Source organism: Phoca vitulina, unplaced genomic scaffold (genome assembly GCF_004348235.1).
Source record: "Phoca vitulina isolate PV1807 unplaced genomic scaffold, GSC_HSeal_1.0 scaffold3, whole genome shotgun sequence".
In the NCBI taxonomy this organism is placed as follows: Eukaryota; Metazoa; Chordata; class Mammalia; order Carnivora; family Phocidae; genus Phoca; species Phoca vitulina.
Window position 1 is genome coordinate 83,143,269 of NW_022589706.1, and position 71,767 is coordinate 83,215,035.

A 71,767-nucleotide genomic window follows, 5' to 3' on the forward strand; every position below is an offset into this window, starting at 1 on the left:
GTAGCAAAAAGTCATAATACTCTGTGCCAGGCACTGTTCTAAGCCATTGATGCAAAATAGCTCATTTAATCCTGCAGCCACCCCAAGAGAGAAGCACTGTTTTCCCCATTTTTCAGAGAGGAAACTTAGAGAGAATGACTTCCCACGGTCCCCAGTTGGTAATTGGAGGATGGGGTATTCACACTCAAGCAGGCTGACTCCAGAGGTTATGCTATTAATTTCTTGGCTCTGTTTAGAATATTTGGGAACCCAAGTTGTCTGATCTTATAAAATTGCTAAGGAACAGTCTGGGTCTATTGCTCATTATTGTTCTTTCTTTTACTTCAGAGCAATAGCAAGGCAACTTGTGATTATTTTTATGCTTTAATGAAGGCTCTGCAGTATGTAGAGAGATTTGCTTCCCATGGCATGATTTTGGCTTGAAGTTTTTAAAACTGTATTAAGTTTACATACAGCAGGGAAAGAATTATATTCTGCTTTCTCTAATTTTTGGTGAGAAATGAAATGGCAAATCTGTAATGCTTAATACAGACCCTGCTCTAGAGTCAGTTCTGTACATAAACAGAGCATTCCATGTTTGTGCTCGTTTCCTGTGCAATTAGGAAAAACCATCACCTTCTAAATGACACCACGTGTTACTGTTCTGAGGAAGCGGTGCTTCCAATGGCTTCTTTGAGCAGTTTGCTTCTAGAATTAGATGCATTTTCCTATATTTTTTGTTTTCCTGCCTTTTGATCTGTTTGCTCTCTTTCCTTGTTTGCTTGGTTGTCGTGAGTAGATTTGAATGTTGTCAAGAGAACAGATGAAAACATGGGACCAGGACCGTTTTTGTGGGCTTTCCACTACTGTGCAAATTTTATCACTGGGGCCTAGGTTCCTTATAAAATTAGCCCGAGGAGGTCAGCCTAGCTTTAGAACCAAATGTCTTGCTAGGAGAGGGGGAAATTTTTCTTTCTTTCTTTTCTTTTCTTTTCTTTCTTTTTTAACCTTGTTACCACAGAAAGTCCATTGTATGACTATTCAATGGCAACTAGGGCTAGGAGCCCACACAGACAAGTGGAGTGGATTAATATTTGTATCGTTATCTTTTAGCTCGATGTTCTCCCTGTGGTAGGACGGGAAAGCAGGAAGGGGTTACCATTTTCCCATTTCTGTTTCAAAATAATTGCTATTAAATCTTTGCTTTGGGTCAGCCACTGTGCTCAGTTAGGGTGCAGTGGTCCCAATGTGGTAGCATACCTGGGAATACATTTTTGTGGAAGAGCAGTGTTAGAATTTCCAGCCATTCCTAAAACTTCATTTTCAGTTCCACAAGTAGTAAAATGACCATTCGGCCCGCCTCTTTACTCCTTGTCTGCTTCAGCTTTGCTTCTTGTGGATAAACAAATACAAAATGGTTCTGGTTTGCCCAAACAGTTTTAACTCATCTAAGGTAATAAATACCAGGGGACCTATCAGAGGTAGCTGGGTCGGTGTGAGACTTCGGGGAAGGGTGGAGTCTGTGGTTCTGCAGAATGCATATTTAGTGAACTCTCCAGATTTCTAAATGTTGGCTCAATTTTGAGTATTCTCCGCCTAACAGAATAGTTGTGGGGCCTGGATCTGGCCACCCAACCTGTAAAGGGTAAGGCCTCTTCCAGCTTTAAAATTCTAGGAGTCCGTCACTTATCTGCTAGAACTTAGTGGCAGGGTGAGCCAGCTGAGAAGGAACAAGGAGCACATTCAAAATGGAAAAGTCAGACTTCCAAATGCAAATGCAGGCTTAGTATCTTACTGTTCCACTTGGGACCAAAAGAGCAACAGCTATTTCACCAAAAACTCTTTTTCATTTGAGTGATACCTGATTTGGTGTTTCCTCTAAACTTCTGGAAATGGATCCTTTTGCTCTTCTACCATGGTTCTGCACTTAGAAATAAATATCACTATGAAGATAAACGCAGACAAATAGGAAATAAATCGGTTTGTGAGAGTATTAACTTTGTGAGCTAATAAGTCTTTAAAATAGAAAAAAAGGAAACAGCTATTAAAGAAAAAGAAAAGAGGAAGCTGTTGGTGATGAACCAGAGGGTGCATCTGTACCTCTGTCCTCCGCACTTGGGGGGGCAAGCTGTGGGGTGCACGGTCCTGCTTCACCTGATGAGCGCTGCCGTTCTCTCTTACAGCCGATCAATAGGATGACCTTCTTAGCGGACTCACTAGGAAGGCTAAAATCCACAAGTGAATGAGCCAGAATCCTAAGCTTTATATAGGGAGCATCTGTAGTTGCCATTAGCAATAACAGTATGAAATTGCTGAGAAGCAAAATATTGCTAGCCGCAAGGCTGTTTTTCTCCCCCTGGAGAAATCAGAGTAAGTTTATGTAAGACCTGAAATGACTCTTGCTTTCTCATTTCCCCCCACATTTTCCTTGACAACTACCCTTGCTTTTGACCCCTACCGCTTTTCTTTCCGATGGGATCCCTTCTGTGAGCTAATATGAGCCAATTCCAACCAACCTAATAAACAATTCTGTTCTCTTCCTTACTGAGTGGCTTAGCAGTGGGCAAGGTCTAGGATGTCTAGAGAATGACTGTTCCCCAGGGAATGACTATTAGACCTGCTATCAGTGGTCCTCTCCCTGCTCCCTTCCTATGGAGCAAATCCTAGGCAACTGACGGTGACTCATTGGGGGTTAATCTGTTTTCTTCTTCCGGTGACTTCCTGATCTTAGATTATTCTACTTAAGGTCGTTAGTGTAGCCTGTAATCACTGAATTCATCCCTGGGAATCTTATTAACTCTATACTTTTTCTGCTGTCTAGATTCGCCTCGTCACTTCTGGTGGTATCATTTAATCTGCTGGCTGCTGAGTGCCGCCGGGATCATCTGCATTCTTGTAGCGCACGAACACTATACTGTTGATGTGATCATTGCTTATTATATTACCACACGACTGTTTTGGTGGTACCATTCAATGGCCAATGAAAAGGTGAGAACAGTGAAGCCATCCCTGGATAATTTCTTTTCTTTCAATGCAGTGGCCCTTTTTTCATACAGCGGGGTTTCAGATAGCTTTAGTGGGAATGCCCACTGTCTGCACTCACGTGTGGGGTCTGGGTCAGTTCACTGAAACATATCCCCGCGACTGCCTCTTCAACTAAATAGTGTCACAAATATAAATGACATTTAAGGATAAAAGGGCGGTGTAATCATGGAGCGTGGTGTTTTCCTAATTTGACTAATCGATACCAGAGTTGAAGAAGTATAAATGCTAACTTAAAATAAGGGAACCTTCTCTGTAGAAGCATTGTGGCGCAGCTCGGTAAGACCTGCTCCCTGCCCCCAGAGAACCTAATTTTGAGGAGAAGACGGCAATTATTGTTAAACTTCAGGCAAAATAAGTAGTCCGTGGATTCCTGGATTTGGTACATCTTTTTGTGATACTGTGCTCTCTGGCTTCCCTTCTTATACTTCCTTATTTGTTACTGCTGCCTTCTGTCCCCAGACAACCTTTTCTTTGCTTCTGCTGCTCATGTGGAAAGAGCTAACTCAAAGGCCACATCTTCTGGGAAGCCTTCCTAGCTCCTGCTATCTTCCTGTCATCCCAAGATGGGATGGTTCCTCCCCTTCTCTGTGTTTTCCTAGTCTAGGTGTGTGTGCCTGGTGTCAGAGTGAGTCCGTGTAGCAGGATTTCTCTTTGGGTGGTCCCGCCATATTGTCCGATGCATATAATTTGTGAGCAAATGTCATTCCCAAAGGGTCTAAATCCAACTCTCGTTTAGTGCTATCCACTGATAGATGCCTTTTCTACGGGTTATTTTGTGTCTGTAGCTCTCCTTCCCATTTTGTAGACTCCCATTTCCACCTGCCTTCCTTCTTACACTTCCATCTGGGTATCTCTTGACACCATCAACCCCAAACCTTCACCTCTCACCTTAAATCTGTTCCACCCTGTGAGTTCACCTTCCACTCTTCCATCTTCCTGGGCCTAGATCCATCTGCTCATGCATCCTGAGAACTGTCCCTCCTGGCCAACTCACACATCCACTCCTGAGTCTCTTACTGGGATTGCAGGCAGAAGAATTTGCATGAGATGGGAAGGGGGAAGGAGCCTGGGACCAGAAATATGTCAGGATCAGGGAAAAGACACAAAGACAATTACTGCCTGGGTGGCTCAGTCGGTTAAGCATCTGCCTTCGGCTCAGGTCATGATCCCAGGGTCCTGGGATTGAGCCCCGCATCGGGCTCCCTGCTCGGCGGGGAGTCTGCTTCCTCCTCTGCCTGCCGCTCCCCCTGCTTGTGCGCTCTCTCTCTCTCTCTGACAAATAAAATCTTTAAAAAAACAAAGACAGTTATTGCCTTGTGATCCTGATTCTGCTGCTTTCTCTGTTATGGTACAATGAATGATAATTAAGAAAAAAAATAGGATGCAAATCATGAAAAATAGGTCTCATTTTCCTTTTTATTTTTCTACTTTTTACAGAACTTGAAGGTCTCTTCACAGACGAATTTCTTGTCTCGAGCATGGTGGTTCCCCATCTTTTATTTTTTTGAGAAAAACGTACAAGGCTCAATTCCTTGCTGCTTCTCCTGGCCACTCTCCTGGCCCCCTGGCTGCTTTAAATCTTCATGCAAAAAGTATTCACGGGTTCAGAAGATCGGTGAAGATAATGAGAAATCTACCTGAGGAGTAAAACAAAGGCATCAGCTCTTATACCAAAAGAGTTAACGCTGTAACCAAAGGTATAGTTTTGGGTTTTTATTTTAGAAGAACTGACTGGTAAATGAAGAAGTGGACCAAATTTCGTGTAAATGATTAGAAAGATGAAGTATTACCCTTTGACTGTTTTTTAATTCATCCTGAGAAAGGTATATTCTCCTGCAGCTCTTCATTCATTGGTGACAAGCCCCCAAACTGGGATTTTACTAATGAGCTTGTTAAAGAGGTGCCAAAGAACATACTATTCCTTCTCCTTATTCTTTATTCACTAAAGCCCTCTACAGAATTTTTTCAGGATTTTTTTTTTTCCTCCAACGTCAGAAGAATTTGTTAATGTTTTAAATAAAATATCTGGATATATGCAGCTACTGTGTAAATAGAATAACCTAATGTTGAGAGCGGTTTTAGCATTAGGCTTATTAATGAGGGGGAGATCTATCGGTTGTGAGTAAACTTGAGGTGAACTTTGTTTCCACCTTGTCACGGGGAAGGTCAGGGTCAGGTCTGGGAATGTGCACCTGCTGCTACCACCCACTGCACTATGTATCACTTTTACTTTTTTTTTTTTTAAACCGATAATTTTCTTAAAAAAAAAAAAAAAAAAGAAAGGTGATCCAGTATGGAAGTATTTGACACATCTCACAGATTTTATGCGTGTGTAAATATTTCACTTTAAAATCTCTAGGACAGATACACAGGAAACATGGAGCTATTTCTGTTAAACAAGTGGTCCTGTGTACACATTTATCTGCTCTCTGCCTGGTAAATTTGCATCTGTGCCGCACCCCCCCCCCCCCGACCCCCTAGGGCAGGTAGCTGCTCCAGCACAGGCTGAAAACACACATGTATGTGAACGGATGCTCGTGCCACTTGGGGGACAAGCCTGCGTTTCTCTCCCGTCCTACCCTGTGTGAGACCTGTTTTAGAGCGGCTAATCGGCTAATCGGAACTCAGAAATGCAGTTGGTCATGTTTCGCTGGAAACTCTTTCTTCCTAGTTACATTGTACTTTATGGAAAAACCAAGATGGAGTCTAAAAGTGTAATGTATCCTTGCCTTTTAGCAAGAGACTCAGCTTCTTATAAATGGGTCCTAAGGACATACGCCACAACTAATTTTACTTTGATCCTGAAATTACACCACGGTGCTGCATTATCCTCTCCTGTTGGAATCAGTCTGTTGGACAGTGACAGCGACCCAGTGAAGGGGGGAGCATCGTTTCTAAAGTTCTTTGAGGTGATGCAAAAAGAAGATGGATTTTTAAAAATCAGATCAGATTAATGCTGTCAGGGTTGGTTAATTTCTTGAGCCTTCTAGTAATTCTAAAACGAGATTTATGGTTACAGAATCATCAACCCTAGGTCAGAAGACAGGCCCATGAGGTGGAAGGGGGCAGTTACATTTATATTGAAGGGGAAAAAGTTGAAAATTTCCCTGCACTTAAGAATGAAAAATACCCCTAAATTTGTCATTATAAACTAGTTTGCCTTGATTTGGTACGCAAAATTGACCTTCAGATTGCTTGAGAGAAGCACAATACAAATCTTTTCAGAAGGGTCATTATTTTTGGTGCTAAAATTCTGTGTCTGTATTCAGAATGGCTCTTTCTCTGAGTAACAGAAGAATCACTAAAGGAAAGGTAGTTGAATTCAAAGGCAGGAAAAAAGACATTCTTCATCCAGTTATTTAAAATGAGAATGGAAATCCTGAATATCCTTGGCAGACTTTGAAACGCAAGTAGTTTTCTGGTATTTGTTATTAAGTAAACCAATAAGAGATAGATCTATAGTTTACCGGATGTGCTTAAGCCAGAATTTTGTCTTTCATTTGCTAAATATTGACACTTGTGGTATTTAAGGTGTCGTGCTTGAAAACACTTGAGTTTCAATTCCTGCTGTCCGATTATGAGGAAAAGCATCTGACATGGAAGCCTGGGTTTTGTGCTCCTGACGTTGGTATATTCCTTGAGCATCTAATTCATAACCTGATAGACCTGAGAGCCTTATTCAGCAGTGTCTTGGATAACCTAATTTTCTTCAACTTAAATAAGGAAAAGTATTTAAGATTTAAAAATCATGGTGTGTTGATTGTTGGAGACCCTTGAAACAGTAAACCTTGCATTTTAGTCAAGTGATGCAGTTTTTAAAAAAATACCATCACCTTTTAAAGAACTTTAAAAACCTCTCTGACCTCACGTGTGGAGACACTATTACTGCTCACGTGTTCCTTACATGTACGTGTCACAGGTGTCTGATAGACACACAGGAAGCATGTGATTTGAAAAGGAGGGAAAACACCAAAGTTTCAAGATGGGAAAATAAAAGAAATAGAGAAACTCATTTACATTTAGCAAAGCAAACTTGAAGCTTAACCTAACATGCCCCTTTGGGATAGAAAACTTAAACAATTATGATCTTGCCTTTGAAACAGTGAATTTTGGGAGCTCCTTTTCCTTGCTAATTACAATACGAGATCTTCTCCATTATCCTTTTTTTTTTTGTAAACCAGTGCTCCCGTTTGAAGCTTTTCTTGGAATTGAGTTCTGTGCAATATCTATAACAGGATTCCCATAAATTAGGCATATTTTTTCTAAATTCTTTCAAATGGAAATGGGTTCCTCTCAGATTCTATTTTTTGAGCTCCTCCACAGCTCTGAAAATAAAGCATTGCTCCTGATTCCACCCAGAGTGATTTTAAATTTGTTATTTAATTTACTGGCATCTTGGGAAACAAGTTGTGCTGAGGAAGGAAGGCTGTTTTGAGCGAGCCCGGGCCCCGGTCTGGGGTAATGAGGACCTTGCCTAAGGTTCTTTGCTGTATAGCAGTGCCCCCTAGTGGAATTATGTTATATGACTTGGAACGCAAACTTGCCACTTTTTAAAGTATATTTTCAAGTTTTTAAAAGGCATTGGTTTGGTTGTTGTTTTTTTGTTTTGTTTTGTTTTTGCCAATAATCTGAAAGCATCATGCAAAAGGGATTATTTTAAAGGTCTTTTAAACCTTTCCCAAAGGGAAAATGTGCTTAGATCCCAGGGAGTTACAATTCTAATCCTTTGTCCATTTGATCAAAGAAAATTTGCAGACCATTTTACCTCTCATTATCACAATCATTAATGTCTCCCTTTATAACTACCTATAGTTTGTTTACTTTGAAACACCAGGTTGGCAGTCTTTCTTATTTTGTATTTGTATTTTTTTTTTTTACATGCTAAAGCTCATGCAGCTTCTTTTTTAATTAAAAGTTCACATCTTGTTTCTTCAATATTTTAAGCATTTCCTTTTTATTTGTCATTTTTGTTTTGCACTGTAAAACTTTTTAAAAATTTAAGCCGGTCTTAACATATTCACTTCTGTACTGCAAGGAAGTGTGAGAAGGAATTTCTTGATAAATGAGTTTACAAGTTTTAAATCGAGCATATTTTAAGTAATATGCCATGTGTTGAAGGCTTTTCTATTTGTATGTATAAAGGTTTCTGGTATTTTTTTTAATGTCATTGTGTTGCAATAATTTAACTCCTTTGACTTACTTGCTAAAAATATTTCTTCTATTAAGAAGTGCTCTTGACTTCAATACCTAAACACTGAAAATCATGTCAGAGGTACCCAAAGATAAGTTTTTATACAGATACACACCTTTTAAGTTCTGATTTATTACTCATTAATCTAACTATGCTGTGTTCTAAATGAATCATGAATGAGAATAGTTCTTTATTATGGAATTATTTAAAACTGTCCTTTAAAAGAAAAAAAAAAAGAAGAAACTGTAAACATAAGCTAATCTAGTTGCCAAGTTGGAATTCATTATTTAATTTACCTCCTATGCAATGATTAATGCTGCAAAATGTATGGTTATGTTACAGTATATTCATAAAAGAAATATCATTACAAGGTGTGAGAGGTAGCCTGTTGCATTCTTTCGGAAATTTACTGTACTGTTTCAATGTGTTAAGTGCCTTGTTGTAAAGTAAAATTTTAAGTCTAGAATTCATTATTTTCCTGACATATTTTTCATTATAATATATACTGTATGCTATTGTAATAGTTTTATTAAATGCTTATATTTTAATCAAACATGTAAATTTCAGAAGCTCTTTTCTCCTTCCCCTAATACCTTAGTCATTGGTCTCTCATATGGGATTTGTGTTCAGGTTTGTTGTTGTTTTTTAAAGAGGAAATTATCTTTGTTTAGAAATGTTTTCCGTGCTTGTGCTTTTGTGTTCGTAAAAACATTTCAGGAGGTATTTAGGAGTGGAACTGTAGTTTATACTTCTAAAAATGCCATTTTACATTTACATTTTAAGTGCCTAATTGTTAAAAACTAATTTATGTTTCTACTCTAAAGAGCATATGTGTGCTTGGTTTCTAATCTCCTTGGCTTTGCTTTAAAAAAAAATATAGCAAAAAAAAAAAAAAAAAAACAAAGAGCCTATACTTTGTATTTACCAATAAACCACAGTGACATCAACAGTCTTTTCAAAATTAGTAATACTGTTTCTATTTTAAAAAATGTGTTTTCTTTAAAGGTTTTAAATTTTTGTTTGGTTTTAAGTACTTCTTAAAACCACAAGAGGATTATTTTCTCCAAGCACTATTTTAAAAATAAGGTGATAACCTTCAATTGATAGAACCGTAAGTAAACTGGAATGTGTTATTTTTCCCACCCTCGGACTTAAGGTGAAAAATAATTCAGAGCAGTGTAAGGTCATTCGTGGAGAAGTAAAAAAATCAGCTACACGCTCCATAATTCTGATTTCCACTGTTTGCAAAAGGACAAAATCATTAATTCTTCAAGGCAAGCAGAGTCCTTTCTGTTCCTCAGTTCTCCCGACCCTCCTGAAAGAAATGTCCTCCTCATGCCTTCCCTAATGGGGCACTGGGGTGATGTCTTCTCCTAGACTTGTAACCATCACTGCCTCCCTAGATGGCAGCAAGTTGCTTTTGGAGCCTTGAGGGAAGATGAAGGCTGGACCCACCGAGGGCAGATTTAGTAAAAGCAGTTCAGTGGGGCAAGGGGAGTAAGATCATACGGTTCAAAGGTTAAGGTGTGGGATAGAGTTCAGGTTTTTTCTTTAGATGATCTGGCCACGATAGAGTACAGATTGGAATAGTCTTTCTGCCACCCGCACCCAAGCCTTGGATGGAAAGCTCATTTCACTGATGATCCCATTCTCCTGCGTGAAACATTGGCCTGCGGGTTCCGTTGGCCATAGGCTTGAAGACTGTCCTCATCTAGAAGGCATTACACAAGGAACTGAGGCCATGCTCTGTAAACCTTGACATCTAACATTTCCTTTTCTTCTAATAGATGAGACTACCAGAAGCAGAATAATGGATTACTCACTAATGTTAGTTAGAATAGGAATGGATTATGGAGTACTATGTGTTATACAGTTATTTTATGCTTGACATACATTCTTTAATCTTCACCAAACCCTGTGAAGTAGGTAAGGAAAGGAGCGGTGACCCCATTTTGTGAGATGAAAGAGTTCTTAAGCAAGCTGGAACTTGAGTTTTGTTGTCTCTCTTTTGTTGCTTTCCTGTCCTAATTACTATGGCCCCCATTATCATTCGTTAGAGGTGTGTGTGTGTGTGTGTGTTTTGAGGGGGAGTTTAGTCCCTTATCAGCCAGTTAGTTTATTAAGAGGGAAACTGGTCCTTGGAACAGTTTTTTTGTCAAATGCTACTACTTTATCTTATACTTGCAATTTACTGCATATCGGAGGGGAGAAAAGTCAGCACTAAATGCCTTGAATGCAAAAGAATCCCCAAGTGTTTGAGCTCACAGATTTGCTGGACAAAAGCAAACTCACTGCGAGAATCACTTACAGGATAGCACATTATCATGCGCTTTTGTCTTAAACAGGTTAACGCAGGGCGCCTGGGTGGCTCAGTTGGTTAGGTGACTGCCTTCGGCTCAGGTCATGATCCTGGAGTCCCAGGATCGAGTCCCGCATCGGGCTCCCTGCTCAGTAGGGAGTCTGCTTCTCCCTCTGACCCTCCCCCCTCTCATGCTCTCTCCCTCCATCTCATTCTCTCTCTCAAATAAATAAAAACTTAAAAAAAAAACAGGTTAACGCAGGGGACAAGGGCTTTATCTCTAACTGCGACGCTCTCGGGATTATTCCTGAAGGAAGGTCAAAAGGAAAGATGGGGTGACCCATGTTCAGAGGACAACAACAGTCTGAGGAAATGGAACGGGGGTCTTGGGAGTCATTGTAGTCCGCGTTGATTCTAGACTCACCGAGGACCAAAGTGAATCCATAGGAATTTTTGGTCCTGCCGTGAACTAGTGAGTTCTCGGTTCTAAAAATCAGCCCAAGGCACCATGTGTGCTGCTTCTGGACAGGTTTCTGGGTGCATGACTTCAGTGCTTAAATCCAACCACTTATCTTTTTCTTTCAAAGTTCCCTAAATGTTGTATTTCTTTGGGTAAAGAGAAGAGAAGCTCGTTTTGAGTTAGCCACCGTGTGTCAGGCGCCGCTCAGTTGCTTTACTGGTATTTAGCGCTCACAGCACGCCCGCCGCCCCAGGGGGGTCTGCTCACACTCCCTCTCTAACTGAGGGAACTCCGAGGTAAACGGGGGGGGGGGGGGGGGCAAGGAGCACAGCGATACCAAGCCCAGGAATGCCAAAACCCGTAATTTTCCTGTTGCTCCAAAGTAACAGTCATGCGTGAGTGAGGAATTCCGGAAAAGAAGAAAAGCCTCTTCCAGCAATCTTTTGACAACCAGGTTTTGTGTTGTTGGACCAGAGTTGAGGAGTGCTCGAGAGTGAGCCATGTAAGCATCTTTGACCCACATTTTGACCATTGATGTGGTGAATGGGGCAAAACCTTGTTGCCCCCATCCCCCTCGTTCCATCGCACACCTGCTCGATGTGCTTCACGTGACTGAGATAAAATGATCAGTTATAGCAGAGGGGCTCTGGGCCTGTAAGGAGACCCCCCCGCCCAGAGCACACCCAAGACCCCCAGGCATGCAGCTCTTTGCTGGGAGGAGACGGCACTTTTGAACGTATTTTGTATTACATCCGGTTTCCCAGCCCGTGTTTGAAGGGAATGTTTGACATTGGACACTGGGAAAAAGACATTTCCCTGGTATCTTAGTCCATTTGGGCTGCTCTAACAGAATACCATAAACCAGGTGCCTTCAACAACTGACATCTGTTTCTCACAGTTCTGGAGGTTGGGAAGCGTAAGATCAGGGTGCTGGCGTGGTCGGGTTATGGTGAGGACTTTCTTCTGGTTTCCTCACATGTTTGGGGTGGGAGGTGGGTGAGGAGAGAAAGCTTTCTGCTACCTCTTCTTTCAACAACACTAATCCCATCATGGGGCCCCTCCCCTCCTGACTTCGTCTAAACCAAATGACTTACCAGAGATCTCGCCTTCTAGTACCATCCTATTGGGGTTAGGGTTTCAACATATAGATTTTATTGTAAATATGAGGGTTCTTTAAATTGTAAGAACTTAAAAATGAAACATTTTCTTCATACAAGATACAAATCCTTGTCATGTTATGCAAGCTTTTGGGTTTCAGTTGAGAACATGCCAGTGTTTAAGCTTATTTCCAAAGGGCTCTGCCTGCCTTCCCCACATTTTGTACACTAATCAGACACATGAATTGTTTCTATCTCTCCAGAAACATCCAGAAAAAATGAGTGGTGAATTGCTAGTGTGGAATTATTTTTTATTAGAAAAAAATAATTATTTTTCTTATTTTCTAATAAAAAGAATTCATTCAGTAAAATAATCCATGGCTCACGCTGGCTCTACTGCCCCAACCATGAAATTAAGAGTGATCATTTTATCTCAGTCACGTGAAGCTACAGCTAGTTCATCACAGTGAGATCAACATTGTGCTGCCAACAAAGTTCCTAGATTCCACCAGTAACTAATCTAGTGAGCTGACTTCTACATGACCTGTGTATGTATTGGGGGGAACACCAGAATCCAGGCAATTCCCAAACAGCCTTGAGATTAAGTTATATTAAAGAGAGTTAAACTCAAAAGCAGAAAAAGTCATTAAAGGCTGTTTTGCGATCAACAACCTTCCCAGGAGATATAAGAAATCCACTGCTGGAGCTATTTAACATGACATTGCTCAAACATAAAAATGCACAACATGGAAACCAACCAAGACATTCTTAACCAATGGGTCAAAGAAGAAATCACAAGGGAAATTTGAAAATACCTTGAAACAAATGACAACGAAAACACAGCATACCAAAATTTACAGGATACAGTGAAAGTGGGAAATTTATAGCTGTAAATGCATGCATTATAAAAGAAAGATCTTAAATCAATAACCTAACTGTAGACCTTAAAGAACTAGAAGAAGAAGAGCAAACTCAACTCAAAGCTAGCAGGTGGAAGGAAATAAAGAGTGGAGCAGAGATAGGAATATAAAAACAACAGAGAACTCAATGGAACCAAAAGTGGGTTCATTGAAAAGAGCAATAGAATTGATAAACGTTTCACTGGAATGACTGAAAAAGAGTGAGAAGGCTTAAATTACTAAGAATGAAAGTGGGGACATTACTAGTGATTTTATAGAAATAAAGTTTTTAACAGTACTATGAGTAATTGCAAATTGGTAACCTATATGAAACAGATAAATTTCTAGAAACATAAAACCAACCAGTGCTGAATCATGAAGACAAAGTATCTGAATAGACCTATAACTAATAAGGAGACTGAATCAGTAATCAAAAACCTCCCAACAAAGAAAAGCCCTGGACCAGATGGCTTCCCTGGTGAATTCCGCCAGTAATTTAAAGAATTAGCACGAGGAGTGCCTGGGTGGTTCAGTCGGTTAAGCATCTGACTCTTGATTTCGGTTCAGGTCATGATCTCAGGGTTGTGAGATTGAGCCCCACATTGGGGCTGGTATTCTCTCTCTCTCTCTCTCCCTTTGCCCCTTCCCCCTTTCTCCCTGTCTTAAAAAAAAAAAAAAAATTAACACCAATCTTTCTCAAGCTCTTCCAGCAAATTGAAGAGAACACTTCCTAATTTATTCTATGAGGCCAGAATGACTGTGACACCAAATCCAGGCAAAAACACTACAGGAAAAGAAAACTTCAGACCAACATCCCTTATGAATACTGACACAAAAATCCCCAACAAAATAGTAGCAAACTGAATTTAGCAGCATATTAAAAGGATTATATACCATAACCAAGAGGGACTTAGTCCTGGAATGCAAGAGTGATTTAACATGAAAATCAACATACTACATTAACAGAAAGAAGGAGGGGGGAAAAAAATTATTTCGATTGAGGCAGAAAAAGCATTTGACAAAATTCAACACCCTTTCATAATAAAAACACTCAACAAACTAAGAATGAAAGGAAACTACCTTGACATAATGAAGTCTATATATGAAAACCCCACAGCTAACACCATATGCGGTGTTTTTCCTCTAAGATCAGAAGAAGAGATGCCCAGTCTTGCCACTTCTACTCAATAACAGTGTTGAAAATTCTAGCCAGAACAGTTAGGCAAGAAAAAGAAAAAGCATCCAAATTGGAAAGGAAGAAGTAAAATTAATTCTGTTTACAAGTAATATGGCCTTATATGTAGAAAACTAAAGATTACACACACACACAACACACACAAAGACTATTAGTTCAACAAATGGTATTGGGAAAACTGGACAGCAACATGAAAAAGAAGCTAGACCACTTTCTTATACCATACACAGAAATAAATTCAAAATGGATTAAAGACCTAAATGTGAGACCTGAAACCATAAAAATCTTAGAACACAGGCAGTAACCTTTTTGACATTGGCTGTAGCAACTTTTTTCTAGATATGTCTCCTGAGGCAAGGGGAACAAAAGCAAAAATAAACTATTGGGACTTCATCAAAATAGAAAGCTTCTGGGCGCCTGGGTGGCTCAGTCGTTAAGCGGCTGCCTTCGGCTCAGGTCATGATCCTAGAGTCCTGGGATCGAGTCCCACGTTGGGCTCCCTGCTCAGCGGGAGCTTCTCCCTCTCCCACTCCCCCTGCTTGTGTTCCTGCTCTCGCTGTCTCTGTCTCTGTCAAATAAATAAATAAAATCTTAAAAAAAAAAAGATTTAAAAAAAATAGAAAGCTTCTGCGCAGCAAAGGGAACAATCAACAAAACTAAAAGTCAACCTGCAGAATGGGAGAAGATATTTGCAAATGACATACCCTATAAAGAGTGTGTATGTGTGTGTGTGTGTGTGTGTGTAAAATACATAACTATTAAAGAATTTAATTCCATACTAAAACCCAAATAATCCAATTTAAAAAATGAGCAAAAGACATCCAGATGGCCAACAGACACATGAAAAAATGTTCATCACTTACCATCGGGGAAATGCAAATCAAAACTACAAGGAAATATCTCACACCTGTCTGAATGGCTAAAATCAACAACACAAGAAACAACAGGTGTTGGCAAGTATGTGGAGAAAAAGGAAGCCTAGTGCACTGTTGGTGGGAATGCAAACTGGTGCAGCCACTGTGGAAAACAGTATGGAGATTCCTCAAAAATTTAAAAATAGAACTACCCTATGATCCAGCAATTGCTCTACTGGATATTTACCCAGAGAATACAAGAACACTAATTCAAAAGGGATACATACACCCATATATTTATAGTAGCATTATTTACAATAGCCAAATTATGGAAGCAGCCCAAGTGTCCATGATGAATGTATTCTAAAGAAGATGTGATACACACACATGCACACACACACACACACAATGGAATAAAAAAGAATGAAATCTTGCCATTTGCAATGACATAAATGGACCTAGAGAGTATAATGCTAAGCCAAATAAGTCAGAGAAAAACAAATACCATATGATTTCACTCACGTGGAATTTAAGAAACAAAACAAGCAAACGGAAAAGAGACAAACCAAGAAAAAGACTCTTATGTATAGAAGTCAAACTCACGATTCCCAGAGGGGGTGGGGTGGGGGATGGGTTAATTAGGTGATGGGGATTAAGGAATGCACTTGTGACGAGCACTGGGTGATGTATGGAATTGTTGAATCACTATATTGCACACCTGAAACTAATATAACACTGTTAACTAACTGGAATTAAAAAATTAACAAGTCTGGGAATTTTTTAAAAATGCAATCATCAACCAAAAGAGGGATTTGTCCTTTACATATTTAATTCTGAGCTTGGACTAGGAATGATTATTTTCCTTCATCTCCGTTATCCTGGAACTGTAAGACCCATACACAGCTCCAGTGGGGAGAAAACTGGATGGAACCATTTGACTGAAAGCCCATGTCCAAGGTAAGAGGAAAAAGCCAGGACACTGCAGAAGGGTCAGGCATAAATAGAAGGTGAAGACAGAAGGACACCAGAGAGAAGGGACTCATTATAGACTTGATAGAGACTCAAGAAGGAAAATGAGTTTTGCAACAACTTCTAGGCTTCGTGCATAGACCTGTCTAAAAAGATATATAAATTATATATATTACTAGGCATTTACCTATTTAGGAGAGACCAATTCATACAAATGTCAATACTTAGAAGACATACAGGAGTGGAATAAATAGCTATTTAGGAACAAAGATTCTGGGGCACCTGTGTGGCTCAGTTGCTTAAGCATCCAATTCTTGATTTCAGCTCAGGTCATGATCTCAGGGTTATGAGACTGAGCCCCACATTGGGTTCCATGCTGGGCATGGGGCCTGCTTACAATTCTCTCTCTCCCTCTCCCTCTGCCCGTAAGCCCCCTCTCAAAAGAAAGATTCTGTTGCATTTTGTATTGTCTTACACATATTATAGAGCTTGGAGAGGAGAAAATAGCCTTCTCTTAGAAACTTTTTTTTCAGAGATGCAGGGATTGCCTAGAAATGGACCTCAGCTCCTTACTGAGCCCCCTTGTTTGAAATGCTAAACGAGTCGTTCCCATGTTACTAGAACCAGCCATCTAGTTTAGCTTATTATTGTCTCCTGTCTTGAATTGACTGATAAAATAAACATTTTTTGAAAAGACTATCAGATCTAATAAATGACTTCAAAGTTGCAGGATACAAAATAAACACAAAAATCAGTCACATTTCTGTATTTTAAAAACAATCTGAAAAGGAAATTAAAACAATTTCATTTACAGTAGCATCAAAAAGAATAAAATAGGAATAAATTTAACCAGGGGGATGAAAGACTTCTATACTAAAAGTACTGAATAAATGGGAAGACATCCCATGTTCATGGATCGGAAGACTTATTTTGTTAAGATGAGAATACTACCCAAAGCAATCTACAAATCCAATGCAATCTTTATAAAATCTCCATGGTGCTTTTTATAGAAATAGAAAAACTCATCCAAAAGTCCATATGGAATTTCAAAGGATAAGAGCAAATTTCAAGGGATAAGAGCAAAATTGCCAATGTAGCCAAATTTGCCAAAATAGCCAAAATAATCTTGAAAAAGGAAATAGTTGGAGATCTCACACTTCTTGATTTCAAAACTTACTATAAAGGTACAGTAGAAGGGCGTCTGGGTGGCTGAGTTGGTTAAGTGTCTGCCTTCAGCTCAGGTCATGATCCCAGAGTCCTGGGATTGAGTCCTGCATTGGGCTCTCTGCTCAGTGAGAAGTCTGCTTCTCCCTCTACCCCTCCCCTCTGCTCGTGATCTCTCTCTCTCTCAAATAAATAAAATCTTAAAAAAAAAAAGTTACAGTAGTCTAAATAGTATGGTACTGGGGTGCCTGGGTGGGTCAGTTGGTTAAGCATCCAACTCTTGGTTTCAGTTCAGCTCATGATCTCAGGGTCATGGGATTGAGCCTCGCATCAGGCTCTGCACTCAGCAGGGAGTCTGCTTGGGATTCTCTCCCTCTACCTCTGCCCCTCCCCCTGCTCCCTCTCTCTCTCTCTCTAAAATAAACAAATCTTTTTTATTTTATTTTATTTTATTTATTTGTTTGAGAGAGAGAGAGCATGAGCAGGGAGGAGGGGTAGAGGGAGAGGGAGATGCAGGCTCCCTGCTGAGCTGGGAGCCTGATGCAGGACTTGATCCCAGGACCCTGGGATCATGACCTGAGCCAAGGCAGCCACTTAACCAACTGAACCACCCAGGCACCCAATAAATAAATCTTTAAAAACAAAACAAAACAAAAAAACAGTATGGTACTGGCATAAGGTTGGACATATAGGCCAACTGATAGAATAGAATAAAGAACCCAGAAATAAAACCTTACATAATGGTCAACTGATTTTCAACAAAGGTGCCAATACCATTCAGTGGGGAAAGGACAGTGTTTTCAACAAATAGTGGTGGGAAAGTTGGATACTCACATGCAAAAGAATGAAGTTGATACTTTACATAAAAAAATTAATCTAAATTTAAGAGCTAAAACTAAAACACTCTCAGAGGAAAATGTGTAAATCTTCATGACCTGGATTAGGCAATTTTTTTTTTAAAGATTTTATTTATTTATTTGAGAGAGCACAAGCAGGGGGAGCAGCAGAGGGAGAGGGAGAAGCAGACTCCCCACTGAGCAGGGAGCTTGACACGGGGCTCGATACCAGGACCCTGAGATTATGACCCGAGCTGAAGGCAGACATTTAATGGACTGAGCCACCCAGGCACCTCTAGGCAATCATTTCTTAAGCATGACACCAAAAGCACAGGAAAGAAAAAAAATAGATAAACTGGACGTAATCAAATTAAAAACCTTGCACAAAGGACAATCACAAAATGGGAGAGGGGCGCCTGGGTGGCTCAGTCGGTTAAGCGTCTGCCTTCCGCTCAGGTCATGATCCTGGGGTCCTGGGATCGAGTCCCACATTGGGCTCCCTGCTGAGCAGGGAGCCTGCTTCTCCCTCTGCCTGCCACCCCTCCCCCACTTGTGTTCTCTCTCTGTCAAATAAATAAATAAAATCTTTAAAAAAAAACCCTAAAATGTGAGAAAATATTTGCAAATCATATACCTGATAAGAGATTAATATCCAGAATATATAAAGAACTACAACTCAACAATAAACAGCCTGATTCACAAGTAGGCAAAGGACTTGAATAGATATTTCTCTACAGAATATATACAAATGGCCCATAAGAACACAAAAAGAGGCTCAGCATTATCAGTCATTAGAAAAATGTAAATCAAAAGCACAAGGTACCACTTTATACACATTAGAGTGGCTACTATGGAAAAAAGATGGCTATTAAGAAAAGAAAACAACAGAAAATAACAATTATTGGTGAGGATATAGAGAAATTGGAACCCTTGTCACTGGTATCGTAGGGATGTAAAATGGTGCAGCCACTGTGAAAAACAGTTTGATGATTCCTCAAAAAGTTGAATATAAACTAGCTATATGATTCAGCAATTCCACCCCTAGATATATACCCAAAATAACTGAAAGCAGGTTCTCAACAGATATTTGTACACCCATGTTCATAGCAGCATTATTGCCAATAGTGCAAAGTGGAAACAATCCAAATGTCCATCGATGGATGAACAGATAAAGAAAATGTAGTATATACATACAATGGAATATTATTCAGCCCTAAAAAGGATTGGCATTTTGACATATAACATGGATGAACCATGAAAACATGAAAATTTATAGTGAGATAAGCCAGGCACAAAAGGACAAATATTGTATGATTCTACTTATATGAGTTACCTAGAACAGGCGATTCAGAAGGACAGAAAGTAGAGAAGTTACCAGGGGCTAGGGGAGATGAGGAGTTATTATTTAATGGTACAGGGTTTCCATTTGGAATGATGAAGTTCTGGAAATAGATAGCAGTGGTAGTTACAGAACTGTGACTGTTATTGTGAGTGTACTTACTGCCACTTAAAAATCATTAAAATGGTAAATTTTATGTAAATTTTACCACAATAAATAAAAAACTCTAATGTTTATTCCAGCACTGTTTTTAATAGAAAGATCCTGGAAATAACCTAGATGTTTATTAACAAAGGATTTGGCCAATAAAGTGTGTGACATGCCAGATTGATTTCCTAATGGTCTTGGTTTCGCCTCTGGCCCTTTACAGAGCAGCCAAAGGGACTTTATTAAAACCTAAGCCAGGCGCGTGGCTCAGTGAGTTGTGTCCAGCTCTTGATTTTGGCTTAGGTCGTGATCTCAGTGTGGTGGGATGGAGCCCCACGTCAGGCTCCGCACTCAGCACAGAGTTGCTTATCCCTCTCCTTCTCCTCCCCCCCCCACCCCACAACATGCTCTCTCTCTCTCTCAAATAAATAAGTATAATCTTAACCAAAAAAAAAAAAAAAAATATCCTAAGCCAGATGATGGTATTCCTTCTCAAAAGCACTTCACTGGTTGACCATCTTACTCAGAATAAAAGCCAAAGTCTCTACAATGCCCTACAAGTCTACCTCTTTGATGTCATCTCTTTGTACCCTCCCCCTTACCTCCTTCACTCCAGCCATATGGCCTCCTTGTTCCTGGAAACTCCCAGCATACTTTACCTTCAGGGCCTTTGCACTTGCTGCTTCCTCTGTCTGGCATGCTCTTTCCCCAAGTACCTACAAACCTTTCATCAGGTGACCAGTTGTCCATGCAAAAGAGATTTCCCTGAATCCCTCATATGAGATAACAACCCTCTCCCCATGCACACACACACACAAAGATAGCAATCCCAATGTGCTTTATCTCCTCCATGGTATTTGTCACCAATGGACACTATACATTTGTTCATCTTTCATCTGTCTTCTTCCACTAGAAAGTAAGCTCCTTGCAGGGCAAGCACTTTGTTTTGTTCACACAATATTCTCAGTGCTGAGAACAATGTATGACACTCATGAGAGAACAAATCCATTTAATAACATACCAAACAGCTGTTTAAAACGATGAGATAAATCAATACTCACTGATATGGCAAGATCCTCAAAATACACTGTCATGTGAAAAGGGCAGGTTAGTGAACCCAAAGCACAGTGTGATGACACTGATGGGGGAGGGGGAGTCTAAGCAGGTAAAAAGTCTGAAAGGATATATTTTACACTTAACAGAGGTTATCTCTGAGAGTAGAAAGGCAAGGTGTATGCGTCAGCAATTCAGTAATGTGGCAGGATACAAAATCAATGCACAGAAATCAGTTGCTTTCCTATACACTAATAATGTAACTGTAGAAAGAGAAATTAGGGAATTGAGTCCATTTACAATAGCACCAAAAACCACAAGATACCTTGGAATAAACCTAACCAAAGAGTTGAAGGATCTATACTCTAGAAATTACAGAACGCTTATGAAAGAAATTGAAGAAGACACAAAAAGATGGAAAAACTTTCCATGCTCATGGATCGGAAGAATAAACATTGTTAAAATATCTATGCTGCCCAGAGCAATCTATACTTTCAACACCATCCTGATCAAAATACCAATGCATTTTCCTTTCTTTTTTTTTTTTTTTTTTTAAAGATTTTATTTATTTGACAGAGAGACACAGCGAGAGAGGGAACACAAGCAGGGGGAGTGGGAGAGGGAGAAGCAGGCTTCCTGCTGAGCAGGGAGCCTGATGCAGGGCTCGATCCCAGGACCCTGGGATCATGACCTGAGCCGAAGGCAGACGCTTAACGACTGAGCCACCCAGGCGCCCACCAATGCATTTTTCAAAGTGCTGGAACAAACAATCCTAAAATTTGTATGGAACCAGAAAAGACCCCGAATCGCCAAGGATATGTTGAAAAAGAAAAACAAAGTTGGGGGCATCACGTTGCCTGATTTCAAGCTATATTACAAAGTTGTGATCACCAAGACAGCATGGTACTGGCACAAAAACAGACACATAGATCAATGGAAGAGAATAGAGAGGCCAGATATGGACCCTCAACTCTATGGTCAACTAATCTTCGACAAAGCAGGAAAAAATATCCAGTGGAAAAAAAGACAGTCTCTTCAATAAATGGTGCTGGGAAAATTGGACAGCTATATACAGAAGAATGAAACTCGACCAGTCTCTTACACCATACACAAAATGGATGAAAGTCCTCAATGTGAGACAGGAATCCAACAAAATCCTAGAGGAGAACATAGGCAGTAACCTCTTCGACATCGGCCGCAGCAACTTCTTTCAAGACACGTCTCCAAAGGCAAGGGAAACAAAAGTGAAAATGAACTTTTGGGACTTCATCAAGATAAAAGCTTCTGCACAGCAAAGGAAACAGTCAACAAAACAAAGAGGCATCCCACGGAATGGGAGAAGATATTTGCAAATGACACTACAGACAAAGGGCTGGTATCCAACATCTATAAAGAACTTCTCAAACTCAACACCCAAAAAAAAATAGTCAAGTCAAAAAATGGGCAGAAGACATGAACAGACACTTCTCAAATGAAGACATACAAATGGCTAACAGACACATGAAAAAATGTTCACCATCATTAGCCATCAGGGAAATTCAAATCAAAACCACATTGAGATACCACCTTATACCAGTTAGAATGGCAAAAATTGACAAGGCAAAAAACAACAAATGTTGGAGAGGTTGTGGAGAAAGGGAAACCATCTTACACTGTTGGTGGGAATGCAAGTTGGTACAGCCACTTTGGAAAACAGTGTGGAGGTTCCTCAAAAAATTAAAAATAGAGCTACCTATGACCCAGCAATTGCACTACTGGGCATTTATTCCAAAGATACATATGTAGTGAAAAGAAGGGCCATATGCACCCCAATGTTCATAGCAGCAATGTCCACAATAGCCAAACTGTGGAAAGAGCCGAGATGCCCTTCAACAGATGAATGGATAAAGAAGATGTGGTCCATATATACAATGGAATATTACTCAGCCATCAGAAAGGATGACTACCCACCATTTGCATCAACATGGATGGGACTGGAGGAGATTATGCTAAGTGAAATAAGTCAAGCAGAGAAAGTCAATTATCATATGGTTTCACTTATTTGTGGAACATAAGGAATAGTATGGAGGACATTAGGAGAAGGAAGGGAAAAATGAAGGGGGAGAATCAGTGGGGGAGACGAACCATGAGAGACTATGGACTCTGGGAAACAAACTGAGGGTTTTAGAAGGGAGGGGGGGTTGAGGGGATGGGTATTAAGGAGGGCACGTGTTGCAATGAGGACTTGGTGTTATACGTAAACAATGAATCATGGAACACTACATCAAAGATGTACTGTGTGGTGACTAACATAACATAATAAAAACAAAGTGCGTGTGTGTGTGTGTGTGTGTGTGTGTGTATTTTGTTTTCTGTAGCAATGGCCTTAGTACACAGTTCTATTTCTCGGTATTTATCCTACTGAAATAAAGATGTATATATCAGTTTTGTTCACAACGGCAAACAAAACAAAACAAAACAAACACTGACATAGCTTATGTGTTGACAACAGGGTGTTGGTCAGATAAATTTCAAGATATTCCTAAACGATGGATTTTTTTTTTAATCTAGAGATCAGCAAATAATGGCCTGCAGGTTAAGTCCAGCTGCTGTGTGTTTTTTTTAATAAGTAAAGTGTTATTGAAATATAGCCATGCCCCCCCCCCCCCCCCCCCACATATTGTCTACAGCTGCTTTCCCACTCCCAGGGCAGAGTCGTGCAGTTGTCACAGAGACCATGTGGCTTGCAAAACCCCAAATATTTACTATTTGGCCCTTTATAGGAAAATGTTGCTGACCCCCTGGACTAGAATATAGTAATTAAAAATTATTTGTGGGAAAACAACATGGAAATGTTAATGATATATATTTGTTCATATGTGTATTAAATATGTAGATACTACAAATAGAAATATTAATAAAGATTTAAAATATTGTAGCTACATGGGGGGGAGGGAAAGACTGGAAATATACACACAGAAATGTTACAAATTACCTAAGTGGAAAAAATTAAAATGTGATTATTTCCTCTTTTATGGTTTCCTGCATTTTCAAATTTTCTAAAAATACTTATGTATTACTCTTTTTAAAATCAGAATAAAAGACTGACTTTCAAATATCTGGTTTGCTGTGAGTATGTTCTTGACTAAAGGAAGGAATAGGTAACTTTTTTTTTTAAGCCTGTTTAAGTAACCTCTACACCCAATGTGGAGCTCAAACTCATGACCCCAAGATCAAGAGTTGCACGCTCTTCTGACTGAGCCAGCCAGGCACCCTGGAAGGAGTAGATAACTTTCAGTGTCCTTCCTAAAACGTGATTCTTCAAGAGCCTTAGAAATGAGGCTTCATTAACAGGAAAAGGGCCAAGCACGCCACCTACAGCAGGAAGTCATAATCCTTCGTTTTGTTAGGCAGCCAGCTTATACTTTACCGTAAATACACTTTATTTTTTCAGATTTTATTGACTTATCGTGTCATTATTAACCAGGGCCAAGTTCAAGGTTCTGACAATCTGATTGAAAGTCACATTTCAACTACTTTAAAATCATTTGTGAACTTAAGTAGGGTGTATGGGAAGATGTTAGCGGCTACTATTTTAGAGAGCAAGAGTACAAAGAGAATCAGGACATGTTGAAGATCATATCTACAAGCAAGTAGTTTAATTTTTAGTAATTCTCTAAATTCAAAAAAATCAGAAAACTAACAATGGGTAATTATAGAGCATATGAGGTGTGTTTTTTGTTGCTGTTGTTAAATTTAAAATAACTTATGAAGAGCATGACAAAAATAGTATTCGAACAGAGTGGACTTGAAATTTAGCATATTTTGCTGACATCACTTGCCTATAGAAAAATTAGAATGGATCACAGAATGAATAGAAAGGACTCACTACGCTTTGGTCACATTTTTATAAGTACAGTGTGGTGTTCAAACTTTTAGTGTGGGGGGAATAATTAAAAGGATCTGAAATTGGGAAAAGAACAGATTGTTCGTTATGATCAATTAAATTGAGTCGTAAGAAACTGACCTTTCAGTAGATAAAAAGTTATCTGATATCAACAATTCTAGTGTCAACTTAACATTAAAGAGAAATCAGAGGATTTAACTTATAGGAGAAGGAAGGGAAAGCTCCTAGGAGCCGTTATCACGGAAGATTAAAGGACTTTGTCTTAAACTCATTATACAATTCATAATATCTCCATCTCAGCATTTCGGGTTTGGTCTCATACCAATAATAATATTGTCATCTCTCTTCCCCCGATTAATTTTCTTTTTATATTATTAGCTACTTTAATCTTCCAAGTCTATTCTTTTTTATCTATTCCGGGCTTAGGCTTGCTGCTTTACCCAGGCTACATGCTGAAATAAACGCTGAGCTTTCACTCTCCGCATAAAGTTTTCCTGCCAGTGGCAGGTTCTGAGAATTTTACTCCCCCGCCTCCCCCTATCCCACCCCCACCCATCCTTCCCGCAGCCTTAAGCCTCCTGCACCTGCAAATTCTGCACTTTGCTCTCCCATCGTCCTCCTGTCTCTGAGTGGAGGAAACGGTCCCTTCTTCCTCTGAATCCCGGTTTATTTATTTATTATTATTTTTTTTAATTTTGAATCCCGGTTTAGATAAAGCAGCAACCCCGTCTTTTTGCTACCGAGGTGGGCGCGGGGACCCTTAGGTAGAGGTGCTGCTGTTGAGGCTGAGTCATGTCGGCGGCCTGTTCATCAGGCACAGTTTATACATTCAAATGACACACGGGTAACACGAGGAAATCCGACAGCCAATCGGAACGCAAGCATCTTTGTGTCAGGGGCAGTAACTGCCGTGCCCAACCCGGAGGAGAGGCGCAACAGGACTTTGGGGTCAAGCTTTCAGATCGCGCGCCCCGCCTACCAGAGGACCGCTTCTGCCCCCGGGTGAGCGCGTCCCCGTTTCTGCTCGGGCGTAGCTGATTGGAGGCGGGGGGGGGGTGGAGAGAACGCGGTGGGCGCAGCCAATCCGGGACGCCCTCCGGCGCTCTTCTGCCCGCCCTCCGCCTTGCTGCGCAGTTAGCAGGGGGCGTGCGGGGAGCCGGCCCCGCAGTCAGCTCGCTGTCTCCAAGGGTTCGCCGGAGGAAGCTGAGGCTGCGGACGCCGGCGCACAGGCCATGGCCTCCCCCGGGCTGCCAGAGCCCCCCGCCGAGGGCTCGCCCTGGCCTCTGCGCCTGCTGCACGCCCCTCCCGGGCTGCTGCGGCTGGACCCCACCGGCGGCGCGCTGTTGCTGCTCAGCCTCGCGGCGCTGCTCGCCTGGAGCTGGCGGTGGCGGCACCGGGCGCGGGGCATCCCCCCTGGGCCCACGCCCTGGCCCGTAGTGGGCAACTTCGGCTTCGGGCTGCTGCCTCGGTTCCTCCGACGGAAGAGTTGGCTGCACCGCCAGGCGAGGGCCGCAGGAATGGAGCCCTCGGCCCTGAACCCGCAGATGTTCCTGGCCGACCTGGCCCGCGTGTACGGCAACGTCTTCAGCTTCTTCGTCGGCCACTACCTGGTGGTGGTCCTCAACGACTTCCACAGCGTGCGCGAGGCGCTGGTGCAGCAGGCCGAGATCTTTAGCGACCGCCCGCGGGTGCCGCTCGTCTCCCTCGTAACCAAGGAGAAGGGTGAGCCGGAGCCTTGGGGATCGCGGGCCGCGTGAACGCGCGATGCGGCGCCTCCTGCGTCCTTTCCAGCCGGCGCACCTAGCCCACCTGCATCCCGCCCCGAAGTGGGAGGGCGGCGGCGACGCGTCCCTTTAACGGGGCCTTTAAGATCGTATCGAGCTGCTGGATGGGTGACTCGTTAATAGTCACAAGATCACAAGTAGGAAGATCACAAGTAGGGAACCCAAGATCACAAGTAGGAAACCCACAGGAAAGTTGAGGAAGGGTAATGGGGACAGGGGTGGGGGTGGGAGACAATGTGTGAAAGCCAGGCTCTACCTTTCCAGGCATATTCTGTCCTTCCCAGAACAAGGCCTCGTTCTCAAGGCTGTGTCTCCAGGGGGACACTTCGGCCGTGTTAGAAGGAGGCAGGGGTATTCTTTACACCTTCTGGGTTCTGAGTGAGAGTTTAAGAAGATATTTTCCATAAGATAAAAAAAGGTCCAGAAAACACATTAGGAGCCTATGGGCAAACCTCTTTTACGGGGTTTATAGCCTCTGATTTCTGGTTCTGGAAATCCAAGTTGGGCAGTTTTGAAGGTTGGGAAATATATTATCCACTACAATAAAAGATCACATTTACCCTTTCCCTAACTCCACCCCCCCTCCCCTTTGTTTATCAGTCTTACTCTATGTCTTACTGGCTGGTATAGATCCTAGACTTTTTTGTCTGAGTTAGATGTTAATTTAATTGCCTTTTCATCAATCAGGTGTGCTGATCAATCAGGAAGCTTTTTCTTACTTCCTCTCCAACTTAGGCTCCCTTTTGGAACCAATTTCTATGCACAATTGCTTTTCCTTTACTGCACTTAACAAAACTGGGGCTGGATAATTTTGTAACTGGATGTGGGTCTTCATCACTAGACTGACATCTAGGAGAATGTGGAATGTGGCATAAAGAGATCCAGGCTTTTTAGAATCTCATTAAGCCAGAATTTTGCATCGGGATTTTAAATGAATAGTAATGATGATCATAATGTTTTAAATGTCCCACAGAAAAACAAATGTCACCGTTCATAATTCACCATTTCCCTGCCTTCACACATCGCTGCTGCTTCTATCTAGAATTTTCTTCCCATCTCATGGCTGCCTGGAGAACTGCTGTTTGCTTTTCTTTTCTTTTCTCTCCCTTTTTTTTTTTTTTTAAGATTTTATTTATTTGACAGAGAGAGACACAGGGAGAGAACACAAGCAGGGGGAGTGGGGGAGGGAGAAGCAGGTTCCCCGCGGAGCAGGGAGCCCCATGTGGGGCTGGATCCCAGGACCCTGGGACTATGACCTGAGCCGAAGGCAGACGCCCAGTGACTGAGCCACCCAGGCGCCCCTCTTTTCTCTCCCTTTTCATTAAAAAAAAAAAAAAATTGTGGTGAGATACACATAACATAAAATTTGCCAACTTAACCATTTTTAAGTTCAGTGACATTAAGTCATTCACATTGTTGTGAAACCATTACAACCATCTGCAGAACACTTTTCATCTTGGAAAACTGAAACGTTGTACCCATTAACCAAACATTAAAAAAAACTCCCTCCTTGGGGCACATGGCTGGCTCAGTTGGTAGAGCATTCAACTCAAAATCTTGGCGTGGGGCGCCTGGGTGGCTCGGTCGTTAAGCGTCTGCCTTCGGCTCAGGTCATGATCCCAGGGTCCTGGGATCGAGCCCCGCATCGGGCTCCCTGCTCTGTGGGAAGCCTGTTTCTCCCTCTCCCACTCCCTCTGCTTGTGTTCCCTCTTTCGCTGTGTCTCTGTCAAATAAATAAATAAAATCTTTAAAAAAAAAAAAAATCTTGGCGTAATGAGTTCAGGCCCCATGTTGGGGGTAGAGATTACTTAAAATTAAACAAAAACAAACAAAATCCCCTCCTTCCTCTCTCTACCCCCTGGCAACCACTGTTCTATTTTCTGCCTCTACAAATGTGACTATTCTAGGTACTTAATATAAGTGGTATACAATATTTGTCCTTTTGTGACTGACATATTTCACTTAGCATCATGTTTTAAGGTTCTTCCATGTTATAGCTTGTGTGAGAATTGCCTTTCTTTTTAAGTCTGAATACTACTCTGTTGAATGTCTATAATACATTTTGTTTATCCTTTTGTCCCCTGATGGAACTTGGGTACTAATACCTTATAGCTATTGTGAAAAATGCTTCTAGGAACATGGCACACATCCATTCAAGTCCCTCCTTTCAGTTCTTTTGGGTAAAAACCCAGAAATGGAATTGCTTGATCAAAAGGCAATTCTCTATTTAATTTTTTGGGTAACTGCCCTACTGTTTTCCATGGTGGCTGCGCCATTTTACATTCCCTGGTGGCAGTGAACAAGGTTCCAATCTGCCCTCATCCTCACCCACACTTGTTATTTTCTGTTTTTTCATACCTGCTTGAATGTCACCTCTTTAAGAATGTATTCCCTGACCTACTTCTCTACTCCACCAAAGAGAGGTGAGCTACCCTTTCTCCATGATAGCACTGTTTCATTTTAAACTCCGTTCCACTCCCAACCCCTGCCAATCAGCACATCTCTTCACTTCCTCCTGCAGATCTGCAGTTCTGCATCCGTCTACTTTTTTCCATCTCCATTGTCAGCACCCTCAATCAGTACCATCATTTTTCATCTGATACTTGAAGCCTCTTAACTAGCCTGCTTGCTTCCACTCTAGTTTTTTATCCACACAGCAACCAGAGGGATCTCTTTTTTTTTAATTTTTTAAGATTTTATTTATTTATTTGATAGAGAGAGGGGACAAAAGCAGAGGGAGTGGGAGAGGGAGAAGCAGGCCTCCTGCTGAGCAGGGAGCCAGATGCGGGGCTCAATCCCAGGACCCTGGGATCATGACCTGAGCTGAAGGCAGACGCTTAACGACTGAGCCACGCAGGTGCCCCAGGGATCTCTTTTTAAAAACCATGAATCAAACGGTGTTGCTCCCCAGCTGAAATCAGTTTTCTCCAACTCCATCCTTGACTGACTGTGCCCTGAACGACCTGGTTCCTGCCTGCCTTTCTGACTTTAGCTCTTTTCATTCTGCCTTTACTTGTACATTTCAACCTGCTCTAGACAAATTAAGCAGATTCCTGCCAAACTTGTGACTGTTTCAGTCTGCTGGGTTTGTTGTCCTTGGACGTGGAATAACTTTTCACTTGACTGACTCCTTATCCTCTCTCAGGCCAATTGTCACCTTTGAGTCCTATTTTAGACACTGCACAATATCACAACTTATTTTATCTCATTCATATTTCACTCATTAAACACCTTGAAAATATTTAGGTTACTACCAGCCCCACCTACTAATGGAATATAAACTCTGCGAGGGCTAAGATTTGGTTCATCATGTGAACCACTGTTTCCCCACTTACTGGTACAAGTAGGTATCAAGAAATGAGTGAATATGTGCATAACAAGCATCTGTTGATGCACTTACCACATTATACTGTAAATTTTTTTGCATGTCTTTTCCTTTGGATTTTTTTTTTAAGGTATGAGTTAGATTTTCTTCTTTGAGGTCCTTCTTGGTGGGTTTGTGGTTTGCTCAAAAATCTGTAATAAATAGTTTCTAAGTATTAGTTGGGTCACAACTTATTATTAGATCCTTTATGTAGGAAAGGACTGGGAACTGGAGGTAACTTGGTGTTTCAGCATCTCAAAACATTCATTCCCCCAGAAGACAGTTAGGATTTTTTAGGTGATACTGCTCTGGTATTCTAATGGATGTGTGTTGGGTCATGTGCTATGAATTGAGAAAAATACTGTGGCTGGTGAAGGTGATTGACAAGAGGAGAAGGAAGAACCATAGGCTACAAAGGAAATGCTTGTGGGGTTAACTTAGAGTAGAGAACAGATCATCTGAATAGGAAAATGTAGATAGCTGAGGAATTTTTTTTAATGGAAACTTTTCAAGGGTGAAGAATAAAAGGGGAGAATGTGAGTTTATTTCAAGATGTCCCTCAAAGGATGAAGGACCAGACAAATTCTGAGCAGACTTTATAGATCAAGAAATGGATAGCCTGAAGTTATCAGCCTGAAGAAGAGAAGCCATGGGAGCTAAAGGCTGAGCTCAGCAAGATTTGAGGAGTGCCCCAGCTACCTTTGGCCACTGTTCCCAATGGCAGAATTGTAAAACATGAAATTGCCTAGGAAACAGATGTATAGAGTATAGGAGAAAGAGAAATGGTATTAGGAATTAGAAGTCAATAATATTATTTATTACAAGATAATTTTGGGGAACGTTGCTGCTGAAGTTGGCGAGACTAGCAGAGAAGTGAATGTTTCATAAACAGTGATGTGCACGGGCAGGCTTGAAATAGTTGACAACACATTGCCAGAAAGTTCTAGAATGTGGGAGGTTGTTTATTTTGTTTATTATATTTGAATTTTTCCCAAAATCTCATGCTTAGACAAGTTGATGTTCTTTTTAAGCCCATAAAAACTATAGTAAGCTGGATATCCCATAAAGATACTTCACATTAGCCATGGCCATCACACTCATTACTCTATCTGATTCTTTTCCTGAGCAGGAATAGAAAATAAAGTTACAAAGGCAGAGCCAAGGCTACCAAAAGAGTGCTTTACTCCAAGTGTGGTCTATTTCTTCTAAAAGGTTTGTGCACATCACATTTTTATTATAAAATATTTCAAATATGAAGTTCAGAGAGCAATATAAATTCATTTATCTACCACTCAGATTTGCTTCAGATTCATAAACAATACATAGCTTCATTTGGTATGTTTTTTAAAAACTTACATATGTTATTTATTTGTTTGTTTGCTTGAGAGAGTGCTCTCGAGATCAGGGGTGGGGGTGTGGGGGGGAGAGAGGGAAGAATCTTTTTTTTTTAAATTAATTAATTTATTCTTTTGATGTAGTGTTCCATGATTCATTGTTTGCGTATAACACCCAGTGCTCCATGCAGAACGTGCCCTCTTTAATACCCATCACCGGGCTAACCCATCCCCCCACACCCCTCCCCTCTAGAACCCTCAGTTTCTCAGAGTCTATAGTCTCTCATGGTTCGTCTCCCCCTCCGATTTCCCCCCCTTCATTTTTCCCTTCCTGCTATCGTCTTTTTTTTTTTTTTTTTTAACATATAATGCATTATTTGTTTCCGAGGTACAGGTCTGTGATTCATCAGTCTTACACAGTTCACAGCGCTCCCCATAGGAGAGGGAAGAATCTTAAGAAGGCTCCACACCTGGCATGGAGCCATGTGTGGGGCTGGATCTCACAACCCTGAGATCATGACCTGAGCTGAAATCAAGAGTCGGATACTTAATCGACTGAGCCACCTAGGTGCCTCAAATGTATCTTTCCACTTCCGGTTTTTGTTAATTGATTTATCTATTTCCTTGTTGACAGAAATTAGATCCTTTCTAATTTTAAAAGATTGCTAGAGGCTTCGAACAACAGTGAAAGCAAGCTGCAGAGCCATAAAAATGGAAAGTAAAATGGAAATTGGAAGAAGTTTAAAAGTAGGATATAGACCAGTCAGTATTACCTACTTCAAAGGGGAAAAAGATGCAAAATGAAATTAGGAAATGAAGGTAGAAAATGAAAATTCATCTGGGGAATTTAAAAATGAATGAGGAGGGGCGCCTGGGTGGCTCAGTCAGTTAAGCGGCTGCCTTCGGCTCAGATCATGATTCCAGGATCCTGGGATGGAGTCGCGCATCGAGCTCCTTGCTCAGCAGGGAGCCTGCTTCTCCCCTGCCTGCCATTCCCCCTGCTTGTGCTCGCTCTCTGTCTCTGTCTCTCGCTGTGTCAAATAAATAAATAAAATCTTTAAAAAAAATAAAATAAAAATGAATGAGGAAAGCAGGATAACCAAATTTTGTAGTAAGTGCAGTAAAATAGGTATTTGAAATAGTCATGTACTCATATCAAGAAGGCCTGAATTCCCACTAAGAGGAACACTTCTATGTCCCTGTGGAAAGAAAGGACAAATATAATCAGTAGATGGATAGCACCTTCTCTGCTTCAGGAGGAAGAAAATGTATGTGTGATAACTGTAAATCGCATCAAATTTAATGTATTTTAAGTATTTTTACTTTAGTGTATATTCATTACTGTAAAACATAAAACATGGAAAAGGAAAAAAGAATTCCTTTCCATTTTTTTCAAAAAGAATTGAAAATCATCTGTGATCACTGTTATTTTGAGATAGCCATTACTGACATTTTTATGTATTGCCTTTATCTTAGCCTATTTGAGCTGCTTTAACAGAGTACCATAGGCTGGGTGGCTTATAAACAGCAATTTATTTCTTACAGTTCTGGAGGCTGGGAAATGAAAGATCAAGGCCCCAGCAGACTCCGTGTCTTGTGGGGGCCCGCTTCCTAGTTCCCAGATGGCCATGTGTAACCTCACATGGTGAGAGGGGGGCAAGGGAGCTCTCTGGGGCCTCTTTTATAAGGGCACTGATCTCATTCATGAGGGCTCCACCTTCATGACCTAAATCACCTCCCAAAGACCTCACTTCAGATACCATCACATTGGGCATTAGGATTTAACATATGAATTTGGAGGGGACACAAGCATTCAGCCTGTGGCAACCTTCCAGTATTTTTTCTATTTGTACATGTATTTTTTTTTTCTCTTTTAAAACTGTAGATTCAATTAGCCAACATATAGTACATCATTAGTTTCAGGTGTAGTGTGCAGTAATTCATCAGTTGCGTATAACACCCAGTGCTCATCACATTGTACATGTATTTAAAAAAAAAATATTTGCTTCTTTAAAATGGAATCATATTCACACTCTTTAAAATTGTTTTTATCACTTAAATTTTCTGACTATATTTCCATATTATTCAATATTCTCCTGCAAAGCCCATAAGAGCCGTACAACATCTGTTTGTGAGAATGTATCACGGTCAATTTAGCCTATCCTGTGTTTGGTTTGAAGTGGATTTTTGTTTCAACTGTCCACCACCTGTTCCTCTGAAAAGTACTCCCCTTTGAGGAACTCCTTGTCTTCACCACCCTTTGTACCCACTAACTGGTTGGAACATGAGATGTCCTATCTTTATATGAACTCCCCTCTCTGGCCACAGTGATTGGTCAAGGGATAGACCGTGATCAGAGATGACCTGATCAGAATATCTTGCCTCTCTGTATCCGTGGCTAGTCTGTAGGCTGGGCACAGAACTCAAGAATATATTCACAGCATAGTCCGGAAACCTCAAGTGACAAAATAAACTTGAGGCGTTCCAAATTGGTATCACCATGGAATACCTGCCTGAAGCATTTGAATCCTCCTCCAGCATTTTCCGCCTTGGATCTGGCCTTTTCTCTGGGGAAAACGGGAGATTCGGAATCCCAAGATCAGGAATCCCTGATGCTTGAAAGAGCTGGTTTGCAGTAGGAAAAAATGAAGCCAGACAGAAAGTAGTGAAAAATAGGTGAGTTGTGTGGCCTTTAGTCTTCTTTGAGCTGATAACACCTAGCTCTTCCTGGGTTTGGTTCCACAGCCTAATGGGCCCTTTTGCCAAACCTACTTAAAGATATATTTTTGTCATTCCGCCCAACAAGAAGAGTCCAGATTTTTGCTTTGGAGCCATTTTTAGGTTTTAGTGTTATTAGCCTCCTTGAAATGAAGCCCTTATATATATCCGTGAATACCATTGCTTTTCAGGGCTAGGAATGGAGAGGTCAACAACTGTCAGATGAGCCTGAACCTCTTTCAGACATTCCTAAGAACCTTAAGGCATTCTGGCTCCAAAACATGAGTGTTTTGTGAAGTTTGGAACCTTGAGGCCATTAATTCTGTCCATGCCTCTCATCCTAGCATTCTCAGGCATGGTCACTTTGGTCACCTCTTTTGTCTTGCACTTCATACCTGTCAACTTGTCAGATGTCCCAATCCTCAAATATTAGCCACTTCTGAGAAGGTCCTCTCCATCTCCTTGCCTTATCTAAACCTGATTTCCCTCTAAAGATGATTTAGCCCTTCTTGAAACATCCTCTTTAACTTTGCTCAAGTTATATTTCTAAAATGTGCCTTCATACACCTTTATTTACAAATGCAGCATCCGCTCACGTGTCCTCACTTGTTTTTTTTTCTTTTTCTTTTTTTTAAAGATTTTATTTATTTATCTGACAGAGAGAGGGAGAGAGCACAAGCAGGGGGAGTGGCAGGCAGAGGGAGAAGGAGGCTTCCCTCGGAGCAGGGAGCCCAATGCGGGGCTCGATCCCAGGACCCTGAGATCATGACCTGAGCTGAATGCAGATGCTTAACCGACTGAGCCACCCAGGCGCCCCACATGTCCTCTCTTCTGAGAAGTGCTTCCTTCCCTCAGCTGACATGGTGCTCCTTCCTTTGTCTGCATTACAGCTTCAATACACCTCTGACATACAGCATTCAATCAATACATCCTAACAGTGCAACATTCAATACAGTCCAACATAAAACATTCAATACTGTACACTCCCAACTGTGCAGCCTCAGTACAGTCCAACATAAACATTCAATACAACACATCCCAACAATGCCGCATTCAATAAATATATTCCAACTCTGCAACTTCAGGACACTCTAACATACAGCATTCAAAACAGTATGTAACTTCAATACAGTCTAACATACAACAGTGTATTTGGATTGTTGGTTGATCTAGTTCTTCAAAAGACTAACATCTTAAAAAATGGGAATGTGTCTTTTTAATCTATATGTCCTTAGTAACTGGCACATAGGGGACTCTAAATAAATATTGGAAAAACTGTTAGAAAAGAGGCATTTTACTAGAGAAAATATTTCTAAAATACAAATGCATAGTTGAAAGATTGTAGATGATACAGACTGAGGACCTAATAAAAGAAAAAGTTTCTTGAGAAATAGGACAAAGCAAAGATGTCATATGTGATACCTTAAATTAGATGGCAGTTAAAAGTAGTGTCGGGGTGGGGTGGGAGGGATGGGGTGACTGGGTGATAGACATTGGAGAGGATGTGTGCTATGGTGAGCGGTGTGAATTGTGCAAGACTGTTGAATCACAGATCTGTACCTCTGAAACAAATAATGCAATATATGTTAAGGAAAAAAAAAGAAGAAGATAGCAAGAGGGGAAGAATGAAGGGGGGAAATCGGAGGGGTAGACGAACCATGAGAGACGATGGACTCTGAAAAACAAACTGAGGGTTCTAGAGGGGAGGGGGGTGGGAGGATGGGTTAGCCTGGTGATGGGTATTGAGGAGGGCACGTTCTGCATGGAGCAGTGGGTGTTATGCACAAACAATGAATCATGGAACACTACATCTAAAACTAATGATGTAATGTATGGGGATTAACATAACAATAAAAAATTTTTAAAAAAAAGTAGTGTCAGATCCTGAAGTTAGGAAAAAGAAGGCGGCCCAACAACACTTAGCGTCTGAACGCTGAACGCAGCAAGACTTGGCCATGGTTAAATGCAGGAAGAGTAACTAAGCTCTGGTTGCCTAGGAAATAGTTTATGGGGCTTTATTGAATAAAGGGAGAGTTCTAGTTTCATTTCCATTTCTTCTCTGTCTTGATAATCACACACCAAACCAGAGGGACTTTTAACAGAAGCACACACGCTGTCCATGGTGAAATGAATCTATAATCCTGTACCACAGTATTTGAAGACAAAAAGTAGACCTAGGACTGGCCAGTGACTTCATAGAGTGGAGGATGACCACTCCTAAGTGTCCACATGGGGCCGGGGTGTACGAGTGGAATGTGAGACAGTTTACCCTGTGGAACCCCAGAAAGTCTCAGGAATTGGAGGTACCAGTGATTACAGGAGTCAGGGATGAGCCACTGAGTTTGAAATGCATATAAAATATAGTTAGACCAGTTCCTTATCACCACACCCACTCCCTCAGAAAACAGAAAGTAGATGCTCTGGACACTCTTGGGTTTTAGTGACCTCTTGCACATGGATGTGGAGTGGGTGGAGTGAGGGCAGAGAGATACGAGCTTGTATCACACAAGATGAAAAGCTGCCTCTAGATAAAGAGAGGACTCTTGAAGAGCTTCACTTTGAGTGAAAGATTGAATTTGACAAGGAACACCCAACAAACCTACCAGTAACAAAAGAAAACAAGGAAATTTTTCTGTCTTGGCTTGGACCCTGGCAGAGAAAAGGTTCTCTCCTACTTCCAATCCCTGCTGCAACCATCCTGCCATTTTAGCACCAAAGCAGCCACAGACTATATGTAAATGAATTACAGTGGCTTACTAACTGGCTGTGTTCTAGTAACCTTTATTTATAAACCCTAAAATTTGAATTTCATATTTTTTGTATATCATGACATATTGTTTTGATTTTTTCCAACCATTTAAAAATACAAAAACTAATCTTTGCTGACTGACCGTATAAAAAGAGGCAGCAGGCTGGATTTGACCTGTGGACTGAAGTTTGCTGATCGTTAATCTAGACTTTAAGTAAATGTGTTAAAAATTTAGGGTGAGGATTCAGTCTGTTTCTCTAATGCAAAAAAAGGCAAGAAAGGAAAGGGAAAAAAGAATAGATACAGTAGGACAAAGTTCAAAATAATATATTGGAAATAAATTAGTAATTGTATTAAATGTAAATGGAATAAATTGGCTAAAAGATTGCTAGAATGGATTTTTTTTGTTAGAATGGATTTTTTAAAAATCCAAATGTATGTTAATTAATTAATTTTTAAAAAGGTTATTTATTTGAGAAAGAACACATACAAGCATGCATGCAGGGGGAGGAGCAGAGGGAGAGAATCCTTAAGCAGACTCCCACTGAGCATGGAGCCCGACCCTGCTGATCTCAGTGACCCATGAGATCACAACCTGAGCCAAAGCCGAGCTGAAACTGACTGAGCCATCCAGGCACCCCCAAAGGTATGTTATTTTAAAAGAGACATACCCTTCCCCAAAAAAGAGACATACCCCAAACATAAAGGTACATTAAAATTCAGAATAAAAGAAAGGAAAATGTTATATTAAGACAATACTTTAAAAAGAAAAGCTGTTGTCTTCTTTTTTAAAGATTTTATTTATTTATTTCACAGAGAGATAGTGAGAGCAGGAACACAAGCAAGGGGAGTGGGAGAGGGAGAAGCAGGCTTCCTGTGGAGCAGGGAGCCCGATGCAGGGCTGGATCCCAGGACCCTGGGATCATGACCTGAGCCGAAGGCAGACGCTTAACAACTGAGCCACCCAGGCGCCCCAAGCTGGTATCTTTTTGACAACGTATACTTTAAGTCAAACTTCATTGTTAAGAAGTAGTGAATTAAATGATGATGAAGCTTTTTATTAAACTAGGAAGATAACAATAATTTTAAACTTGTGTGTACCTAAGTATATATGTACCTAAGAGCAATGATAGATACATAGATATAAACAGCTATATAGCAAAATAATGTAGCAAAACTTGCAGAACTGCAAAGAGAAGTTGATAAATGTACCGTTGTACTAAAATATTTTAACATAAGTATTTGAATAATTGAGAGAGCAGGAAGATAAAAATTTGCTAAGGGTACAAAAGATTTGATTCCAATATTTATTGGCTTTTTCTATTGGACATATAGAGAACCCTGTATCCAACAACTGATTTAGATAAAAATTCTTCTCAATTTTATTGGAAATTTTATTAAAATTGATAACGTACTAGGCTAAAAAGTAAGCCTCATTCGTGTCAAAAATCAGTATAAGACAAATTAGGTAGCAAAAAAATCATAACAAAAAATTTTAAACAAGATTATAATGAAAATACATGCAAACAGTACTTGTGGACTGTAGCTCATGTGGTACTCAGAAGCAAATGTAGAATCTTAAGTTATTTATTAGGATAAAGGTCTGAAAACTAGTGAGTTAGATGACCAACTTTATATATCTGGAAAATAAAAAAGCATAAAAGAAAAAAAAGGAACATATCATTATAGTTTTAGACAAATTCTTCCAGAGAGAAAGAATATACCCTGGCTTATTTTAAGAGGTCAGTATATTCAGACAAGTATATTATGAGAGTGGAAATTTATTGACCATTTTCACTTATGATTATGAATTTAAAAATATATTGGGGGGGATGCCTGGGTGGCTCAGATGGCTAAGCGTCTGCCTTGGGCTCAGGTCATGATCCCAGGATCCTGGGATCAAGTCCCACATCGGGCTCCCTGCTCAGTGGAGAGCCTGCTTCTCCCTCTCCCTCTGTCATTCCCTCTGCTTGTGCTCTCTGGCTCTATCTCTCTGTCAAATAAATAAAATCTCTAAAAAAAAAAAAATATTGGGGGGGGTGCCTGGGTGGCACAGTCGGTTAAGTGTCTGACTTGGTTTCAGCTCAGGTTGTGATCTCAGGGTTGTGAGATCCAGCCCTGCGTTGGGCTCCACACTCAGCTCAGAGTCTGCTTTGGATTCTCTCTCCCTTGCCCTCTGCTCCTACCACTCTTGCTCTCTCTCTCTAAAATAAATACATAAATCTTTAAAAAATATATTAGGAAACCAAATCCAACAATTAAAACCATAAAAACACTATAACCAAAATTGGATTTATTCTTGCATTGCAAGCAGGTTCAATTATCCGAAAGAAGGTTATTTTCAAATCTATAAATTAAATGCAATTCTAGTGAAAATCCCAAAAGTTTTTTGTTGGTAGAACTTGACAAGCTGACTTGAAAGTTTTATAGAAGAGTGAGGAGCCGAGAATAATAATAATAATAATAAAATAATTTTGAAAGAGAAGAAGGAGGGGGGACTCCCTATTAGATGTTAAGACTTACTATGAAGTCTTATTTATATCTTAAAAAGCAACAGTGATCGGGCGCCTGGGTGGCTCAGTCATTATGCGTCTGCCTTCGGCTCAGGTCATGATCCCAGGGTCCTGGGATCCAGCCCCACATCAGGATCCCTGCTCGGCGGGGAGCCTGCTTCTCCCTCTAAGCCTCCTCACTGCTGTGCTCTCTCTCTCTCTCTCTCATGCTCTCTCTCACTCTCAAATAAATAAATAAAATTAAAAAAAAAAGTAACAGTGATTAAGACAATGTGCTTTAAGCACTTCATAGCGTAACTTGGCAAGTCTTCTGTACATTGAAGATGTACATTTTTATGACTCATCAATCCACTCTTAGCAATGTCCTCAAAATTCTGAGGAAGTAAAAAAGGTAGAATAAATATATTTTCTAAAAAATCTTTAGAAATTTGCCTCCCATGCATTTTTGCTTTAGCAAAATCAGGGAAGGAAACTAGAAAGAGGAAGAAGTAAAATCCAGGAAATGGGTTCAACACAGGAGAGTTTAAGAAAATTCTTAATAATGCCACACAGAAGTCACCAAACACCTGAACAGAAGATCTGGAAAGGCAGCCATTGCAGATCTGAGCAGATGTGTGGCAGAGTCCAAGGAGAAAAGCCAAGCTGATAGATTGTCTGATTCGTTTGACCACATGGATGTGTGTATTGAAGGACACTTTATGGAGGTATTAAAGATTATGAGAAGATTTAACCACAGAGAAGGGTCTGTATTTACACATCTCGGTGCCCAGCACACAGTCGGCATTCAGAAATATTTGTTAAATACGTGAAGCATGTCCTCAAAAGTAGCAGAAATGAAGTCAATTAAAAATGGGAAAGGAGGACCAGCTGGGACAATAAAGGGCACCATGGAAAATAAGAGGGTGATGGGAAATAGGTGATGGGAAACAAGGGATATTTGAAAACAATTTGATATAACATCTCAGAACAACTCTGTTGCGTTTTGGTGATGGGGGATGTATAACATAAGTGAGGATCAAATAAGGTAGAGTTGTGGAGACCTTGAGTTCAGATGTTTTTAAATTAGGGTTGTTGCTAGCAACAGACAATTTAGAGTACCTGCCAGTTATTCGGTTCCAAACTGATAGCCAGGGTTATAATCCAGTTGGGCTGTTGATTTATTCAGTTAATATTTAACAAGCTCCTCCTGCATCCCCAGAATGATGCCAGAAGCTGGGATCTTAATGGTCAGCACAATCCGATAACGTCCCTGCCCTCCTTCTATTCCGAATGCTGAGAATGTGGGGATATCCAGCCTGAAGCATTAAAAAATGCTTTAAAAAGCCTGGACTTACTCTTACGAAGCCCAAGATTTGGAAATTTACGCTGACTCTAGAAATTGAAAATCATTGCTTTTCATTTCACCAGCAGTTCCTACCTATCATAATAAGCTTTATCGGGTATGATTTTTGTTATTAGGAACTTATACTATCATGATAATACGACTTTGCTAATCATTCTTCTTGGCTGGTAATCTCTACCTGTAGCTGAATTTTGCACAAGGGATTTGACAAACACAGAACACACCTCATCGTAGGTCCTGCTCAGTAGGGTCAGGCATTGCTCTCCCTCACCTTCTTTTCTCGCGGTCCTTTTGCAGGGATTGTATTCGCACATTATGGTCCTGTCTGGAGACAACAGAGGAAGTTCTCGCATTCAACTCTTCGTCATTTTGGCTTGGGAAAGCTGAGCTTGGAGCCCAAGATTATTGAAGAGTTTAAATATGTGAAGGAGGAAATGCAGAAGCATGGAGAAGACCCCTTCAACCCTTTCCCCATTATCAACAATGCCGTCTCTAACATCATTTGCTCCCTGTGCTTTGGCCAGCGCTTTGACTACACCAATAGTGAGTTTAAGAAAATGCTCAGTCTTATGTCACGAGCCTTAGAAATCTGTCTGAACACCCAGCTCCTCCTGGTCAACATATGCCCCTGGCTTTATTATCTTCCCTTTGGACCATTTAAGGAATTCAGACAAATCGAAAAGGATATTACCACTTTCCTTAAAAAAATCATCAGAGACCATCGAGAGTCTCTGGATGTAGAGAACCCTCAGGACTTCATAGACATGTACCTTCTCCACGTGGAGGAGGAGAGAAAAAATAACAGCAATAGTAGCTTTAATGAAGATTACTTATTTTATATCATTGGTGATCTCTTCATTGCTGGAACTGATACCACAACTAACTCCTTGCTTTGGTGCCTTCTGTATGTGTCACTGAACCCCGACATACAAGGTAATTAACAGATGTTTCCTTCATTCAGGCAAAGCCAGATGATTTAAATCAGTATCAGCAACTTGGGCGATCCTGGCTCCTAGCACTAAGCAGTGTCTTCAGGCCAGAAAACAAAGTGGACACACTTGAATCCCACAGGGAGTTGGGAAGGTGTTAACAGCGAAACTCCCAAGTTTCTAGACAGTAGGACTAATGTCATACCTTCTTGCCCCTGCTTTAAATCTCTACAGGTCTGATTCTGTGTGAAATGTATGCTAGAGGAAGACTTTTTAGAAAAGAAGGACAATTTAGAGCTAACAGGAGTTACAATGATTATCTGAACCCAGTCATCTTGTTTTGAAAATGGAGAACAGAGACCTAGAGAAGTTATGTGACTTTCCCGAGATCACAGAGCTGCTTCCACCATGTCGATACCGATAGGTGGTGTCTGGCAGTTCACAGTGGAAGACGACAGAAGAGGACAGTGTATTGCTTTTCTATTGCTCCTATAACAGATCACCACAAACTTAGTGACTTAAATCAACACAAATTTGTTATCTTGAAGGTCCGTGTCTCATTGGGCTAAAATCAAAATGTTGGCAAGGTGGCATTCCTTTCTGGAGGCTCTAGAGGAGGATCCATTTCCAGCTCCCTTGGCTCCTGGCCCCTTTCTTCCATCTTTAAAGCCAGGGATATTGCAGCTCTTCTCACCATTTTCTTTGACTCAAATCTCCCTCTGACACTAAACTGGGAAAAGTTCTTCAGTTTGAAAACCCATGTAATTCATGCACACCCAGAAAATCCAGGGTCATCTCCCCATCTCACAGCCCTTAATCAAATCACACCTGCAGGGTCTTTTTTTTTTTTTTTAAGATTTTTATTTTTATTTATTTGACAGAGAGAAACACACTGAGAGAGGGAACACAAGCAGGGGGAGTGGAAGAGGGAGAAGCAGGCCTCCTGCTGAGCAGGGAGCCCGATGCGGGGCTCGATCCCAGGACCCCGGGATCATGACCTGAGCCGAAGGCAGACGCTTAATGACTGAGCCACCCAGGCGCCCCACACCTGCAGGGTCTTTTTTTGCCTCATAAAGTAGCATATTCATAGGTTCTGGTGGGTTGGGGTGTGGACATCGCTGAGGGGCCGTTTTCTGTCTGTTATAAATGAGATTATGCTTCCCGCATTAGTTAACTCTTGATGAGTACCAAATTATCCCCAAATTTCGCAGCTTAAAACAACCAGCATTTACTATCTCACAGAGTTTCTGGGGATCAGGAATCCAAGAGCAGTTTCGCCCAGTTGGTCTGGCTTAGGATTTCTCGGGAAGTTGTTGTCAAGATGTTGGCTGGAGCTTCAGCCATCTGCAGACCTGACTGGGACTGAAGGGTCCACTTCTAAGATGGCTTGTCCCCTTGGCTGTTGGCTGCAGGCCTTACCATTTGGACTTTTCCATAAGGCTGCCTGACTTGGCAGCTGCCTTCCCTCAAGATGAGTGACCCAAGAGAGAGCAAGTACCCAGACAGGAGCCAGAGTGTTTCTTATGACCCAAGCCCAGAACTGACACGGCATCACTTCTCCTTTATTCTGTTGGTCACACAGACCAACGTGGTACCTGGTGGGAGGGGACTATACAAGGATGTGAACACTGAGAGGCAGGGATCCCTGGGGGCCACGCTGGCTGCCTCACGTTGTCTGACTGAGAGAGTCAGTCTCCTGTTCCTATGAGAGAATGATCAAGAGGACTCCCTAATTCCAGAATGCTTTCTCCTTTACCCATCTATCTGTTCTGCTGGCCACTTTCCGAGTCACAAGGTGGTACCGGGTCCCTGGGACCAGCTGCCTCTACTTGGATATGTGACCAGTGCTCCACTTCTCCGAGGCTGAGTCAGGTCTGAACTGTCCGCTTAGCGGTTGTGGGTATGATGTGATGGCAAGTACGCATAGGATGGCAGTCTCAATTCTCCTGCCTTATCTTCTGGTTTACTATTTGTTATTTTTTCCTTTTTTTTTTTTTTTTTTTGTAATAGAAAAGGTTCAGGAAGAAATCGAAAGGGTCATTGGTGCTGACAGAGTCCCTTCCCTCACTGACAAGGCCCAGATGCCCTACACGGAAGCCACCATCATGGAGGTCCAGAGGCTGACGGCAGTGGTGCCGCTTGCCATTCCTCACATGACCTCGGAGAAAACAGGCAAGTCTGGGATCTCTCTCCTTTGAGTGCCCTTGAGGGAAGCCCTGCCCTTAATCCAAAGGAGTTGAAGTGACGGTGTGCTGACCATTCTGAGGGTTTAACACCATGTCGTGGATAATCAAACATCCAGGGAACATTTCGGCCCTCGGTTGTCTATTATTGATGTACTGGCATTCCCGCCTGGCTTGTTTTCTAAATAGCTCTCTGGACTTCAGAGCATGCGCACTTACACCGTCAAGCAAATTCTACCATTTAAGATGGCTATATTGGCAGGAAAAATGCCGGAATTAACAAAGGCACCTCTCTGTCTTCTTGGAAGGTCAGAAGAGCTCGTCTAAATATGAAATTAAGTATTTTAACTGGGAATTACCCTACTTCACCTTTTACAGTTCTACAACTGAAGCACAAATATGACTTGGAAGAGCCCTTCTGATTCCAAGGGCACCTGTTTCAACTTCCCACCTACACGGAGATGTGTCCATTGTGTCATGTCTTTGACACGTAAGCAGCCAGACTCTATGTAAAATCCCTCATAAGAAGGAACTTACCTCCTCTGGAGACAGCCCATGATGTAACAGGCTTAAATATAGTTATGAGACAGTTGTAGGAAGCAATAACTTATAAATGACATTGGATCACTTCATGTTTTCTTCTGTCCAAGTTAGATGCACTGTGTGTGCTGTATCTTTTGGGCACTGTTTAAAGTGCATATGAACTTGTCAGCTGCTGAGAGCCTGTTGACTTCCCTGTACAGTTGACCCTTGGACAACACAGGGGTGAACATCGTGGGTCCACTTATATGCAGATTTTTCTTAATAAAAACATTGGAAAATTTTGGGGAGATTTGTGACAATTTGAAAAAATTCACAGATGAACTGTGTAGCCTAGAAATACCGAAGAAATTAAGAAAACAGTATACCATGAATGCATAAAGTACAGATGTAGATATAATTTATTTTATCAATTACTACCATACAATACAGTTGACTCTTGAACAACATGAATTTGAACCATGTGGGTCCTCCTATGTGCAAATTTTTTACACTACAGTATTGTAAATATATTCTCTCTTAACGATTTTTTTTTAATATCACAAAATTTGTAATTCTTCGGAAAGTTTACCTGGAATGTCCTATGATTTCTGTTTCAGTGTTTTCTCTTAATTGTAATGTTTTTCTGGTTTGATTTAATTCATTAATTCAACATCTGTTAAAGCAAATCCTGTGCCTTATCTCAGGCTGGGTCCTGGGAGCACGTGGAGAGCATGCCAGTTGATAAGGTCTGGCCCCCACCCTCCAGCACCTCAATGTTTAGTCTCCACAAATTAAGTAGCTAGGTATGTAACTAGATTTCTTTTTCAGATAGTGATGTTTAGGGAAAACTATTAGTAAGAACATGTTTAATGACACTGGGTTCTTTTGTTTGTTTGTTTTAGTGCTCCAAGGATATAGTATTCCTAAAGGCACAGTGATATTACCCAACTTGTGGTCAGTACACAGAGACCCAGCCACTTGGGAGAAACCAGATGATTTCTACCCTAATCGATTTCTGGATGATCAAGGACAACTTATTAAAAAAGAAACATTTATTCCTTTTGGGATAGGTCAGTTAAACTTTTATTTTCTTAATGGCATAATTAAAGAGGTAGAGCTAAAAGAATCTTTTATTATTTCATGGTATTGTTTTAAAAATATATCTTTCTTGGGGAGCCTGGGTGGCTCAGTCAGTTAAGTATCCGACTCTTGATTTCGGCTCAGGTCATGATCTCAGGGTTGTGAGATAGAGCCCCACATGGGGCTCTGAGCTCAGTGCAGAGTCTGCTGGAGATTCTCTCTCTCCCTCTCCCCCCGGGCTCATGCTCTCTATCTCTCTAAAATAAATAAATAAATAAAATCTTTAAAAATATTTCTTTCTTAGCAAGCAAATGTAAGAGAAGAGGTAAATAATCAAGATAATACAGCCCCACTATATTCATTTCAGATTTTAAAAACAAAATGAAAGCATTGGTTTTAAATCCTTTAATATGACTAGAAATCTCCCTTTCTGAGCTGCACAAGTGATTATTTGAGTCTCAGGAAACTGTTGGCATTAAGAGCAACTTGTAATCTTTTGCTGGGCTGGTGGCTGAGAGGCTGGGTTCTCCAACTTCACCAGTCCCTCTTTTAGACACCTGGATGAGCACATGTAGGATTCTTTCTATAAAAAAGGAATGCTCCAGAGATTCTCATTTGACTCATTTTCTCTTTGATCTTCCAGGTAAGAGCAAAGGAAAGAGATAAGTAGGTATGGAGGAGACAGAGTAGCCTGGATCTGTCTCTAGTTCCAGTCTAGAATGAGGATAGGTTTTCATGAGTGGGAGTTAAAATGTGAATTTAGTACATAAAAATTCTGATCAGCATATTCTTTAGGAAGCCATGAGGTATATGTGGCCATTTTATTTTAAAATTCTCTAGAGGTGCCTAGGTGGCTCAGTCATTAAGCATCTGCCTTTGGCTCAGATCATGATCCCAGAGTCCTGGGATCGAGCGCCGCATTGGGTTCCCTGCTCAGTGGGGAGCCTGTTTCCCCCTCTGCCTTCCACTCTCCCTGCTTGTGCTCTCTCTCTAATAAATAAATAAAATCTTAAAAAAAAAAAACCCACCTCTCTGTATCTTCATTTAAAACACTTAATTGAGATATTTCATATAAAATTGCTCTGATCTCGAGATAGGAAGAGTGGTGGTATTATAATCCCAACTTTCTCTTCTGATCTCATTTTTAGGGAAGCGGGTGTGTATGGGAGAACAACTGGCCAAGATGGAATTATTTCTGATGTTTGTGAGCCTAATGCAGAGTTTCACATTTGCTTTACCCAAGAATTCTAAGAAGCCCATCCTGACTGGAAGATATGGTTTAACTCTAGCCCCACACCCATTTAATATAATCATTTCAAAGAGATAAAGAACACGTCCAAGAAGAGAATGTAAATACATTTCCTCCTCAGCAGATTCTTCCTTCTGCAGTTGACGGCAGACCCAGCAACGCAGTGGCCCCAGGTTAGGTTCAGATGAGAGGGAGACCAGAATGTGGACGGAGCTTGCATCTTGGAAGATTCCTCAGCAGGACCCTTCCGTCACTTTAGTGACGCCCGTCTGTGACTTAGGGGATGGGGACCCGAGTGCCGGCTCGGGAAGCAGGAGATCTGGATTTTATCCCCCGTGGCTTCCACCAGTGAACATTCCTCCTCATCACTCAGTGCCTCAGTCATTCCGTGTGTCAAATGAGTTTAAGAAAACGTGCCTTCTCTCCTCTCTCAGCACTAAGGAAGGTCAAATGCTGCATGTCTTTCCTGACATCACCAAAACACTGTTAAGTACTGAAGAAGCCGAAGGAGGACCCACAAGCTCAAGACCTATGACAGCACGAAAGCGGGGTTCCGACTTGAACACTTTGCCAAAGACGTGGGTTTCAGTCATGACGAGTTAGAGCTTTTCTCTGCACAGATCCTATGTTGGTCTTGGGAGGGGGGAGGCTTGTTCTGTAGCTGTTATCTTTTCGTTTGTGATGTAGTTTTTTACATTTTGTAGACACAGACTCAAGTGCCCTTGTCGGGTACGGAGAGGGGAGCCTGTTGCTTGAGTGTGTATGTCTGCCTTCTGTTCCCACCGCAGCCGCAGTGAGGCTTGGCTGAAGAAGAGGCTTCGTGGCTCCGAGTCCCTCTCTGCTGAGCTGCTTGCAGACGTACAGCTCTGCCTTTCCACTTGAGCCCTGAACTGTGCGCTTGGGAATTCTGATACTGGGATTCCTCGGGAAGGATTCAGACTATGGTTCTCTCTCTCTCGCTTGCACGGGCTCCGTATGTCTCTCGCCTTAGTACCTCTCAGAGACACAGAGGCATTCTTAATCTTGTTAAGAGACCCACATCGTTCCTTAATAAAGAGGGTCCCTTCAGAAGAGCAGTTCTCAAAAAAGACACTGACCCCTTTCAGGGGGTATTTGGAAATGTGTAAGTGCATCTTTGGTTATCACAACGATGATGGAGCTATTGGCCTTTTGCTGCGTGCGGCCAGGATGCTGTGTCTGAGCAGACCTGTACCCAGAGGAATAATCCTGCCTACCACTCTGCCAGTATTTCCCCCAATGAGGGCATGCTCCGAAGAATGACCAGCCCTCTCCTGGATTCTCCCATAGTGCTCCTGATAGAGAAGTAACCACGATAATAAGATGTGCACCCACAGTGTGGAGCCTTCCCTCCTGCGGGCACCATACTTAGTGCTTGCCTTGTATGCCTATATCATTCTTACAGAAACTCTATTAAGAAGACATTATTTGTAGCTGACAGAGCTGAGCATCAGAGAAGTGAAGGTACCCAGTTAGAAGGTCCCGTTGTTCATTTCAGACCTACCAGTCCTCGTGACTGGAGAGTCCTCTCCTTGCCACTGCCCTGTATTGCTGTCACCTGATCCCAGGGGAGTCTACTGGGCATTTTCAGTGCAGATGGATGAGGTACAGGCAGATCTCTAGGTGCCTTGAGGACTTTTGTCAACTGAAAAAAAAAAACAAAAAACCAAACCAAATAAACTAACTGCCCAGGAATTGTGAGCAAATGGAGTGGTTGTCTAGATTTGTGATGAGATGATGGTGTGTGGTTACACTGTACCTTGAGCAGGACAGTTTGTTCCTCAGCTGGAATTTTATATGTTTTTGCATTGCCCTAATAATTTGGCATTAGCAAGTTTATTACTCCTTAATTTATACATACATTTTCAACATTCCTAACCAAGCAGTTTGTAGCTTACTTGAAAAAAACAAACCTGTGAGATTCTGTTGAAATCAGATGTTCATTAAACTCTTAAATATAATGCCTCAGACTGTAGCACTTTAAAAACATCTTTATATGGTAAATCACTGAAAGGACTGTTAATGCCGTCCTTGTATATGTTGGCATTTTATGATTTTTGTACCTTATGATTTATTTGAAGTGTAAAAATAATAATACTTTGTTTTATATATCTTCCTAATGCCTAATTTTTAATCCTCATCTTTAGCATAATTTTTGGTGCTTTTATTAAACTTTCAGTTTTAACTGAAATAGTATCGTCTGGTTTTTTGTTTCTTGTTTTAACTGCTAAACAAAATTTTTTTTTAAACTACAAGCCGAGTTAGGAAATGGAGGAGGGAGCAGACCTCCAAAGAGAGAGACGGTCACAATGTAACAGAAACATGGCTTTAAACTGGAGGATAATTCTTTTAAAATATCCCCTCAGAGCACAGTTACTCTCAGGACCGTCCCAGCTCAGGTTTCTGATTTTCCACGCCCCAATCCAGCGTTATTTGAGGGAGCGTTATTTGAATCTACATGAGCCCATTTTGGCAAAGTATTGAGTACTCTCTGATGCTGCATGTCTTTCCATTTCTCAGCTCTGGGAGAGGAGTTTGTTAAATACCTCAACCTGTGGATTTTGCCTACAGATGAGCCCCCTGCCGGCTTTTTCCTTGTCCCACTCTTCCTCCTGCTTCCTCATAGCTCAGAGGTCACCTCCTATCTAAAGTGGCCTTTCTGGAGAACTCCCTGCTATGGACTAAATGTTTGTGTCCCCCCTAAATTCTCATATTCAAACCTAATCCTGATGTGATGGTGTTTGGAGTGGGACCTCGAGATGGTGACTAGGTCATGATGGTGGAGCCCTCGTGAAGGGATTAGTGTCCTTACGAAAGAGGCTCCTGAGAGCTCCCTTGCCTCTCCCCCATGTGAGGAGCAACATGAAGACAGCCAACCGAGAGCCAGGAAGTAGGCTCTCAGCAGATCCCGAATCTGCCCTGATTTTGGACTTCCAGCCTCCAGAACTGTAAGAAATACATTTCTGTTACTTATAGGACAGGCAGTCTGGTATTTCGGTTCTAGCAGCCCTCACGACGCTCCCTAATCTCATCACCCAGTTCCTCCAAGCCCTCCTCATTATTTATGGTTACTCCGTTTATTTAAACCCTCAGCTCCTACAATCTGCTCCACCTCCTGCCAGTTTAAAACACTTGATGCACAAGTTTTTAATTTTGATGAAGTCCAATGTGTCTATTTTTTCTTTTGTTGCCCGTACCTTTCGTGTCCTATCAAGAAATAGTTGTCATATCCAATGTCACAAAACTTTCCCCGTTTTCTTCTAAGAATGTTAGAGTTTCAGCTTTTTTGTTTAGGTCTTCGATCCATTTTGAGCCGATTTTCGTATGTGGTGTAAGATAAGGTCTAACTTCATTTTTTTGCATGTGGTTACGGTTTCCCCAGCACTGTTTGTTGAAGAGACTATCTTTTCCCTGTCGAATGATCTTGGTACCCTTGTCGAAATTATTTGACCACATAGATGAGCTTTTTATTTCTGGGTCAATACTATCTTTAAAATAATGAATTACTAGGGGCACCTGGGTGGCTCAGTTGGTTAAGGGTCTAACTTCGACTCAGGTCAAGATCCCAGGGTCCTGGGATTGAGTCCCGCGTCGGGTTCCCTGCTCAGCGGGGAGCCTGCTTCTCTTTCTGCCTGCTGCTCCCCCTGCTTGTGCTCACTCCCTGGCCCCTCAAATAAATTAATAAATTCTTTTTAAAAAATGAGAACAGCTCAAAGGAGGCTGATAACATAAAAATTAAAAAAAAAAAAAACACATTTTCTCTCTTTTCATATACCCAAATCTAAGAGTTAGGTCTAAAAAATAGAAATAATATTGTATGTATGTATATTCTATGTATGTAAGTATCTATCTATGAAACATTTGATATGGGAATGGGAGCTACTTTTCTAAGCATAAAAGATACATTCAATCACAAATATAAAGCAGAGTAGATTTGATGACATAAAAACAGAAAACTCCCGTGTTCTAAAATGACGGTTGGCAAATCATGAAAAATAATTATATCAGTCTTGACAAAAATTTAATATTCCTAATATAGAGAGTGCTTATAATTCAGTGAGTGGAATACCCAGTTTTAAAAATAGGGAGGGACTTCCTGGCTGGGTTGGTGGATAGAGCATGGGACTCTTGATCTCAGGGTTAGGAGTTCAAGCCCCACATTGGGCATGGAGCCTACTAAAAAAATAAATAAAAATAGGTGAAAGATACACAGAATTTTGAAAATACAAATGGCCAATACATGAAAGAATGTTTAAATTCATTGAAAATGCAACTAAAATAGTAAGATACCATTTTTTACCCATCAAATTTTAAAGATACATCTTAAAAGGAAAATACCAAATATTGATAAGAGAGAAGCATTCATATACTGCTGTTGGCAATTAGACTGAAGCTACATTTCTGGAGAAAATTTAATATGTATGAAAGTTTTTAAAGTATTTGTTCCTAAATGCAGAGTAGTATCCTACATTGGATTCTGGAATAGAATACCACATTAACGGATAAACCTGAGAATCCCAGTGAAGTCTGGAGTTTAGTTCATAGCATTGTCTTCAGTGTTAATGTCCTCATTTTTGACAAGTGTACCATGGTTATGCAAGATGTCAACACTAGGGGAAGCTGGATGAAGGGAATGCATGAACTCTCTGCACTATCTTTGCAACTCTTCTGTAAATCAAAACTCATTCCTCCCAGAAGTTTTCTTGAGTAAATGTTCATCCCATTAGGCTCAATCAGTTCTACTTCTAAGATATAACTATGGGTAATATTGAGAGATAAAAACAGTTTTGGATAAGTTATTCATTATTCATTGCAGTGATATACTTGATAGCAAAAGAGAAAAGGAAAGAAAAGACAGGCAATCCAAATGCTCAACACTATGGGCAATGTAATAGCCATACTCATTCACACATGAAATAATTATGAGACCCCTTCTAGATGTTGGGGCATAGAAGCAACCAAAACGAAGATCTCTGACATGAAAGAGCTTAATTTCCAAAAGAGGAAAATATGACAGTGAATAAGATATATAAAATGTGTAGCATATTAGTCATAAATGTTAAAGACCAAAATAAAACCAGGGAAGGGAGGCAAAAAACCAAGGGGAGGTTGCATTTTTAGGTACAGAGGACAGAGAAAGCTTCACTGGGAAGCTGATGTATTTTTTTTTTTAAAGATTTTTATTTATTTATTTATTTGAGAGAGAATGAGAAAGAGAGAGCACATGAGAGGGAGGAGGGTCAGAGGGAGAAGCAGACTCCCCGCCGAGCAGGGAGCCCGATGCGGGACTCAATCCAGGGACTCCAGGATCATGACCTGAGCCGAAGGCAGTTGCTTAACCAACTGAGCCACCCAGGCGCCCCTGGGAAGCTGATATTTGAGTTAAGACCCAGGGGAAGCAAAGAGCAAACATCTAGGCAGACATCTAGGCAGAAGGAACAGCAAGTCCACAGGCCTCATTGCAGGGATGTGTCTGAAATGTTGGAGGAACAGAACATCTGGAGCAGAGTGAACAAGAAAGAATGGTAGTAGGAGACGAAATCATAAAGTTGGAAGAGAGGACAGATGACAGAGACGATGGCTCAATCTGAGTGAGATGGAAGCCATAGAGGGTTTTGAATGGAGAAGGAACATGATGTGACTTTCAATTGAATGGATTCTCTCCAGCTACTGTGTTAAGAATAATCAGAATAGGGCAAGGGTGGAATAATGGAGTGTTATCTAACAAATATTATTCTTAATAACCTTTAACGGCATCAAAAGGGTTCACAATATTGCAATATAATTTTAAAAGGAAGATGAAAATCTAAATACACTATGATCCCTTCTTCTAGAATTATAGACTGACAGAACTTTGGATAGTAAAATTACGGTTTTGTTTTGCTCTCAACTCTTCTATGTTTCTCAACTTTTCTGTAATGCACGTCTTTTCCTTTAAAAGTGAATGAATAATACCTACCAGATTACGAATTGCTCACGTGTAATCAATTGAGTTATGATTGTGATTTCTTACAGCATTGAGCCTGTTTGGTTCAAGATATTTTAATATTCATCTGTAAAATGAAAGCTTTTGTAGCTCTGAAAGCATACTGAGCATTTTTAATTGAAACTTCTTTAGTCTAAAATGATGATAGGCTAGGGTTTTTATACGACAGAACATTAGAGCTAAAAGGAGGCTTAGAGATGATTTAATTTAGTCTCCTAATAGATGAGGAGATGGAAATATCAGTAGTGAAATGACCAGCCCAAGGACTCTTAGATCCAGAATCAGAACCCACATGTTTGGATGGCTGGTCTGATTCTACCATATGGTCAAGGAAAATTGAGAGCAAGATGCCAGATTTTAAGGGCTTACCTAAAACATCAAAGGTAGGGGTTCCTATTTCCTATAGTTTCAAGCACCTAAGTTAAATGGTATTTTTTTTTAATTTTATTTCTTTATTTGACAGAGAGAGAGCACAAGCAGGGGGAGAGGCAGAGGCAGAGGGAGAAGCAGACTCCCCGCTGAGCAGGGAGCCCGATATGGGGCTCGATCCCAGGACCCTGGAATCATGACCCAAGCCGAAGGCAGCCACTTAACCGACTGAGCCACCCAGGCGCCCCTAAATGGTATTTTTTTAAAGATTTTATTTATTTGAGAGAGAGAGAGAGAGAGAGCACGAGCAGGGGGAGGGGCAGAGGGAAAGGGAGAAGCAGGCTCCCCGCTCAGCAGGGAGCCCAATGTTGGGCTCCATCCCAGGACCCTGGGATCATGGCCTGAGCTGAAGGCAGACGCTTAACCAACTCAGCCACCCAGGTGCCCCTAAATGGTATTGTTTTTAAATATTCATCTATTTTAAGCTATTCTCTTATTTAAAGATTATCTTCAATGGCTAGTATATGCCAATCTCTGGTAAAAACTTTAAGAATAATTTGGTCTAAATGAAATGCTATGCTTGTAATTCCTTGCCTGTGCACTTAAGGAAAAAAAAAAAGAGCTTAAGGAAGTTTCTTTAAAAATAAAAAGTACTGCCACTATTAGATTTTCAACACGCTATTAACTGTGTCTTGAAAAAGCTCTTTGCTGCCCCATTGTGGGGAAATAAAGATCTTCGCATTAAAAATCTTGAAGACAAGAGTTAAACTAAATTAAAGATAATTTCTCTGGGGGCCTGAGATTAGCTTAATACCATTTAGCCACATGAGTGTAAGTTCTTTCTGCTCTGTTAATAAGACATGTAATTGTATAGGAAACAATAAGGCTTTGCTTCTTTCAGGAATCATCCCATGACATATGTAGAGGTAAGTTGTAGACAAAAACTTCTAAGGGACCAGAGCTAAAGCTGGTGGTGAGAGTGAGCGTACCTGGGTAGAAAGCCAAACATAGTGGGAAAGTGAGGACGGGACTAGAGGCATGACACACTTCAGACACCAGTGTCCCTGCCAGGAACTGACCATATGACCTCTCTGGGCCTTAGTTTCCTCATTTGTCAAAGATTTAGAGAGAGGATCTCTCAGGACTCTGCACAGCTTTCTTACCCCACTCTTATAGTGGGATAAGATGCTGAGCATCTTGGCTGTGTCCATGAACTATTAACCTAATATTCCCCCACCCCCCTGCTTTCTGCTGTTCATCTGCTGGGCATATCCAGGAATAACTATAGGTGGTGGAAAGAGGACTGAACTGGAAGATAGCACCTGGGCTGGAGCCTTGATTCTGCAATTACCTTCTCTGTGTAACTGTTGGTAAGCATTTAACTTCTTTGGGCCTCGATTTTTCCTGCTGTCACAGAAGAAAGTTCAACTAGATCAGTGAGTCTTAACTCTGGCAGTATTTGAGACTCACCTGGGGAGTTTGATAAAAATGCTGATGCATAGGCTCCACCCCAGACCAGTTAAATCAGAATCTTACCAGGGTTGGGCCTGAGCATCCGTACTTGCAAAAGGTGGCAAAAGCTAAAAATAAATAAACAAACAAACAAATAAATAAATAAATAAAATAATAATAATAATAATAATAATAAATGTATTTGTAAAAGGGCCAGAATAGCCAAAACGATCATGATACCAAGATGTCAAATCTCCTCATAAAGCTACAGTAAGCAAGACAGTGTGGGATAAGCACAAAGTCAAACAGACCAGTGAAGCAGCCTCACACACAAGAAGGCACCTGAACTGTGACAAAGGTGCCACTGTAATACGGTGGGGGAATGGGTGGAATTTTCCATAACTGGTGTTGCATCCGTTGAATATCAACATATGGAAATAAATGAGCCATGACTCCTTGTCGCACACCACATATAAAAAACAATCTAGAGGGTGGTAGGCCTGGATGTGAAAAGTAATACAAGAAATCTCAAAATAACATAGAAAAAAAGTGTCCTTATGACCTTGAGGTTGTGTGGTCTCCCTTACTGATTCTTTCTGTAGTTCCCTTCCACATTGAATATGGCTGACTTGTGTGACCACTAGGCTATTGAGGTGCAGCTTTTGAAGCTAGGTCATAAAAAGCATTGTGGCTTCTGCTTTGCTCTCTTTCGGATCACTTGTTCCAGGAGAAGCCAGCTGCCATGTTGTCAGGACACACAAGCAAGGAACCGAGGCCTCCTACTAATAGCAAGAATCTGGCCCATCCTGCCAATAGCCATGTAAGTGAGCCATCTTGGAAACAGACATTCCTGCTCCAGTCAGGCCTTTAGATGACTGTAGCCTTGCATGACATCTTGACATAACCTCCTGAAGAATCGTTAGCTAGAGCCACCCAGCTAAACTGCTCCTGATTCTCTGATCCACAAACACCATGAAACCATTTAATTTTAGCCACTAAGTTTTAAGATAATTTATCACATAGCAATAGAGAACAAATATACCCTTCAGACAGCTTCCAGACTAATCTCTTCAAAGTGTAGTTGCACCCAGACCTCGGTCTCCAATATCATTCCCATTAAAAGGAACTGGGGCTCATCACAAAATGACTGTTTCTGGAACTAGGGCAGTGTAGGTACAAGATGAGCCTTGTTATGCCAAAAAGTTAGGAGATGTTGAGAAAAGAATGGGTGAATGTCTCAAGGAGCCATCTTGAAGAGGTTCCCACTGGCCCAATCTGGAATAATTTGAACCTCAAAATAATTAAATCCAGTAATGAATTATACACCTTTGGAAAGATTAGAAATTTGTGAGTCCAAACTGATAATAAAACCAATGAAAAAAGTGGATAAAAGTGGATAAAAGATGTAAACAGACATTTTTAAAAAGAATATACATAAATGGCTAATAAGCACATGAAAAGATGTTTAACATTAGGGAAATCCAAAATAAAACCTTGGAGATACCATTTTACACTAGAATGAGAAATAAGAGAAAATATAGACTATAATAAATGATCATAATAAATCGACAGAAAATAACACATATTGGTGAAGATGTGGAGAAATGAAACCACTGTATATTGATGGTGGTTATATGAAATGTTACCATCACTTTGGAAACAGTTTTGTGGCTTTTCTTTTTTTTTTCTTTTTAAGATTTTATTTATTTGACACAGAGAGAGACAGTGAGAGAGGGGACACAAACAGGGGGAGTGGGAGAGGGAGGAGCAGGCCTCCCTCTGTGCAGGGAGCCCAATGCGGGGCTCCATCCCAGGACCCTGGGATCATAACCTAAGCCAAAGGCAGACACCCAATGACTGAGCCACCCAGGCGCCCCCAGTTTTGTGGCTTTTCAAAAAATTAAACATTTTAAAACTACCTTACTTCTCAGCAATTCTATCCCCAGGTATCTCTGAAAGAGAAAAGAAAACAAAGAAAGAGAATTTTCCTATCAGCATGATTCATTATAGCCCCAAACTGGAAGCAACCTAAATGTCTATTAACTGGTGAATGAATAGACAAAATATGGTAGATCCATACAGTGAAATACTATTCAATAATGAAAAGGAACAAACCACCGACACATGGTATACCACAGATAAACCACAGTTAGAAAACATTTTGCTGAAACAATGTATTAAATGATTCCATTTATATGAAGTGTTTTGTAAAAGGTAAATATATATAAACAGAAGGTAGATGGGTGATTGCCTGGGGCTGGGAGTAGGAATGAGGATTAACTTTAAAAGGGCATTAGGGATCTTACTGGGGGGATGAAAATGTTTTAAAACTGATTTATGATGATGGTTGCACCATTTGGTAAAAGTCACTGAACTAAACACTTGAACTGTGTGATATGTGAAATAAATATCCTTTGCAACAACTAGCATGATAACCTGAAATATAATAGGAACGTAACAAATTGACTCAATGGTATTTCATTGAAGAGGAGTCTAAAAACAAGGATGCAAACCATGTTTTTTTTTATAATAAATAATCTGTATGATAAAATATTTTTTTAAAGATTTACTTTACACAGAGAGAGACAGCGAGAGAGGGAACACAAGCGGGAGTGGGAGAGGGAGAAGCAGGCTTCCTGCTGAGCGGGGAGCCCGATGCGGGGCTCCATCCCAGGACCCTGGGATCATGACCTGAGCCGAAGGCAGACGCTTAATAACTGAGCCACCCAGGCACCCCACTATGATAAAGTATTTTTAACATTTAGGCCAAACATTGTGTTTGAAATAAAGGATAATTGAAATGATTTTATCTAGGAACCAAGATGAAATTTTTAAAACCATGTTTCACAATGCAAGCAAATAAAAGTAGTGACCTACATTGAACACATTTCATTACCATATGCAGTTTCCCTCTTTTTATTTTTGTATTATGGACATTTATTATGGACAATACCTACAGAAGTTAAGCACAAATCTTGTTTCGTCTACACCCAACCCACTTTCCATCATCCCCATTCTGCATTGATTTATTGTGAAGCAAGTCTCAGACATATCATGTGAACGTACTCATAATGCAAAATACATCTTGCAAGGATGGTTCAAATCTAGTTGCAGTTTTATTTCAAAGAAAAATTGACAAAGGGTACAAATATATTCACAAAATAGTCTAAGGAATTTCAGAATGTCAAATCAAACAGACTAGAAGAATGTGGTTTGTAAATCTCAAATGTTTTTATGATTAAATTACAAATGTAACAACTGTAAGAATGTTATTGAAGGTTGTATATTCTATAGTTTCTTCTTATTAGGTCTTACTACTCAGACTTTATGTACTATGTGTGCTTCATTTAAAACAAAGTTTTCCACAAGGAATGTACCAATTTGGCATTTCTAATTCTAAAAGATGACACTAAATTCTGTTCTTCTCCCATCATGTTGTTTGGGAGCATTTGTCCTCGTTGTATTTTTTCCAGTCTGAATTTGTTAGCAACTCTCTTCCCACCTGACATGCAAAGGCTGTGTGGTGAGTTGTCCATTATTATAGTTTTTGAAAGATCTCTCCAAAGGTATTTAAGTCCTTTATATAGTTTCCTTGTACACAAACACAATGTTCATGGCAAAGCCAGTGCCTAAACATAAAAATAAAAACAAATTAACTAAACCCTCAATAAATCTGTTATTTAAAGAGAGATAGAGATATGAAACTAAATGCCATACCTGACCCTAGATTGGATTCAGTACTAGAAGGAAAAAAAATCTGTGAATGATATTATTGGATCAGTTAACTAAATTGAAATACAGGTGATCAATTAGAAATGTTGTAACAATATTAAATTTACCAATGTTAATAACTGTACTATGGTTATGTAAGAGAACCACCCAACTCTTAGGAAATATACACTGAAATACTAGATGAAGAACCATGGTATGTGTAACTTACCCACAAATGGCTCAGAAATTATATATCTCTCTCTACATATTATACATATCTTAAATATTTTGGATAGATATAGATATGTAGAGAGGTAAACATAGAAAATAGATAAGATAAAAAAATGATAAAGCAGGGGCACCTGGGTGGCTCAGTCGGTTGGGTGTGGGACTCTTGATTTTGGCTTGGGTTGTGATCTAGGAGTCGTGGGATTGAGCCCCACTTTGGGCTCTGTGGGGAGCCTGGAGCCTGCTTGGGATTCTCTCTCTCTCTCTCCCTCTCCGTCTGTCCCTTGCTTTCTCTCTCTCTCTAATAAAAAAATGATGAAGCAAATGTATAAAATATTAACAATAGGTAAATATAGGTATATGGGTTTCTTTGCATTATTCTTATTCTTGCAATTTTTCTAAGAGTTTGCAATTATTTCTATGAGTTTGCAATTATTTCTAAATAAAAATTGAAAAAAATTAAATGTAATTGTGACCACGACTCTCATAAAAAGTTCCACCCTGATCTGGCCCCTGCCACCTTCCAATCTCATCTTTACGGTTATTCTATATTAATTTTATTTCCAGACCACTTTCTTTTCTGTGTTCCTTCACAATCTACAGATACATTTTTCTCTCTCTGGAATGTCCTTATAACTCTTCTGCTGCTTGCTAACCTCCTACTCATCCTGACTACTCTGCTGTAATATCTCCATCATGATGAAGTAGTTTAGCACACTGGTAAAGGGCAGAAACACGTCGTTAGCGAAGAGTCTAGCAAATTGAGCATTTACTAAGTGTGTTAGCTGGTACCCCATGACACCCCACAAACACTTTGCTACCTACCCCCAAGCTAACCTCCTCCACAGTCCCTTGCATTCCCCTGGGGAGAGCAGTTACAACCCTGCTGTCATGACTCACTTCCATATTTGTTTCTCCTACTATAATATGAGCCCTTGAAAGACAGAGACCACATTCCAGTCACCTCTTTTCCAGCACCTAGAATCAGATGTTTCTTGATCACATAAAGCACTGAAGAACTTAGAGTTGTTATTTCTAAAATCAATCATTTTACTTTTAAAGATAAATAAGAAGTCACTGCCAGCCTTGTTAACTCTCAATATCTGACTCTGAAAATGTCTGAGAATTATAGTTAGTAAAAAAGTGTTTTAGCCTTGAACTCATTTATAAATGAACTGGCAATTGGGATCTTTATGAGAGATAATTTAGAAGTTGGGAAAAGTAACTTTGGTTCTTTATGGCTCAAATTTAGGGTACTTGTGAAGGAATAGATGAATTTAGAATGTTGGGGCTAGGACTTAGAAGTTTGGTCTTTATCCTGTGGATAAAGGTTTTTTGTTTTTGTTTTTGTTTTGTTATGTGGATAAAGTTTTTAAAAGGAGGGGAGCACAGTGATCTAGCATCAGGGCACTGTCTAAGACAGATGGAATTATGAAAAGTGTCTTGAGGTCAGAGTGGGTTCAAAACTGAGCCTGACCTGTTATTAGGAGAATTACATTTAATAAACAATTTGACCGTTCAGCATCTTGGCTTCTTCAGCCTTAGAGGAGGACGGCAGTGGTAGTCTTAGGGTTGTTATGAAGAGAGGCAAAACAGCATAGCGGTCAAGAACATGAGTCCTGAAAACAGACTATCATGGGTTCGAATTCTCCCTGTGCCATTTATTAGCTGTGTGACATTGACTAAGTTACTAAACCTCTCTGCACCTCGGTTTCCTTATCTTTAAAGAAAGGGTACCCTTAGTACCTACCAAAAAGGGTTATTGTGAGGATTTAATGAATTTTCCAAGTAGAGGGGAAATGGAGAGAGCAGCTGTGCTGGGATGAATGACTGCTAGCATGGTAAAAGCCAAGACACATATTTGAAGTCTGCCATGATACTTTCTTCCCCCTAAAATCTCAAGAGGGTAAAATTATTTTTTTTTAAAGATTTTATTTATTTATTTGACAGAGAGAGAGAGAGCAGGAACACAAGCAGGGGGAGTGGCAGGCAGAGGGAGAAGCAGGCTCTGCGCTGAGCAGGGAGCCCGATGCGGGGCTCGATCCCAGGACCCTGGGATCATGACCTGAGCCGAAGACAGACGCTTAACAACTGAGCCACCCAGGTGCCCCAAGAGGGTAAAATTATTTGTAAATTTGTTCAATGTTGCTAGACATTTGCTTGTGTGTTTTATAAGTCATTCTGAGAGCATCTCTCAGCAGTATATAGAAACAAACTAGCCATGTCTTAATGATGCAAATTGGATGATTATTTCCTTGAAAGCCATGCTGACAAGTGTGGCACTGTGAACCCTCATTAGTTTTGCAGTTGGTAAACCTTCGGTTGAACTTTCCAGGCTTTGTTCTTGTGCCACCCTAAGCAGGCACAGGTTCTGGTCTTCTACCATATGAAACCTAGAAATTGCTCAACAAAACAGGAGAAGCAGCTGTAATTTTTCACTCTTTCCCCCAGTAAGCCAGAAATCATGAATTTCCCACAATTATAAGGAAAAGTCTAACTTACTCCATGAATCCTGCCCCCATGAATGCTCCTGATTATTAATGCACCCTGTCCTTGGGGCAATGTGTCTATCGTATGACAATGTGAAGTCCAAGTGTCAGCTCAGCTCTCTCTCCACGTACCTACTTTGTAAAGCAGGGCAGCTGGGAAGGCTTTGATATTTTTTGTCCATTGCTGCCTTGTTGGAGGTGAAGGACCTACTGTACTCCCTGCTTCTGCCACTCTTCAGGCCCTCCACCATGTATATTTTCAAATAATGCTTCTTTGATATGTATTTTTTAAGAATTACAATGATCCATTTATGAGACAAAAGCAGTCATCACTTACTCCATTCTCTGTGGCAGTCCTTCCCTTTGCTGTCTCTGAGTTGGTTCAGTCATGCTTCCCAGTACCCCCTCTCTTTCTGTAGAGAGAAATGAAGCAGGACCCCAAGAACAGGGTGAAGGTGCCAGTCAGGGACCACATTACTGGATGCCTAAAAGGCCAAGGCCACACACTTGGGAAAAGACTTGCAGTCTTGGTAAGAGAAGAATGATTCTATTGTAACTGTCATTTGATCAGGACTGGGCTGGAGTGGAAGGGCAGGTGGGGTGTCCCTCCAGCCTCAGAAAAATGTAGGAAAGATGTTAGGGTTCAAAGCTGACGGCCAAGAAAAAATTCTTGAGACATCTTTGGTGCAAAAAGGTGATTTTATTAAAGCACGGGGACAGGACCCGTGGGCAGAAAGGGCTGCAATGGGGTCATGAGGAGTGGCCCATTATATACTTTCAAGTTAGGAGGGGATTAGGGATAGTGTAAGTCTCTAGGGCACTATGGAAGCAAGGTTTCCAGGACTTTGAGGGGGCTAGCTATTGTTGAGAAAAGGTCATTTTTTACCATCTAATAAAACCTTAGTCATGAGACCCTTCAGATGCATATCGGTGGGCCATAGGCTTGGGAGATGATTGCCAACATGTATCTTTGGGGGTTTAAAGATAAAGGACATTTTTTTTTTTTTTTAAGATTTTATTTATTTATTTGACAGAGAGAGAGACAGTGAGAGAGGGAATACAAGCAGGGGGAGTGGGAGAGGGAGAAGCAGGCTTCCTGCCGAGCAGGGAGCCCGATGCGGGGCTCGATCCCAGGACCCTGAGATCATGACCTGAGCCGAAGGCAGTTGCTTAACCAACTGAGCCACCCAGGTGCCCCGAGATAAAGGAAATTTCTAAAAGAATTTTTATATGTTAAAGTAGACTTACAGGACCCTGGGGGTCTGGCTAAATTTGTCTTTTGCCCTGAGCAAAGTATTAACATGGAGGCAGTTGAGTTCCTAGAGGAATGTCACTTTGCCTCTGTCAAGGACTTGTCCATGTGCTGTAAGTAGTAGGGAAATTTAATAACTTCTCTTCTGCCTTTGTTTCCCACGTCAAGAACTGGGGGTAGAGTCTTAGCATGGAACAGCTGGAAAGGTATCCAGCCATTGCTTTTGATAGACAAGGATGCTGGAGCCCAGGGAGAGGAAGTGTTGCAAGGGTCATACTGCACACAAGCGACAGAGCCAGCACTCCCAATGCCCACTGCTGTGCTCGTTTCTTTACATCCCACCTTTAGATAATACAGACAGCCTCAGATTTGAGAGCCACTAAAAACATGGCAGTGGTTATTCTTTTCAGAGAAAAACAGATCACAGATCTGAAAATGTAGTATCCTTGGGCACTGTTTTACATTACACAGATTTTCATTAAAAAGTGTTTATTGTGACAACGCTAATTAGAGTATGTTTGGATGTTTGGCCTTGCATTAGACACTTGTTAAATGAGAACCAAAAGTTAAAATCCACGTCAAGAATCATCCATGCATCCTCCTAATCTACCATCCTACCCTCACTTCTAGCCACACCTAATTCCTCTGTTTTCCCCTGGCAATATTTTCTTCTGTTTCTACTTTAGCATGCGCTGCTTCCTCTGCCTAGAATTCTCTCTTCTTCATTGTTCTTCATTGTTCTACTAGGTTTCTCTGTGTAATCTTTCTTTTCCACTTCTAGTCCCATTGGCTTTTGCATTTGTTACATTCTGGCACTCAGTGGACTTCAGTTACTTGGATGTAACACTGTCTCCTTAACCAGTAGTGATCCTAGTATTGTTCCAATCCTAACAGAGCGCTGGGCAACAGCGCTTCTCCCATAATTTTACAGAATTAGATATAAAAATGAGATCAAAGCAAAGGAATGGTGAACACGGGATTCGCTATGTGGGTTACTTCTGATAGGAGAGGCTGACTTTTGTTTGGATGGTGTGTTTGTGGGTTCTTATTGTGTATTCAAAAATAATAAAGATTCTGTATTACTAAAGTACAGTAACCAGAAATTATTCACATGAATGAGAAGATTGACCTAATTGGTATCCAAATCTTCCATTATTTGGAAAGACATTCTTTTCAAATGCTTTCTATGTGTTACTTTACAATGGTTGCTTTTTGACCTTCAACCGTCCACTTTCCCTGCACTGATAGATGTCTGACGCTGAAATGGGTAACTAAAGGTCAACCCCCTTTCCCTCCCGTGGGCCTGTTCTCTGCACTGGAACTCGTGGGTCCTTAGCCATTTGTTTTGGGTGTGAGCAGTTTGCTTCCTTCCGTTTCAGCAGAAACAATCAATATCCATCGCATTAAAATAATCACCACAGCCAAAGAGCATGTATGTATTCAGCGCCGAAATACGCGCAAGCATCAAGGACGAGCATTTAACAAGGCAACAGCGGGTACTTCATCTCACGAGTGACTGGTGCCTTTTCCGAAGAGAGGCTTAGGCCGCGGAAGGGCCCGGGCCCCACCCCCCGACCGCCGTGAGCCCACCTCCCCTCGCCCCCGCGCGCTCCCTCCGCCCCCACGCCGCCGCGACCACGCCCCCTTCCCCGCCTGTAGGCCGTAGCCGCGCCAGCCCACGTGGGCCCGGAAGCCGCGCTCGGCCGTTCGAACGCGGTGCCCCGCCGGCCCGGGCCAATGGGCGGGGCGCACCTCGAGTCTCCACCCCCGCCGTCGAGGACGTCACTGAACGCGAGGGCGGGCGGGGCGGAGGGGCGGCCTAGGCCTCCGCCCCCAGAGGTCAGCTCGTTGCCAGTCCTTGCGCCGCGGTAACCTCGTTAGGTCTTATCGCTGTCGCTACCTTTGTCTCTGCAGCATGGCTTTCGTAACCCGGCAGTTCGTGCGCTCTGTGTCCTCCTCGTCCACTGCCTCGGCCTCGGCGAAGAAAATCATCGTCAAGCACGTGACGGTTATCGGCGGGGGGCTGATGGGCGCCGGCATCGCCCAGGTGAGCCGCGGGGCGGACAGCGTACCCCGCTCGATTTGCTGCGCACGCTTCCATGCAGGCGCTGGCCAGCCGAGACCGGCGTGGGTGTCCCGCCGGGAGGCCAGCGTCCGCGGGAAACCGGGGGAAATGCCACCCCACCCCTCACCCGTGCAGTTGAAAAGTCTCGAGTCTGGGCCTGACTCTCCTCCACTCCCCCGAAAAACGAATGTCCTTGGATTGAGCCTGAGATTCTAACTTCCAGCCTCCCGCAGGGTCCGATGAAGGCTCCGTGGAAAGTGTTTCTGAATGGACTTTGGAATCGGGCCGTGCAGAGAGGATAGTATTATATGTGCACAGTATTGAGGAATAACATGTGCGCTTGCTGCTGGGCTTAGACCGAATTTGCTTCCAGAGACCTGGACTGCGATCAGTTAGTTTTGTTTGTAATCAGTTTCTTAATAATTCTACAGTCTTTGTCGGAGCCGTTTTCTGCTCTTCTAAATGATCTCTGTTCCCCACCCTCGACATGTGTTTCCTTTGTGGGTTACAAAGAATAATAATAGTCATCCTTTTGGTAGCACTTTGTAAGGTTACCTAATCGTAGCTTGTGAGGCCCTGGGACGCCTCCAACTGCAAGCGCGTTGGCTAGGCAACTTTGACCTATTACCCATTTTTGCAGAAAACAGCGCGGTTTCAGCGCGGTTTAGGGTCTGGGGAGAGTGGGAGTAGAGTGTCTGAGGGCCCAGGAAGAGTCTCTCATCTCACTGTTCATCTTCAGGACTCTGTCCTGTTCCACCTGAGCTATGGTACGGGCTCAGTTGTGTAACTGATTACCTGGATACTGTGATACTTGTATGTATGTATGTATGTATTTATTTTTAGCGGTTATATTCCAGCTCATATTGGAGAACTGATTTTCTTAGCTGACTTTATTCTTAGCGTTCCAGCCCTTTGCAACTTGTATTGTTGAGGACGGAGGCAGTTACCAAGTTTTTCTTAAGGGAGTACTGGAGTGCAGTGGCTACAGTCAAGAAGGTTTAATTTTTTCAGTGTCTATCTGCAACCAAGTACACACTTCCATGCTTGCTTTTTTAAAAAAATCTTTCCGGGCGCCTGGGTGGTTCAGGCGGTTAAGTCAGACTCTTGATTTTGACTCTTGATTTTGTCTCAGGTTATGATCTCAGGGTTGTGGGATCAAGCCTCGCCTGGCGCTGAGTGTGGAGGAGCCAGCTTAGGATTCTTTCTCCCTCTCCCTTTGCCCCTCCTCCCCCCCTTTCTCTCTCTCTCTAAAAAAAATCCTTTATTATTACTATATATCTTAATTCTCCCTCCCTGCAGATTTTTTTTTGCCGCATATTTAATTGCATTTTCTCTTAAAATCAGTATTTTTTAAAAATGTTTTTATCCATCTGACTTCTTACAGTCTCATTATTTTTCTTCTGAGATCATGTTTTTGGACATACATTGCCCTTTTTGTTGTATGGATACCCTGGCTGCTAGGTTATGGTGTTCCTGTAATCTGTTACATGTGAGGAGGAGTAAGTCCCTTTAACTTAAAAGTTCCACACGTTATACTACATGATACTCAGAGCTTAGCTTGAGCGCACTTACATTCTTCCTGCTCCACCAGAATCTCCCAAGGCTGTGAGAGTGAGATTTCTTATGGGCAGGTGTAAAATAATGTATTAGCTTAAAAACACTTAAAGAGCGTCTTGGTGACAAGTTATTAGGGCTTTAGCCTCCAATAGCAGCGTAGGAAATGGACAGTACCTTGAAGACATCAGTGGAAGAGGATTAGAAACTATGTGGAAAGCATCACCTCAACTTTTGTACAAAATGGGATTGCTCAGTTCTTGGGATGCTGCATCCATTATTGGATACCATGAAAAATTTGGGGTGTTATGTTGCATGAAAAGGCACTGAGGTAGCACCTAAAATTGTGGATATGGTAATGGAGCATTCACTTGAGAAAGGAGTGGGGAGAAATGACTGACATTGGTGGGAACACATACTTGTGGGTCAAATCCCTGAGTAAGTGGAGCAAGGAGCGCCTTTTCAGAGTTAAGGGGGAATATTTACCGCACTAGTTGGAAACATAATGGAATTGTCATTCTGAACGTTGATAAACACCAGAAGTCTAGGGGTGCCTGGCTGGCTCGGTCAGCGGAGCAGGACTCTTGATCTCGGGGTCGTGAGTTCGAGCCCCACGTTTGGTGTGGGGCTCAGAAAAAAAATACCAGAAGTCTAAGTAGTGGACATTCATAAGAAACATAGTTCCATTCTTATATAACAGGGTTTATTTTTTATTTTTTATTTTTTTAAAGATTTTATTTGTTTATTTGAGAGAGAGAAACAGAGAGAGAGAGCACATGAGAGGGGGGAGGGTCGGGAGGGTCAGAGGGAGAAGCAGACTCCCTGCCGAGCAGGGAGACCGATGCAGGACTTGATCCAGGGACTCCAGGATCATGACCTGAGCCGAAGGCAGTCGCTTAACCAACTGAGCCACCCAGGCGCCCTATAACAGGGTTTAAAAAGAGCCTCACTCACTTCAGGTGACAACTCTAATCCTGTGGGGGGAAACCATGCTTTCCTGCAGAACATCTCTGGGTGCCACTGGTTGGTTTCGCTGATGTTTTGGGTGGTTTAGCTGATCTGTTTTTACATTCTGCCCTGCGGCATGCAGTCCCAGGCAGTGTATCACCTCATTCTTCATGCTCCTTGACCTATGGTTTTTGGCGCTGGGTAAATCCGTTTTGCTGATTGAGTGCCACTGAAGAATTAGTTGATGTGTTTTGAATATAGAATGGGTCCAGTTCAGTATGGGGAGTTGGGTAATTTTTATGCTGGCTCGGCTTCACGTGCTGGCTGTGTTAACATGGGAAACTTACTTAGCCTCTGGCCTCAGTTTACTTATTTCTAAAGTAGGACTAATACTAATACTAGCCTGGTAGGAGTATGGAGAGGATTGAATGAATTAGCATATGTCAAGCACTTAGCACAGTGTCTGGCACCTAATAAGAGCTCACAAAATGTTAGCTGCCTTTACAATTATTATCTTCGTTGAAGTAATCCTTGTCCATTTGACCGTTTTCGCTCATATCCACTCCCAACTCTCATTGTTGCTGCAGAGGTAGGACTGTATTATTTAGATGAAGAATATTGGTCATGATTCTGTTCCAACTTGCTTAATCTTGAACACAAATGCCAGTTGATACTGTGGTTGGTTTGTTCATGGACCTCTGAAAAGAGGGAAGGCGCTTTTTACCCTCCCCCCACCCATGGTAAATCCTCAGTGAAGCCTTAGAAACACAAGCATAAACTGGCGTCTAAGCTATGTGTTTATCTTCACTTCCCTGAACTCTTTCTGAAGTAGTTCTATTTACAATTTTAATTTTTTGTAAAATGTATCATTTTGCCATATGTTCCACTTCATGCTGAGTAGGATAAAAAAATTTTTTTTGAATCGGTTTTGTGGGAGCCTAACATGTTTCTCAAGCAATTTAGCGGTTTCAGGTAAGTGAAGTTTGTGCTTCATTATATTTGATCAGAGCATAGGCCATTTGTACATGTGTATTCTCCTAGAGCATCTACTTTGCCTGTCATTTTTTTGTTTGTTTTAAATTAAAAAAAAAAAATCCCTTAGGCTGCAGGTTAATATTTAGTAAGGTTAACTTGTGTGTTTGTCCATTACAGACTTCTGACATGGTTCTGATCACCAATTTAGCTTTAGCCGAATACTTAGGCCAGCAAAGAAGCTTATAGCATTAAATGACCCTTGAGTGAGGGGCAGGTTGTTTTTTGTTCTGTAAAGGAGGGGAGAAAAGGAAGAAAGCTACTAGCTGTGCATTTCTATAATTTATTGAATGAGTCCTTTCTGAACTTCACTTGTTGCCTTTTTTTCATCTGAGGAACCCGGAGAGCTCATAGGTTTAGTTATGTTACTGGGCGGGGGTGGGGAGCCAGTGGGCTCCCTGGAAATGTCCGTTTCAGAAGCTGGATTCCTCAGGACTCCTGGTACAACCTTCCTTTTAGCACACTATACTTCTTTGAGGAGATGAGAAAGTTTGGAAGGGGCTGGGGGCCTGATTCTTCTCACCCAAAGCTTTTTATTTATTTATTTTTTTTCCTTGTTAAAAAACAAAAAGTACACATTTCTTCTGGGGAGGGCTCCTTAGACTATTAAAACAAAGTTGGGGTATGGCAGGGGTGAGCATTCTGAGCTACAGATGAATATTTCCTCAACATATGTGGTACTTTGTCATGCTTGATAAGGACTCAAGTGGACCTGAGAGCTTTTTTCCTCCCCAGCCACTGAATTTGGTCATCCATTTCTTCTCTCTGCCCCCAAACTCTGAATTTTCTGATGCTGAATAGGAGAGTGGTCACAATTGCTCTGTATTGCTTAACTTTATTATTATTGTTTTTTCTGCTACAGTGAATACGTCTCAGTTGAACTGTGCTTGAACACAGTGCAGTGGCCTGGGAAAACTTTCAGGATTGCTGGAGACTGGCACAGTTACCTGGCTATAAGCTCTCCTTTTGAGTGTTCTTTATGGAGGGAATGTTTTTATTCCAGTGTTAACTCCCTCCTTAAGGGTATGGGGTGCATTTGTCGTGAAGCTCTTCCCTCCTTTCTTGCATTGTTGCTCATTTCTTTAGCGGGCTCTTCTCTGATCTTCATGATATACTAGGGACAGCAAAACCAGCCCCTGTCGGCATATTAGTCATTGGACTTGGGGTGGGGCTGGAGATTGGAGAAGCGGGGGGCCAACAGGCAAAAAAAAGAATGCCAAAGAATACGTTTGGACACTGTAGAGCAGAAATGGCACCTCAGTCAGGTTTTGGGTTTTCTCCGCCGTGTCCTAGATCCAGCCTCACTGTTACCTGCCCGTTGCTTGTGTTTCTACCTTCCTTTCCTCCCACTTCTGTCTTCTCCGCATGTCTGCCTTAGGCACAGCCCTCACTGCCAGCTCTCCTGGGCCCTCAGGAGACTATACTGCTGCTCTCTATCCTGTGTCTGCCTGGGGTATACGAACAATGCAGTAGTTTCTGGTGAGTGGTGGTCTAGCACTTGAAAGTGAGCAGAGTATGGCAGAGCCTGGCACCCAGCCCTACCTGGCCTTGCTGTAGGAACCGTAGGTGAGTCACTTGACCCCTCTCTGCCTCTTCCCTTATCTGCAAACAAGGGTACTGGCCTCACGGTGCCGAGAGGGCTAACCGCTCAAAGAGCTGAAGAGACTTCACTAGCATGTTCAGTGGTGACTGTTCGTGCGTGTTGCTTTCCGGGAGATTTGTGAGATCAATCTGGTGATGACTTCTCTAATTCTAAATCCTCTTAATTGTCTTTGAAGATGTTTGACCCCCGAAGCTGAGAGAAGCACAGTTCTGCCTGCACCTCTGGCCTCTGCTGTGTTGTGGAGAGAAGTGTGGTGTCCATGGGCAAGGGGATCTTTTGTGGTATCTGGAATCGACAGATTAACAGCTTGACCTCTCCTTAGCTCTAGACTCAAAGTTAGAATCGCTCACTGGTGATCTCTGTTTGGCTGCTCTGATGCCCTCTTTCTGCCAAGAATAGACTCAGACTCCCTTGCCAAGACTTAGTTATTCATCATGTTCCCTTCCTTTGTCCCTTCCAGCTTTCCCTGTGACTTTCCTCCCTCTGTCATTACCACTCTTGTTCTTCCAGCCAGATACACTCTGAAGCTGGGGTCATGGTCAGAGTCTTCTCTGTGCTGCAAAAGGCTCTGAGGCTTTTCTCTGTGAGGAGTGTTCTTTCCCTTGTGCTCCCCATTGTAATTCCTGGACCAGGCATTGATACTTGAATTACTGTGGGAGCCTCTTAATTGGTCCTTTTCAGCAAAACCCCACTCATTCTAGCGGGCATTGCCATACTAATCTTCCTAGAGAGAAGTTTGGATTTGTAACTGTCTCTTCTACTCAAAGTATTCATCATGGCAGCATCTTGGAGAGAGGTCAATATAACCAAGAGTTTGTTGATGCTAGTGACATGTCCTGTTACCCCTTCTCCTTCCTGGAATTGGTGGGAAATGGGAGGAGAGAGTCCTGGGAGAGGAGTTACTTTTCTCTACATTACCAAATCCAGATGCTTATTGAATTTTCAAAAAAATATGTACTTCTCATCTGAAACTGGAGGCACATTTCTTTGGCTTTTTAGAAATACTTTTTGAAATATAAAAATCTAAGTAAAAAAAAAAAACAACAAAAAACAAAGCCAGCTAGTGAATTAAACTGTTGTAAGAATAAACCAGCTGGTTATGGTAGCGGGGGGGTGGAAAGCCTCGACGGAATGCCTTTTTTTTGATTGTCGAAGTTAGTGAAGACAACCCGTGCTGATGGCAGAGTTGAGTTGCACAATCGGAGATAATCATAACCCCAGAATTGCCAGCTCTGAGAGACGCATCTGATTTATGCCTTTTTTCCTCCCTGGATCCAGTCACGCACTCAAGGGCAGGCCTTGTTGCAGAGGAACAGCAACGTCTGGGGGACAGTCAGCGTCATGAGCGCTACTCAGTGCACTTATTCTGGGAATTGGAAGGAAGTCAGAATAGTTTTCTGAGCGAACGTAATGCTGATGCCCCGCGGTCCTCCTGTCACGTAGGGGCACACGGGACAGCTCTCTGTACAGAGTTCTCACACGTTTACCATTCAGGTTATGCTTCGGAGAAGCTGCTTCAAAGCTGGTGATATGTTTGCAAAAATATGTAAAACCAGCATGCTTCTGCTTGGCGTGTTTCCTTGGCCCTGTGGCTGGAGTACTCAGGGGCTTTGACAAGTGTGCTCTTCACCTGGCCTATTTTTACAGCTCTCAAGCACCCGGGTCTAAAAATATTTCTCTCTGGCTAAGCCTGCCTTCCACCAAGGCTAGGGAGGTCATGGAGCTATGAGAACATAGCCTTCAAATAAATTTGTTTCCATTACAGATTGCTTGTCCTCAAGGTCTTACAGTGGGTAGGTACTGTAATATAAAACAAGAGTTCTTAATAGGTTGACTTAAATTATGGTCACTCAAGTTAAAGTGCCAGGAAGAGCCCTTCTTATTCTAAAACCAACAGATGTCTATGGGAGGGGGAACAGAAGGCCTTTCTTTTTTGTGTTCCGTTTCTCCACTACCGTCTCCTTCTCAGAAGGTTGGGAATAACTTTGGGGGTGTTGTTGCATAATTCAAGAAGAACGAGTAGGGTTTCTTTGCATCTGCGACACGTGAAATTCTTTTCTAAGTAAGAGCCTTCGGTAATATAATTATTTTCACATTGTGACGGGGGGACCCTCAGCTACACCGATGAAAAGAACCCAGGACCTTCGGGAGATCTGATCTCATCTTGGCCTTCTTACCAGCTGTATGTGTTCAGTCAGTATTGCCTGGGGGGCTCCGCAGCCAGCTTGGGTCTCGGTGCTCAGTGGCCAGAGATGAATGACATTTTGTCAGGAGCCTGCAGTAGGGAAGTAGGGAAGGCAAGGCTGAAACAGATGGTCATAGCAGTGTGGTGGGCACAGGGCTATTACAGGAGCGCTGGAGGGATACCTAGCCCGGGGCTAAGAAGATCTTGGGGTGTAAGGTCTGGAAGTGATCTTACTTAGTATGTGTGATACTGAGGCTTAGTGAGGGGGAGTTGGGGAGAAGGCGTGGACAGTGCAGGGGCCAGAAGGTGAGATGGTAGTAGATGTGGACGCTGTGGGCCTCACGGTGGTGGCGTCAGTGAGCAGTGTGTTTGGAGAGGAGGTGAGTCTCCATCCTGGAGGGCTTTGCGTGCCATATGTGGGAACTGAAGGTTTATTCTTTGGTCACTGGGGGCCATTGAAGAGTTTGATGGAATAAGTACTGTAGACAGAAGTACCTTTTATGCAATCACATTTTACACTACTGCCTGTATGTGATCTTAAGTGAGTAGTTTTTCTGCTTTGGTTCCGTTTCTTTCCTCAGTAAAATGAAAGTGCTGTGTTGGATTAGAACAGAGGTTTGGGTTTTTTTTAATTGTGGTAAAATATCCATAACATAAAATTGATCATTTTAGCCATTTTTAAATGCAGGTGAGCC

The 71,767-nt window shown here is 41.5% G+C and overlaps 3 protein-coding genes across 7 annotated transcripts in view; all 3 read left to right on the top strand.

The window, feature by feature from the left end:
* The window catches only part of SGMS2 (sphingomyelin synthase 2), a 101,683-nt gene extending 92,541 nt beyond the window's left edge, over positions 1-9,142 (top strand). For all 3 annotated transcript variants that reach the window (XM_032400966.1, XM_032400967.1, XM_032400968.1), the window contains 2 exons: positions 2,801-2,967; positions 4,462-9,142. In XM_032400966.1, the coding sequence (XP_032256857.1) occupies positions 2,801-2,967; positions 4,462-4,665 (371 nt within the window). In that variant the 3' untranslated portion in view covers positions 4,666-9,142. The remainder of the gene's footprint in view (positions 1-2,800; positions 2,968-4,461) is intronic.
* A 16,420-nt stretch (positions 9,143-25,562) lies between these two features.
* On the top strand, positions 25,563-48,333 carry LOC116630208 (cytochrome P450 2U1). Of its 3 annotated transcripts, none has more exons than XR_004298895.1 (5): positions 25,563-26,135; positions 40,515-41,150; positions 43,157-43,318; positions 43,708-43,819; positions 44,754-44,843. XR_004298895.1 is itself a non-coding variant. In XM_032400969.1 (5 exons), the coding sequence occupies exons 1-5, from the start codon at positions 25,646-25,648 to the stop codon at positions 46,256-46,258; spliced, it is 1,635 nt and encodes a 544-aa protein (XP_032256860.1). In that variant the 5' UTR covers positions 25,563-25,645; the 3' UTR covers positions 46,259-48,333. The 3 variants fall into 3 exon arrangements, 1 of the variants encoding a protein (XP_032256860.1); XR_004298894.1 differs by having other exon boundaries at positions 43,708-44,654; positions 44,754-44,835; XM_032400969.1 differs by lacking the exon at positions 43,708-43,819 and adding an exon at positions 46,080-48,333 and having other exon boundaries at positions 44,754-44,921.
* Positions 48,334-63,433: 15,100 nt separating this feature from the next.
* Positions 63,434-71,767, top strand: part of HADH (hydroxyacyl-CoA dehydrogenase) — a 44,736-nt gene continuing 36,402 nt past the window's right edge. The window contains exon 1 of the mRNA XM_032400970.1: positions 63,434-63,732. Within this exon, the coding sequence (XP_032256861.1) occupies positions 63,601-63,732 (132 nt within the window). The 5' untranslated portion in view covers positions 63,434-63,600. The remainder of the gene's footprint in view (positions 63,733-71,767) is intronic.

Coding starts and splice junctions, on each gene's coding strand:
- LOC116630208 (XM_032400969.1), top strand. CDS start 25,646: ATGGCCTCCCCCGGGCTGCCAGAGCCCCCCGCCGAGGGCTCGCCCTGG. Junction 41,151..43,156: donor ACTGAACCCCGACATACAAG/GTAATTAACAGA, acceptor TTTTTGTAATAG/AAAAGGTTCAGGAAGAAATC. Junction 43,319..44,753: donor CATGACCTCGGAGAAAACAG/GCAAGTCTGGGA, acceptor TGTTTGTTTTAG/TGCTCCAAGGATATAGTATT.